Here is a 70,667-nt window from a genome sequence, read left to right on the forward strand (position 1 = left end):
CTCTGTGCTCCCCACTCAGCCCCTGCTCCTCTCAGGCCTGCTGGCACTGCCATCCCCTCTCCCAGACCTTCTGTTCAAATATTCCTCTCTTTTTTCTTTCTCCTCCCTTTCACCCTTCATTGACGGAAGCCGCAATTTTTATTGGATTAGTGTGCTTGTTTTAAGCATTCCTTTGTTCTGAGACGGCTCCAGGGGCCATCCTTGCAGATGGTCATGATGTCACAGCAACACCTCAGCACACAGTGACTCAGTCCCTTCACAGGAACTGTCGGATGTGCCCTGCCCTTGCGTGAGGGGCAATTGCTGATTGCACCCATGACTATCTCGAGCATTTGTTTTCTGCACCAGGGAGCCCTGGGTGGCTTCCAGGACATGCAGCGTGGCCTGGCTTGCTTCCATCCTGCTCATGTTCCAGGCTATTGGAGCGACATATTAAATCCCAGCTGCACTTCAGCAGGAGCACTCCGTGGTACCCCGGCTCCCCCTGTGCCTGTGAATCTCCACCACAGGCGTTGGTTCCCATTCATTCTCTTCCCAGTTCCTCAGGGGCTTCTGCACTCTCTGAAGCTGCTTGTACTCCATGAGCCCTGAGCTCACATCCCACACAAACTCTTGGTCTCTGCCAGCAGTACCACAACTCCCACGGCAGGGCATCACTCTGGGAAACATCCCAATCACCTTACAGGGACCCCACTCTTTGTCTCAGACATGAGTGGGGGTGTCAGGACAGCTGGATATCACCTGAGCTTCCTTCAAGCACATGCAAGAAAAGAATAAGGACAATAATCCTGATGCTGAAACCACTGACTCCTGGATGAATTAAATCCTCTTCCATGCATAGGACAAGGGGGAATGGCTTCCCACTGACAGGGGGAAGGGTTAGGTGGGATATTGGGAAGGAATTCCTGGCTGTGAGGGTGGGGAGGCCCTGGCACAGGGTGCCCAGAGTGGCTGTGGCTGCTCCTGGATCCTTGGCAGTGTCCAAGGCCAGGCTGGACACTGGGGCTTGGAGCAGCCTGGGATAGTGGAAAGTATCCCTGCCCATGGCAGAGGGTGGGATGAGATGAACTTCAAGGTCCCTTCCCACCAAAAATATTCCATATGTTGTGTGATTCTGTAGGTCAGTCAGTGTTGGCTGTGAATATCCAGGAAGGTTGCCATCCTGGGAGCCATCCCAAAGTTTGCATACACCCTTTTTGGGGATATTTTGGATTCACTGTCACACCAAAGAGTGGCCATTGTCCTGTTGGGGTGAACCACGGCCAAAGCCAGGTTCAGCCGGAGCAGGGGACTGAAAGGTCCAGTGCTTTGATGCTTCTACAGCCCAAAAGCCTTAAGAGAGCACCCAAGAGGCTGTGATCCTGCCTTACCTTTTAGCCACCTCCCCTTCCCCACATTTCTCATATCCGGCCGCTCTTCCAGAGTGATCCAGGTTCTTTGGCAGCTGATTGGTCTCTGTTACCCCTCCCCGCCTGCCCCTTCTCCATTTGCTGTAACCCCCTCTCCCTGCCCCTGTAACAGCCCCTGGCTGATGTATCATTGGTTACTGTGTGTTTTCCACGCCTGCTTGTCGGGGTACAAAACCGTCCCGCCAGGCACATGGCTTGGTATCTCTCCGTGGATTTTTACGCTGGAGTAAACCCCTTCCCCACAAAGGAGTCCCTCCCCTTTATCCTGCCTCCTTCGCGTGCACTAGCCATCGGGGTGCGAGGCGAGCCCTAGCTGGGGATTCGCCCATTCTCCAGCGTGCCGCCACCGGTCTCCATCCAGCTCCCGCCCGGGGCAGGCAGAAATTTGCCCAGTGCCAGGACAGAGAGCTAGCCCGAACGGCACTGTAGCATTACCCCAGCGAAGTCCAGCCCCTCCTGACTCTCACAAGTCAGCCAAGACATCTCAGCAGACACAGGACTTCATGTGGTATTGGATGGCACAAGGAAGGGCCAGACTGAGAGCTGACATCTTCCAGCTTGGACAAGTGAAAGGGAAGCTGGAGGCTCCTTTCATTCCCTTATCTCTTTATTTTCTCATGTTTGTTGCTCTCCAAAGCCCCTTGATTGCTCTTTTCCCCACCTTCCCAGATAAGACATTGTAGACTTGTGCAATCCTCAAATGCTCTTCCCCTGTGTCCCACAACATGTCCCACCCTCCAGCCCGTAACTCCCGTCAGTCTGTGAGGTGTTCCAGAGACAGTTTATGTCCCAGTTTGTCCCAGTTTTCCTGGCATGGGAAGCACGGATGGTGCATGGGAGCATGGATGGTGTTAAGAGGCTTTTCTGCATCCTCCCAAGAAAGGAGCACAGAGGTGCAGCGGCAGGTGGGGACCCAGAGTGACACCCCTGAGGGGGTTCATCTCTTACGATAAGCACAATGTCAACAGGCCTTTGGGAGTGAGGGGGCTGAACCCAAACCAACAGCAGCCAAATGCTCTGTCCAGGACAATTTGCACTGGAATGGTGAAGGGTTTTACCAGTTCCCCAGAAGGAGCTGTGGCAGCTTTCTCACACGAGTTGTGGGGAGCAGCCTATTTGTCACCCTGGAATGGACCCGCTCTTCCCAGCAGAGCTCGTTTCTCCCGCAGTTTGGGGGCTGCAGGGCACGATGTTTTCCAATTGCCTCTTTGGGAGCACTTTGCTCCCACCTTTCAGGTTTTCTATTTAACCTACTGCTTTTCTTACATCTGCATCAGTATGTCCAATAATTAGCTGAAAGTGATTGGAAGTTTTGGCTGGACATTTTTATATTCGGCTCCCTCTTGTGCTCATTCCATCCTCCTGCTGACTCCTCTCTTCCCATGTTTTTCCACAACCCTTTGCCAGCAGGATGCTCTCACATCTCACCCACGGTACTCAGGTGGAGCTGAAATTAAACGAAATGTGCCTGCCCATCCCTAGCAGAAATATCACTCCTTGGAGGAATAAATTGGGAGCTAAACAAGAGCTGCTGCCAGGCAGAGCTGGCACCAACCCACGATCCCGATAACTGGGTTTGAATCGGGAACGGCTGCCAGGGGAGGCTCAGCATCTGCACGGAGCACTTACAGCCAGACCATGAGTGGGAAGGATGGGGACATTCCCTTCCTTATTTGCCCTGCACTGTGGCACTGGGCAGCATCTGGGCTGAAGAGAACAGAGTGGGGATGAGGGAGAAGTGCAGGAACTGTGAGAGACAGACACTCCAAGAATCCCAGAATCAATTAGGTTAGAAAAGACCTTTGAGATCATTGAGTCCAACCTATGACCTGACACCACCTTGTCACCCAGACCACGGCACTGGGAAGGACTGTGTGACATCCCTGTGAGAGGTTACACGGCACAGGTCACTCCAGACTTGCAGGCTCCACCCAAATTCCTTCCAAGAGTTTTGGAGGAGCAGCAGGACTGTCCTGACGTGTAAGTGCTCTGTCTTGTGATAATCTTTGTGTTTTGGCTTGGGATGAATGCCCAGAGCTCTCAAAATGCCGTGAAACCAGGAACCTTTGTGTGTGCAACGGGCAGGTCTGGGAGGTCCCCAAGTGTCCGTGGTAAATAATGAGACCCTTAATTACAGGTTGCACACATCATCTCAGTGATGCTTCAGCTATGCTGTGTTCCTGAAATTCCTGTCTGCCAAAGGGCCTTGAATCCTGCCCACGGGAGAAAGCAATTTTTTTTTCTTTCTGTTTTTGTGTCTTTGAGTGTTTCTGGGTGTCCTGGGTTGCAGTGTATTTTATTACCATCCTCATGAGCTGTTGAAACCAGGTGGGGCAGTGTTTCCTTGCCTCCTCCCTCTGGACTATCTTCTGTTAATGAGCCCATCAGCGCCTGGCCTCATGACTCATCATCCCATTGTGAGATGCTCCACCCAGAAGGAGGAACCAAGCATTCCATCCCAGATATAATCTGAGATTCCCAACACCACAGACACCCTTTCCACTGGGTTCCCTGAGGACAGGAGCACATAGCCACCACTGGACCTTCCGAGGAAGAGCAGCCCCTTCTACAGGATCACCGCTCCGACAGAACCACATCCACCACTTCAGGAGGACTGCAGCCACCATCTTATGGGACTGCTACCACCACCCTGACTAACAGGGTGTCAGGTTTTATCCTGACTCTGTCACTTTAACCCAGTGTTTTCTTCTTTATTTTTCCTTTTCCTTAATTTCTCTATTAAATTGTTATTCTGACTTGGTACCTCCCACTGGTTTGTTTTCAAACTAGTACACTGGGCATGAAACATCTATTTGTTTTTATTTCTTTTTAATAATTTTTTTCAACTTGGTTAGTGCTGGAGGCTGTAATATAACTATATTTTAGCTCTGGCTGCGCAGTAATTCCGCCTGTACCATTAAAACCCTGTGTGCTCATCAGCCATGAGGGGCTGGGCTGGGTGTGCCAGAGCACAGCATGTTGGTGAAAAAGCACTTTTCAGGACGATGGTGTCAATTTAGGGGATAGGCTCCACTTCAAGCTCTGAGAGGAAAGGGATGAAAGGTGAGGGCTCCATGGGCTGGAGAGACCAGAGACAGGGAGCTTGGAGCAGTGAGGGCTGGGGATAAATGGGACACAACAGCAGAAGAGAATGGGAGAAAAGTCATTATAAATGAGGTGTAGCTGCAAGAGACAGTGGGAGCAAAGCCAACCCTTTATGCAGATATCAGTGTGATCCTCACCTGAGCTGATATCCCTGAAGGCAGAGTCCTTCCAAAGGGGAAGAAGTTATCGTAACTGATGTCATTTTAGAATGGGGCACAACAAGCACCACCCTGTTCTGTTTTGAGCTGTTAATCTGTGAACCTCAGGTCTTCAGGGCAATGGTGATGCAGCAAGTTGAGAACTTGTCCTTACCTGACAGCAGATTCTGGAAGCGTTCCCCTTCCAACTGAAGAGATGCTGGTGACAGCAGGGCCTGGGTCCATCCCAGCTGGCCGGGGGCTGGGGATTTGTAGAGTGTGATTCATCAACTTGTTCCAAATATTCCCTTTAATGTGAGATGAATTCACTCCACTGACTGGAGTAGTTAAAACTCACTGAGAAAGGAGTTCAAAGGGTTCAAAGTTCTGAGATGTAGGTGTTTATATTTTGCCAGATTATTCTCATTGTTAGTGGTCCAGAGTCGTAACTTGTAGAGTAACTACAGTTTCAGGGACACTATTACAATATTATGTGGTTTCATTAGTGCTCCTTAGGGCAGAATTTGGTCTCTTAAACCAATAAAACAAGTTTTGTTCTTGTCTGTTTTTGATGCTGGGAATGTTAATGAAGCATTTTCTATTTGTTTGGTTCCCTGATGAGTAATTCTAAAAACATTTTTAAGCACTCTGTTTCTATATGCTGTTGCAGACACATTGAGTCACTTTTTAAAGCACAGATTCAGTGAAAAGTGAGCAGATGGGCAGATTTTGCATGTTTGTTGTATGGATTGTGGAGCCAGTCTCTGACATGGGTGAAATAACAGTGGGATATTTTTAAATTCAGCAGCAAGTGTACACAAAAGCTTAAACACTATTCATAGTGGTAGCTTAGATTCTGTATAAAAATGGAAAGTTCACAAAGAGCTGTTAAAGCTGGTGTAAAACACCTGCTAATTGAGTCGGGTCACCCCTGGTCACAGAGCTGGTTCTGCTCTTCTCAGGATGCTGTTAAGGCACAAAGTGACAGAAAGAAGTTTGGACTCAGGATTGTGACTGGCTGCTCTCCATGAGTGACTGGACCACCCAGAACTCCACCTTGTCCTGTCTGCCACGCATGGCCTCTCCCAAATCCTCTGTACAGATCTTCCAAGGTCCCCTTTTCCCCCTCTGTGTCAGGGAAGGGTTCACCTTCCCAGGGTGAGCTGGGCTTTGGGGAGATAAGCTTTGCTGCAGCTCAGGAAATTAATTTGACTCAGGAGTGGCAAAGAGCACAATTTGCTGTTAATGAGAATGAATTAGAGCCCCCAAAATGTTGGTGAACAGGTGTGAGGGTGACTCACTAGAAAAGACTTGTTGGTGTCTGCATTTCTGATGGAAAACTAAAACATCTCCAACTCTCCATCACACAGATGGAGGTTGTCCAGTCTGGGGTTTCCTCCCAGCCAGCGAGTGACATGGGATATAAATCCTAATTTTTCTTGGAAGCTTTTGAGGGTAAACAATCAATTCTTTTGTGTCAAAGCAAGAAGAACAGCCCCACACTGGCTCGTAGTCCTCACTCAAAAGAACCAGAAGTAGAGAACTCCAGGATCTTGCAATCAGACATCCCATCCCATGGGCTTGGCTGTGTCAGGAACATCACGGCAGTGATATTGTCCCCAGGAAATCAGCACCAAATGTGCCTGCACTCATCCCTCTGGGCATGACCACACAGGACAGGGCATTTCCGTAGGTTTTATTGCTGTTGCTATAGCCCAGACTAAATACTTGAGCATATGGGGTTGTGCAAGGTGTGGGATGTGATCATCTACAAAGTCCAAGAGGAAACCGACACAGAAGCAACTCTGTAAGGCAAGGTTTGCATGGTTCCATGTGCTGATCAGGGAACTGAAATTATCTGAGAAAAGGCAGGGAATTTCTGGGCTTTCAGTCTCTCTACTCAGAACTGAAGCCAAAGAACAGCCCGCAGAGTGAAAACACTGAGAGAACCAGCAAGAAGGAAGCAGAGAGGGGGTTTTTCTCATCCTCTCTGAGACATGTCCACATCCAAGAATCTGTGTGGACAAGCAGCAGAAGGATGTTGCTCTGCAAGAGCATCCACCTCATACCAGAACATGCACTTGGAAGGGTCTTTGATTGTGCAAGGTTTCTATAACCCCTTGTGCAGTGCCCCTGTCACACTTCCCTCTGGATTTCCATGCTGTGCAGCCTCTGCCATGCCCTGCAGTTTGGGTATTCACTTTAAGGTCAGAACTATCCTGCCCTGCCTTTCTGCTTGCTTTTGTTTCATCTCCAGCCAGGGCTGCAAACACAATATCCCCTAATTTTGAAGAGGCATTGAGGAGCCAGGACTGTGCAGTTGTGATGGTCCTGTCTGCCCTTGTCTCTGACACTGTCCCCATCACAGTGAGGTGGTGTTGGCCATTGGCAGCACAGAGTCATTGATTCACTGAGGATGGAACAGACCTTCAAGGTCATCAAGTCAAACTGCTCTCCCAGCACTGCCAGGGCCACCACTAGACATGTCCCGAAGTGCCACATTCGCACATCTTTTGAACACCTCCAGAGATGATGACTCCACCACTGCCCCATTCCAATGCCTGAACACCCTTTCTGAGAAAAAAATTTCCCAATATCCGACTTAAACTTCCCTTGGTGCAACTTGAGGCCATTACCTCTTGTCCTGTCCCTGTTCCCTGGGAGCAGAGCCTGACCCTCGCCTGGCTGCCCCCTCCTCTCAGGGAGTTGTGCAGAGCCACAGGGTCCCCCCTGAGCCTCCTTTTCTCCAGGCTGAGCCCCTTTCCCAGCTCCCTCAGCCGCTCCTGGTGCTCCAGGCCCTTCCCCAGCTCTGTTCCCTTCTCTGGACATGCTCCAGCCCCTCCATGTCTTTCTTGTTGTGAGGAGCCCAGAACTGCCCCAGGATTCAAGGTGGGGACTCACCAGTGCCCAGCACAGGGAGGCAGTCACTGCCCTGGTCCTGTGGTCACACCATGGCTGGGAGAGGCCAGATGCTATTGGCCTTCTTGGCCACCTGGGCACATCTGGGCTCACTGCCACCAACACCTCCAGGGTCTTTTCCTCCCGGGCAGGTTTCCAGTCACTCTGCCCCACACCTGGAGCACTGCCTGGGGTTGGTGTGACCCATATGCCCTGTCCTGCCTGCCTTGGCAGGGAGTGGGCACAGGAAGGGATAACAACATGTGTCAGTGGCTCTGTAGGTGCAGGGGCACTGTCCCCAGAGTGGTGCTCCCCAGGCTGAGGCACTTTCCCTCAGCATCTGCACTCCCAGCTGCAGAAACACAGTGGGTGTGTTTGCATCCAAAACACACACAAAGGTTCCCATCCATTCCTGAACTTCCACACCACACTCACACTTTCCTGGATACTGAGACAGTCACAGAGCTGAGTCCTGCTGGAACATCTCAGCTTATGTTCCTGTGCCCCTGTTCACAGAAGTGAGCTTCGGCTTCTACACTGCTCCAACATCCCTTTGAAGGAACACCACTTCTGCAGAAATCTAAGGAGCCAAGACAGAACCACATTGCTCTGCACTTTTAAAGTTTATGACCCAGGAAAGAAACAGACCCTCACATCCCAGGAGTCCCAAGCAGAGCCTGGTGTCAGACTGTTGCCGTTTTTCAGCACATAATGCTTTTGGCAAACCCAGGTAAAGGATCTTGTTTGTGATAGACAGGCTCCTGAAAAGCCCTGGAAAAATCCTTGTACTGATGAAGAGAAATTTTCTGAGAGCCCCAGGGAATTGTCAACCCTTTGATGATAGCAGTTTGTCACCACAGTGGTCATCAGACAATGTAAGAGTGGACTCTTCAGTGCTTGCTTTTTTTTATGCCCTCCAAACACATCTATCCAGCACATTCCCACCTCTTTTTCCTGCAGGCATCTCCAGGTGCCAGCTGGCCTGTTGTGCACTGCTGGGGGCCAATGACAAGTCATTAAAGTTGTCCTAGAAGAGGGAAGGATTTGTTTGGCAAAAGAGTCATTTGCCACCATCCTTCCCTTTTGAATGGCATCCACAAAGCCTCACGGGCAGGAGAGTCTGGTAAGACACAGATTTGGAGCCAGCTCCCAGGAGCGGTGGGAAGAGCAGGGAATGTTTAGCTGTAGAACACGGGCTTGCGCAGGACACGCACCACGTTGTAGGTGTTCAGGCCCGGGGCATCAAAGCCAGGGGACAAACCCTTGCGGTCGAAGGGATAGAAGTTAAAGAGCTGCCCATTCTGGGTCTCCAGCGAGATGGAGGCAGAGCCCAGGTGCAGAACACATGGGAACTCCTTGTCAAAAACGACTTGGAAAACACGATCTTCCAGGTGGTGGAGCTTGATTGTCCTATACTTTTCAGGGATCAGCTCTTCCACATGAGGCCCAAACTGCTGCATGACCAGCACCCCACCAATTCCAACTTTGATCTCATAGAAAGTCAGGTTGGAATAGGTGTAGTAGCCAACATAAGGGATTGGGTTTGGAGGAGGAACCAAGCTTTTGTCGGCCTCTCTGAACGCCGTCTCCATGGCAGGGATGAGATACTCGTATGTCTGAGTCACAATGTCCCCACCCTGAGGTCTGGGCCCTGCCATCAGCACGATGAAGCTCAGGCGGAGCTTGGGGATGAGAGAGAAGGTTGCTGAATAACCATCGAGGTCCCCGTCTTTCCTGATGACATCGTATCCCAACTGCTCGTTAATCTCCCAGGGTGTGCCCGTCTTGTTAGCAAAGTATTCAACGGAGCACTTGAACAGGGGCGTCAGCATTGTCTTCACCGTGTCGGGCTCGAGCAGCCGGCGGTGGTAGGTGCCCAAGAAGACCATGGCCAGCTTGGCCAGGTCAGCAGCTGTGGAGTACATCTGGCCAGAGGGCCGGTACCAGCCCAGGTCGTAAAGCGGGGCCGGCTGCTGGCTGCCGTAGAAGCCCACGGCCATCTGGGAGCGGATGGGCGCCGTGATGTCGAAGCCGGTGTCCTCCATGCCCAGGCGGTCCAGGATGTTCTCCGAGATCCAGCGCTGGTACTGCCCGTTGGCTGCATGGTCAGCCAGCACATGGGCCATCAGGGAGAAGGCCAGGTTGCTGTAGTGGCATCTGGGAAGGAAGAGGAATATATTGGGATCAGCTGTTCATCAGTGATAAGCAAAACCAGTGGCTGGGTCTCTCTTCTTTAGGGAAAAATTCACATTTTATAGAATGACAGATGAAGGAGAGACAGAGAAAAGCTGCACATAGTTGCCAGGATTTGTTGTTAAATCAAGAAAGAGAAATGTTTTATGGGAACATCAGCAGAGCTGTTTAACCCTGATGTACAGAGAGAGCTGGAGATGGAAAAGAAAAAACCCCTCTGTATTTGCATAACCTGACTTGCTGTTTATAATTGTTCACCATCCATTCTTTCTAAGAGCAGTGTGGAGAGTTCCAGGTGCTCGCCCTAAAGGTCTCAAAATCCCAGGTAAACCTCTTTAACCTCTTTGGGGATTTGCCTTGGGATAATCACTTAGATACCTAAGCTACCTTAAGATGGTAAAAGCACTTAAAGAGCACATAAAAGCCCACAAAGCAGCATCTAGCAACGTGGAGTCATTAAAGAAACCTGAGTGCTCCAGTCTTTAATATCCATCAAGTGATTGAAGTCTTTACACTTGAATGAAGTTTAATGGCATGAAGACATGAAGGGGCATTTTTTTAAAACACATTTTCAAAATTCATTTTATTTTCAACCCTGTTGGTTTTTTTTTAATTGTGTGAAGCCACACATCTCATTAAGGCCTATTTAGATCACAAATTTGCACCACTTCAACCTTTTCCAACACATTTGGTTGAATAAAAGCATGATGAGCATATATATTCTTACCCTAAGAATAAATACATTCTGTATGTAAAACCTTGTGTCTGAAATGGAGCTGAATTTCAACACAGAAAAATACGTTAAAACATCTATATCAGTGGATGGGAACTTCCTTTGGGAAGAATGATCTGTTAGCTGGGAAGTATAACAAAGAACAAGGACAGAGACTGAAAACTATCAACATATCAATTAATAAGACACTGGGAGACTATGAGGGTATGTCCCTATTTATCTTCGTGGGGATCATAAAGATACCAACAGAGATAAGTTTCAATAAAGATATAAAAATACCAGAGAAGATGATGATATTGAAATCTTAAAATCCTTTAAGGAATATCTGTTGTAGCCTCCTACATGATGTGGGACAGAACAACCACAAGTGACCGTGGTAGATCCTTGGCCATCCTGGGTAAATTATTTCAGACCGTAATTAATTCCCAGACAATTCTTAGAAAGTTTTTTCCCAGTTAGTCTGAATCATTTCCCTCATCTGCTGTCCACTGGATCCTGTGGGGAAGTGTCCAAGTCCAGGTTGGACAGGGCTTGGAGCAACCTTGGATAGTGGAAGGTGTCCCTATCCTTGGCAGAGGGGTGGAAAAAGATGATCTTTGATGTCTCTTCCAACCCAAATCAGTCTGGGATTCTATGATTCCATGGTATTTTTGAGTGTTTGCAACCCAGGTAAGAGACTTTTAACAGGCTACAGGAATTGTAACAAGCACTCATAGACCTTTTAGATAATTTAGAGACACACAACTCACCACAGACATGATTTTAACTGAAATCTGTGATGATTTAAACTGTTTAAAGTGCCTTCCCACTTTTGAAAACCTGCATCATTTAAGGCTCATGAAATGAACTATAGCAGTTTGACTTGGCTCATCTGGGCTTAAAAAATTAAACCCAACCCTGACACCTCCAACAGTCACTTTTTTCTGCCTCTGACAGGCATGTGGGGAGATGGCTGAAGCTCCCTTTGGGAATGGCTGCCTTTTAGCCACTGGCCATGGAGGCTGGGAATGAGGCTGAGAGTGGAGAACACATCCAGACCAAAAGCTCCTAAATGAAGGTATCTGACCTGGTTCCTGGGTCGGCCACCAAGACGTCGTCTTTGAGCAGCGTGAGGGCGTCCTGTGTGTTGCCCTTCCAGAGCAGGCTGGTGGATCGCAGCCTCCTGGGCAGACCTGTGCCGTGGGAAAGGGAGAGAAATAATGGAAATGATGGCTCTGGTGAAGAGAGAACAAAGGCAAGATTCAATGGCAGAGTGGAAGCACCAGTGGTGGACACGAGAACTCTGGAGACACAGCAAGGGCCTGCTCCTGCCGAGCTGCAGGACACAGCATCAAGTAATGGGCTCCTGACTCTGGGTTACACAGGCCCTACCCCAGCATTACCTCTGGGCTGCTGCATCTCCGTGAAAATGCCTCGATGAATGATGGAAAATATCCTGGATCTCCAAGTGTGGTTTGGAAGAGAGGGGCAGAAGGGGTGTTGGGGAATCCCTGTCTGTATTTCCACGTGACTGCATTCCCTTGACTACAAATGTGTTTAACAGTCCCTTTTAACAGGATTTTATTCTTTACACTTCACCACAGAGGGCCTAAACTTCTCTGGACAACTCCAGGCTTGGCCTAAATTATTTTTATCTTCCCCCTCATCTATATCAACATTTATTTAGGGTTTCAAGATATAGAAAAAACCAAGGTTCTTTCCACTTTTAATTATTCAGGGTTTCTAAATGTAGAAAATAATCAAGTTCTTTTCACTTTTAATTCCTCACTGAACATGGATTCCCTAAAATCTTTTGGTCAGTACTTTTAAAATCACCCCAGCTCCTCTGCACAGGATCGATGGCTTGTCTAGGCCAGAACTTGGACTACTTTTGGAATGGAATCCTTGCTGCTTGCTTTGATGTGGAGGTTTGGGAGGAAATTGGGAAACGTGTGTTTTTGACAGAAAAACGACTCACAGTTGTGTGCTCAGTGACCATGTCTTTATCATGGGTTCACTAAGGTTGGGAAGCCCTCCAAGATCATGGAGTCCAACCATTAACCCAGCACTGTCATGTCCACCACTAGTCCATGTCCCCAAGTGTCCACATCCCGTGTTTTTTGAACAACTCCAGGGATAGTGACTCCACCACTGCCCTGGGCAGCCTGTGCCAATACTTCACAACCCTCCCTGTGAAATCTTTTTCGTAATATCTGATCTAAACCTCTCTTGGTGCAACTTGAGGCCTTTTCCTCTTGTCCTGCGTCCTGGCAAAGCTGAATGAGGCCCCATTCTTTTGTGGCAGCAACACTTGGTTTTCTCAGCTGGCCTGAGCTTGGTGTTTGAGCTGGAGTGAGAGCACTGCTTCTGCCCCTGCTCTGGGGCTATTTGTGCAGCTGTGTGACCAGATAAGAGAAGCACTGACGTCTTCCAGTGGACAGTGGGCTCCTTCATTACGAACTTGCCCCAATGGCAGTGAAGAAAATGTTGGAGCAGTGGGAGAATTCACCAGCTCCATGACAGCAGTGCAGTGTCTCCTTGAGGTTCATTGGAAATGATAAACCAGAGCATAATATAATCCAGAGTCATTGATTTCTACCTCATGGGCTGCTAATTGTTGTGACAAGCACGTTGTTAAGAATTTACAATCGCATCCCATCCTGTCATTCGTGTGGATTTGAAAATCGCAGTCTTGACAAGCTGGAGCTTCCCTCCAGCAATGGGCCTGTCGAGTGCTGAGGAGAAAAACCTTTGGAGTTACTTTTGTAATATGAAATGGAGAGACCAGATAATGAGGATCTATTACAGATCAGTTTCCACTGGAAGAATTCAGATGAAACCCACTTTACAATGTGTCATGCGGTGGCTTTGATCCTGGTGCTAAGCAGAACTTATTCCTTTTTGGGGTTTGACACACAGCAAAGGGAAAGTGGAACCGGAACGTTCCTTTGATTTGTGGTTGGGATTTTGAAACCGTGCATTTCCTTCTCCTGAGTTGTTAGGGTCCGAGGGTTGGTGTGGTCCTGCTGGGGTGGTCTGGGAAATTTGGGCCACATTCTAAAATCCAAAAATACATTGGAGCATAAAAGGAGCTGAGCAGGGGCACAAATCCAGCACAGTGATGGAAGCAATGGAAGGGCTGCACAGTACCAGGAATTATGCCATGACCAGGTACCCTTTTGACTTATGCTCCTTACAACATTTCTGAGGTGCACTTCACACCTCCCTGGGTGACAGGAGCAGTTAGAGCAGCTTCAGGTGCTCATGTGTCAGAGGGGACCAGGCACAGCTGGTTCCCCTGAAGACGATGTCAGGCTGGATAGAGCCACACCTTGTCTGCAGGGAGAGCATCTGGGCAGGGATGTGGCCGCTGGCCACTTTGGGTTGTTTATCTGCTTCTTTCCAGGTTTCAGTATCATTCAGTTTTGGGGAGCCCTCATTTTCATATTCACTTGCTTCAGCTGATGCTGTACCCCATCCTGAGGTCCTGCAAGTTGCAGACATGCTATTTTGATTTTAGGTCCTAATTTTAGGGCATTTATTCCCATCTGGAATAATGCAAGGGTTACAGAGATTAACCAAAATACCACGTGTGATATCAGCACACTCTTTTTGCCCATTACATTTTATAATTCCTCAGTCAAGTATTAGCAGCTTTGTTTCTGAGAAAGGTTAAAGTTCTTAGTCCTGCGAGTTCCTTCTCCCTTAACATACGAATTCCTCAATTCTGAAGGTAGCAGCAGATTAACACTCCTCTGACAGCAAGTGCCAAGCTATTAATAGCCCAGGAATCCCGGATCAGGAACCACACTGACAGCTAAATTTAGCTCAGCAATCAAGGTCTTTCTATTCAAAGCAAAGAGATTTGACCCTCAACTCTACATCTCAGAAAAATGAGAGCACTTGGGACTGGAGTACAAAACAGTGTTGTGCAACTGGAGCCTGATTTCATGGTACCGAGGAGAAAGGAGTCTGTGTTCACCTGAAAGGAATCTGTGGTCACCTGAAAGGAATCTGTGGTCACCTTGCAGGGGAATAAAACCTCCTCATCTCAGCCCCTGTCCTGGCAGGTGTCCTGGACAAGAGTTCCCTTTGAGCACTCCATGAAGTTGCTGACACCCTGCTTCCAAGGGCCCTGCCTGATCCCTGTGAAGGGATGCACGGTGCAGGGTCCAGACTGGGAAGCAGCGTCCCAGCAGCCTTGTTTTATTCCTGGAATATGGTCTGCTCTCTCTGTGGGGTCTTTCCAGGGGCACAGAGGCCCAGGGACACGCAGGGAGCTGCCTCACCTGAGAGCTGACTGGCCATTCTGCGCAGGGTGACCGGGGATGGCTTCAGTGGCATCGAGCGTTTTTCCAAAAAAACCAGCCCGTCTGCTGTGTATCTCTGCTCTGAGTCCTTGAGCCTCCCCAGAGGGTTCTTAATAACAAAGTTCTGGGCATAACGCTCCAATGGGTCATCAAGGGACGTGACTTTTCCTTCCTCCCACATCCTGTACAACATAATGGTGGGGAAGATCTTGGAGACGCTGGCAATTCTGTTGGGGAAGAAACATTTGGAGAAATTTAGCATTAAGAAGCCCATGAATCAAGGGGAAAGAAGGTCAGCACATGAGATCACCGTGGTTTTATGTGCGACACCTTTGTTTGTTCCAGAGGGAATGCCTAAAATACAGGTAGGAAGTTTGAATTAATATCCTTAAATCTGAATCTTTATAGACTGCAGCATAACCTCTGTCTGTCCCCAGCAGTGCAGTGGGCTGCAGATCTCTTTCTATTCACTTGGCATTCATAAAATGGCGTAAATTGTAAATTACTGCTTAGTAAATACCATAAAAACTCTCAAGTAGTTTATTGGAATTTTAAAGGTTAAAATCACAGAATCATTTAGGTTGGAAAAGACCTTTAAGATCATCGAGTTGGACCATTTACCCAGCACTGCCAGGCCCACACCAGACTGTCCCTAAATGCCAGATAGCCACAGTTTTTGGGTCTATCCAGGCCGTCCCTGTGGCGCAATCGGTCAGCGCGTTCGGCTGTTAACCGAAAGGTTGGTGGTTCGAGCCCACCCAGGGACGCGGACCTGACTCCTGGCCCATGGCAGGGGGTTGGAACCAGACCTTGAATGTCCCTTCCAACCCAAGTCATTCAATGATTCTGGAAGGAAAATAGCAGGAGGTCATTTTACCATTATACGGATGGGGAAGAACAGATAATCACAGCTGCCGAAACTTTCCAAAATTGTTCATTATGAGGACACAATTTTATAGTCAGAGTGCAGCCCATGTTTCTTAGATAACACAGTTACAGTTCACTGAAAATTGGTCTTTAGAGGAAGGAAGCATTCCCTTCATCTCTTTTTTTTTTTGTTTTTACCTCACATTAAGAGCTTGATTCTGTCTTAACCTAAAATATAACAGCCAATATGACTTTGACTTCACTGGGACGATGAATAAGCTTGTGGGTCTACTTTATGTGTTCAGTAGATATCCACCCCAAACATCAGTTTTTCCTAAACTGACATTTATTATTATTTTTGTAAATCTGGTAGCACTGTCTCCTCTCTGTTCTCCAAATCTGTGCCATCTCTTGGTCTTCAGGTTTGTGCCCTGGACGTGAAGCCATTCCCATGTAAGGAGCAGTATGTTTCAGGTTCTTTAGGGTCATTGCCATTCCAATTAAAAATATTGTCAGAATTAAATGAAAAAATACATAAATAAATCCAAAGTCTCTCAGTAAGCCACCAGCATGTAATAATCTGGGAACTTGCTGTAGCATTGTCTCACAAAGTTCCAGCAAAAGCCAGCAGAGGTTCCTGCATGGACCAGCAGTTTGTGACGACATCTCTGTTCCCAGATACCAGCTCTCCATAGGGGTATCCGCCCTTTCCTGGCTCTCACACCCGTGCCAGGTGTCTCACCTGTAGATGGTGTATTCGTTGGGCAGCCCTGAGGTGGGGTCGGAGCCGTTCTTCTTCCCGAAGTTGCCCGTCCAGAGCACGGTGTCGTTGTAGACGACAATGGCCGACATGGCTGGCAGGCCGGAGTTGTGCATCTTCTGCCGCAGCATCAGATCCACCTGGGGAAGGAAGGGAGATCATGAGCATCCAAAAGAAGAGTCTTATAATGCTTCCAGTCTGTACCAGGCAGTGGAAGGCCCAGACCATCAGCCCTTGTTACACCCAAGCACTCGAGAGGGATCCTGTGAGTGGTGTTTTGGCAAAAAGAAGTATTTTAAATGTTTATCTGTTTCTTAGAATTGCTTCTGTTGAGTTATCCTGTGTCCTTTTTCAGTCTACATGTCCACTGTGTGCTCATGCTTGTAATATTTATGATTAAAACCAAACACCAACATGTAATAATTGTAATTTCTTCTTTTTTAATTTGTATTCTGCACATCTGTTCTTTGCACTGGTATTTTAGGGCCAAAGATGTATGAGAGAAAGACTTTTCAGATATCCCACGACACTCCTCATGCCATGAAACACCCTGGAGCTTGGGCTCCTGTTTAAACCACAACCTGAGGAACAGCTCTGAGCAACTGAAGGGCTGTGATTGCTCCTGGCTCCCTGCTGTGCCAGGGCTGTGCAGAACCCCTCATCCAGCTGTGCCCCACCCACCTCTGCAAGCAGAATGAATCGATTTTGCCCTTTTGGGACTTTTTCAAAGCTCTGTCCTCATCTTGCACATATCATTTGCATTTTCAGGCACCCATTTTGTTTTGCACACCGTGGTTAAGACATAGGAAATGCCCTTCCAGACCCAGCACTCGAGACAAGAAAAGCCAAACTGAGCCATGTCCTTGGAATCTCTTCACTGGATGGCCAGGGGAAGGGCACTGAGAGCCACAAGTGGAAACATCCAGCTTGTCCAGCCCTTCTGTTGGGGTCCTTTGCCCTCCCTCGCCATGGACCAGTGGCCCATCTGGTACATCTGTAGATGTGTACATCTGGTGCACCAGCACCTCCTGAGAAGGGTCTGGGCTCACAGAGACCATGGAAAAGGACTTTGGACAAGAGCCTGGAGTGGCAGGACAAGAGGGAATGGCTTCCCGCTGCCAGAGAGCAGGATTAGATGGGATATTGGAAAGAAATTCTCCCCTGTGAGGGTGGGGAGGCCCTGGGACAGGGTGTCCAGAGCAGCTGTGGCTGCCCCTGGATCCCTGGCAGTGTTCAAGGCCAGGTTGAACAGGGCTTGGAGCAATCTGGGCTAGTGGAAGGTGTCCCTGCCCATGGCAAGGGATGGGACTGGATGAGCTTTAACATTCTTTTCCAACCCATGTGGCTCTAAGATTCATTCCAACAATCATGATCCTCCTTTTCTCAGAGAGAGTCTGACCTTTAGACCTGCCTGCACCTGCAGGAAGTTGACAGAAGTAAGAGATGCTCTTCAAGATTCCAAGGACAGGCAGAAACTTTGTAAAAGTGGATGTGAAGTGATGGGAATTGAAATTCAGTGTGGATAAAGCCATGTGTGTGCAGGGAAACTGCCCAAAGCTGGGCCTGAGCTCTCAGGAAGAAGACCCCAGGGCTGAGGTGGATGTTCCTATGGAAACATTTGCTCAGTGCCTTAAGGCAGAAAAAAAGGCAAATAAAATAGGAGGGATTATTAGAGAAGTAACATAAAATATATTTTTTTTTTCACTGTATGAATCCCTGATGCACTTGCATGTTGAATATTGTTCACAGTGCTGATTGCCTTCTACTTGTGAGAAGGAGACAAGTGAGAGAGAGAGCAGGTGATAGGGGCCTAAAAATCTCTGACCTGGCAGAGGTCAGAGAATGACTGTCCTTATGGTCCAGACAGTCAGGGCAACACTGCAGTATTTCCTTAGAGCACATGGAGCCTGCCAGAAGTTCAGGCAGTGCTAAGATGTCAGATCCACCTCATACTGAGGATATACTGACAGTGAATTGCACCCTCTTTCATCCAACTGCCGGTCTTCTTCCCCTTCCCCTTCCCCTTCCCCTCCACTCCCTTCTCAGGAGTTACATACAAGCATCTTTTTAATTTTTAAACTGAGGCTTGGGGAAAGCCAGCAAAGCAAGAAAATAAGGAATTGGCACTGGCTGATGAATTGGAACCAGGGAGAACCTGAGCCAGGTACTCTTCAGGACATGAAGGCTGCCACATAATGCACCAGGTGCCAAGAGCCACCATTTCATGCTGGTGGAAACTCTCCAGGCCTTCTGATGGACAAGTGATGATGTTTGTCCATCCCAGCTCACCCTCTGGGCAAGAGAGCTGCTCACTGACCTGTTCACTGAAGGAGTTTTACACATCCATTTCTAGGTTCACACGTTCTCCCCCTCCTCAGTTCCCCACCTCCTTCCCCAGGGATGTTCAGCGGCAAAATCCACCATGTCCCCTGTACCCCTGGAGAAAAGCAGCCAAGAGCTGTGTGTCCCTCTGGTCCCTCCTCCCCACAGACCTTCTCCAACGCTTCCTTCAGGATGGGGAGGGGGTGGTCCAGTGGGACTGGCTCAGGATAGCGGGGACACATCTGCACAGCTTCTGACCTCACCTCCATCACAGAAGGACCTGGAAAACAGTTTAGGGTGACAGGACTGACAACAGACACGTGGACAAGCTTTAACCTCGCCCAGCAGCCACCACAAACTTTCTTGCTTGCGTTGGCCTAAGGGATGCTTCTGCACAGGGAAGGGACAACCCTGAATTATTTCTGTCTCGTGTGAAACAGCGGCACTGTGCCCTGTTATTGCTTATTCCAACGTGGGATGGACACAGGATGGACACGGGATGGACACGGGATGTACTTCAACTGACTCTGCTGATGCCTTTTCCTGGTCTCAAAATCAAGAGTCAGACATGGTTAGAAGGGAAAAAGGGATTTTATCTTGGTATTTATTTTAAGGATCCTTAGGTGCACACATCCAGGTCGAATGCACTGAGATGCACCCCACAATGCCCACCCCCAAAAGATCTGGTATAACATTATAGGTGCTACTAATTAGCACATCTATCAAAGATTCCCCAATGAGAGGCTCGAGTGAGCCCCCCTCCCCAAGGAACCTTCCCCTGGATGGTTCTTAGTTTACAGAATGTGTTCTGGAGAGGACCTTGGGGTCTGGGGCACACTGATCCCTAACTACAAAGCTTCTAAAATGTTGAGTCTCCCAGCTGAACAAACAAGTCCAAGAATGTAGGCAAAAAGCACTGAGAATACAGAAGTTGTAAAAGGTATAACAGGGGTATAAAAGAAAAGGCAAAAAATCATCATGGCATCACTGCAACCTGGGAGAGTAAAGGACTGGGGCTGCAGAAGACTCTGGGGTGCCTGGCAGTGGGTTTAGCCCCCCTGGAAGGGCCTGCCCATGTCTAGAGGAAAGTCTGAGCTGGAGTTCAGGAGAACAGTGAGCAAGAGTCATCCCTTGTGTATCATCACCTCAGAAATGGGGGCAGGAGTGACCTATGAGTGCCACCTGAAATCCAGCACCAACAACACTTGGTAGGCCCCACACCTACTCTATTAGTTGCCTCCTGAATCAGCTGCATCCTGCATATCCCACAGACAGCTTCAATTTTTGTGGCCAGAAAAGGTCTTTAAACTCAGGGAGAGACAGGAACTCCCTTACTTGGAGGCACTATTTTCCCAGCTGATCCCAAGGTGTTCATACATACAGCTACCCTGTACAGCTGGGAACAAAATGGCATCTTCTTGCTTACCAGGGGAACATGAAGCATCAGGCATGAGGAGGGAAATGGCACTAGGAAGTCATGGAGGTGGACAGAGCCTACAGGCAGCCTGGTACTCTGTGATAAAAACGTGTGGTTTGAAACCTTTTCAGATCTTGGTCTCTGAAATACCTCTGGAACCTTCATCGTAGATTTTATGCCGCCTTTCAGCTACTTAAAGCTCTGATGCATTGACACCGTGGATATTTAATCCTTGCGCATTCAGTGCCTTGAGTGGATTGGTTGAGTTTCCTATAATCAACAGAGGAGGCCACGGAGCTGCTCCAAGGGCTGGAGCCCCTCTTGGAGCCAGGCTGGGAGAGCTGGGGGTGCTCACCTGCACAAGAGAAGCTCCAGGGAGAGCTCAGAGCCCCTTGCAGGGCCTAAAGGGGCTCCAGGAGAGCTGGAGAGGGGCTGGGGACAAGGCATGGAGGGACAGGACACAGGGAATGGCTTCCCACTGCCAGAGGGCAGGGCTGGATGGGAGATTGGGAAGGAATTCCTCCCTGTGAGGGTGGGGAGGCCCTGGCACAGGGTGCCCAGAGCAGCTGTGGCTGCCCCTGGATCCCTGGCAGTGCCCAAGGCCAGGCTGGACACTGGGGCTTGGAGCAGCCTGGGATAGTGGAAGGTGTCCCTGCCCATGGCAGGGGTGGGATGAGATGGGCTTTAAGGCCCCTCCAGCACAAACCATTCTGTGATTCTGTGGTTCCATGAATTCTAATGTGAATTGGCTTAAGCCAATGCAAAGATTTGGGGAATAGGAAAGGGAGCAAACCCTGAAGCTGAAACACATGGTAAGGTATGAAACAAAGCCAGTTCTGAACTGGAGTAACTTTTACAACAGAAAAAACCAAGATAAAGAATCTAAAATAAAATGCCGCCTTAGCAGTTAACCACGGCTCGGCCAGGATTGATGGAGCTTCTCTGGACACCAGCAGAGTGACATGGTACCTCCATCAACCCAGCCTTCACCTCCTCTGTGGCCTTGAACCAGAAAGGAGGACAAAACTTTATTGCTCTCTGGGCGAATCTGTGTTTGGGGAAGTGCTCTTTGGGGAGAAATGGGAAGAAAGCTTTTCCTAGTCTTCCAAATCCCTGTGCCACACCATGACCAAGGTTAAAACCTACTACTCACTGGGCTCCACCTTGGGGAGGCTGTACTGCCACAGGAAGCAGCCGGTCATGGCCACAGACAGCAGGAAGAGGAAGACGACCAAGACGTGGATCCACTTCACCTCCATGGCAGCGAGTTTGAGGAAGCTCTGGCTGCTGGGTGCCTGCTGGGAATGGAAAAGAAATGGGCTCTGAGAGAGAAAACACCTGTGTGTGTCAGCTGTGAGAGAGGCCCCTGTGCTGGAGAATAAAGCTGCTGCAGGGACAGGACTCACCTGCTCTGGTGGAAGTGTCCCTGCCCATGGCAGGGGTGGAATGGGATGGGCTTTAAGGTCTCTTCGACCCAAACTATTCTGGGATTCTGGGATAATTTCAGTACCATTGCTGCACCAGGGCAGGGCAGACCAGCCCATGTTGGGGTAACTGGAACCAGAAATGCCTTCCTGGCTTTCAATGAGCTCTGTGAGCCATAACTCTCCTCTCCTTGGTGTTTCTTGTGGAACATCAACCACTCCTTTTGCCTTCTCCCCTCCCTGCAGGTGAAGCTCATCATCCCAGCCTGGCAGGAGTCTCAGTTACAGCTCTCACTTCCTCCCTTCTCAACCACCATGACTTATTCCTGGATATCTTTGCAGCCCCTTTTTCCAGAGTCCAGCATCTGCTCATGGCAGCCACCAGCCAGACCATCTGAGCAGATCCAGCTTTTCTAGATGAATGATGGAATTATTCACTCTGTGCTGCCCTTACCCTTCTCTGTTGTGCCTGCAAATCCCATTCTATCACGTACCATCTGTAAGCTTGGCATTTACAGATGCCATGTTTTGGGAAACTGGCTGATATTTGAGTGTGTGCAGCTCTCACAACACTGGAGACCATCCAGGTTGGTGAGAGAACCAGATCAATGTTGAAGAAAAACAAGGAACAGATGACAAATGAGGAGGTGCCTGAGCCTGAGCTGTGCTCCTTCACTGCCTGCAGGAGGTCAGGAGGGTGCTTTTGAAAGTTTGGCAATTAATGTTATAAAACATATGGCCTGCCATTTGCATCCAATATGCTCCACATTCCTAAGCTGTTTCAGGTTGTCTGGACTCACTTGTAGGATAGACAGATTGAAATATTCCCTTTAGATTTCCACACAGCCCTTTCCCCCCCTGCTTTTGAGATATGGGATAGTTCATGCAAAAGCTTCTGCAAATCAACTGAGCCTTGTCACTCACAGCCAGGGAATCTGCAGAGCCTCTCCCAGACTTGCACATGACTCTGTGGATCCAGCTGGGTTTCCCAGCCTTCACTGGAACTCTGGGTTGCAGTTCCACTTTCTGCGTAATAGCAGAAATATATCACAATTTTTCCTGAAGCCCTTCAGCCTGGTCGGGCATTCCTACAGGAATTTCTGAAAGCAGCTTATATCAGGTTCTTCCATAACAATTAAAATTCAAGGATGGCTTTAGACTGGGCAGGTGCCTGCAGATCCACTTGCAGCTGAGCCTGCCCGAGCACTCCAGGTCCATATTCCTGCCTGTGATGTGTTTCTAAATAGGGGAATGCCATCCTGACAGCAATCCCATTTTTGTTTGGCTATACCAACCTCCCGCAGGGCCTTAGCAGGCAGGAGATCCCATCACTCAAAGAGAAGCCTGTGCTGAGATCTCTTTAATCCCCTTATGCTGGCAGGGCTCGGTGTGTGCTCAAGGATGTCACCTGGGGCTGTTTTCCTGCAGCGAGGAGTGGGACAGGGCCCTCTGCCCTGGAGTGGTCATGGCACGACTTTCTTGGATCTAGTCCCATCTTAACAACATTGACTCCTCCACCAATTTTCAGTTCCTCTGACCCTCCTTCTGCCTCTTTCCTTGCTTCACTGAGAAGCCCTGATTTGCGAGTCCTGAAGAACAAGGTGAGAGGACAAGTATTTTCTGGTGTATTCCTCATCTCATGGACTCCACACTCCCTGGGCCACTAACTGAGCACACAAAGATAGGAACTTTGAGCTCATCTTTTAGTCCAAACTCATCCTTCAGTCCAAACTCCCCTTTATTTCTTGTGAATCATGAGTGCTCTGAATGGCTCTTTTTCGTTCTCTGCCCTGTGATGCAGTGGGAATGCAAAGAAACCCTGGCAATACTATGGACTAGAGACATGGATCTCTCCTTTATTGATGGGACACCAGACACCCGAAAGTATGAGAAATATTCATCCACCTGAGGAGATGCTCTACCCTCCAAACTACCTTCCAGGGAAATATCGCTTTCCCCCTGTACTGGGGAGGCTGTCAGGCAAGCAGATGGATAGATCCCTATAAACACTCACACAATTCCCACTCCAGGACCTGTCTGGTCTCACCTTCCTCTGGTTTCCCCTTCACTCTGTGTCTTTGTGACCGTCACTGCTCACAGCACAGACACAGCAAGGCAGGGGGAGGGGGATGCTGAGCACTTAAACACATGCAAATGAATGCAAACACATGCAGGAATGAGTGCACACAGCTTCCCATGGGGAGAGCTTAGCAGGAGGATACATTTTTTCCCCCTGAGCTTTGCAAAATTAGGATGGGGAGAGAAACTGGGGATTCCCCGTGGACCACCCAGGTCACTGTCCTGCCCCACCAGGGTCGCTTGGTCAAGGCGCAGCTCAGCACGGATTAGGGAGAGCCAGAAAGACCCCCAGCCCCTCACGTACCATCTCCAGGAGCTGCCTCAGTCCCAAAGGCTGTTGTCCCTCCTCCAGGCGTGTGGGCACCTCAACAGCCCCATCCTGGCCGGCCTCAGCCCTGGGCAGGGGGGAGCAGGAGCCCTTGGCATCTTCCAAAGGCAGCTCCGTGTCACGGGCAGGTGCTGCTCTGTCACCGGCTGGAGCAGCCGGGTTTATCTCCCCAAAAGTCCTTCTCCAGCTTTATCTCCCCAGGAGTCCTGCTCTGGGTTTCCCCATCCATTTGGCCCATCCAGGCCCTCCACAGAGTGCTGCTGATCTCCCTCAGGAAAGGAGCTTAGAGTGACAGGGACAGGATGGCATTTGCACAGGAAAGTGCCTGAGAGATTGGATGTTAATTCTTCCTAAAGCTTCTGTGCCATGTGTGTGAATCACAGCTGAAACCAGTAGGGCTTCACCATCTATTTATAGCAGCTTCATCTCCTCCTGACATCTGAACAGGAGGCGATTAAGCAGGAGAGGGCCAGTCCCTGAGTGCCTCCAGCCAGCCCCGGGAGCTACTCGAGGGGAGGGGATGTGGGGAGATAAGCTGGGAGCTCAGGCACTCTCTGGGCTTAATCCTGAACAGCCTCCTGGAGTTCCCTCCCAGTGACAGACAAGGGAGTCATTCCCAGCTCCCAGGCTCACAGGACAGAGGTGGAGCTGGGATTTCTTCCCCCTTATCTGCCGCGCACTCTGAAGTGGGAGGTGAAGGAGGGGATCCTTACCCGCAGCTGTAACCCCTCCATGGCTGCTCAGGTGGCTCTTCTCATCCCCTGAGCTGCTGGTCCCCACAAATAAAGGGCTCATGAACCCCTGTGATGAAGAGGAACAAGCAGTTGGTGCAGGCAAAAAGCAGAGAGCAAGGAGGTAACAAAAGCCCGAGTAACGAAGCCCAGCTCAGGTAAGCAGAGCAGCAGGGAGAGACTGGCTTTGGATAGGGAGATGGGGGTTGGAATGAGGTGATCTTTAAGGTCCTTTCCAACCCAAACTATTCCATGAGATAAAGCACAGTAATCACACAAGGTAAGTCCTCAGCAACACCTTCCCTCTCTCTGCCTCTGGTCTGGCAGCATCTTGGGTTCACCCCCAAGCTCTGGGACTTCCCATTTCCCTTGACCATCCTCACCTCATCTCCAAACACAAGAAATTGGAGCTTTGAGACCTTCAAGGCTGGCACATTTTCACTGTGGCTCCTCCAAAGGGTCCTTCCAGCCCCCTGCAAGCCTCCTTTGCCTTGTTCCCTCTACACAGCCAACAACACACCCTTAGCCTTGGGAATCACAGCCACAGCCAAGGGACTGCGTGATAGGATTGGAAGTGCCAAGATAATGCCACCACCACCATCTTTCCCAGAAAATCTCCCATAAAATCTCCCTCATTCCTCTACCTGGCAGAGGCGATTCAATCCCCAACCCCCCAAAAAGAGCTCTTACCAGCCTTGCTGCTACCTCCGGCTTCCAGCTGAGGAATTTGGGGCTGTCCTGCAGCTGCAGATGTTAAGAGCTTCTGAAGCACTAATCCAGCTGCCAGCCTCTCTGAGCATGGATTAACGGGTCAGGCCTCACTCCTCCACAAGCAGCACAGCATCTGTCCTGGGATGCAGCCAGAGGGAGGATTGCTGGTGATTTCCTGGCTCCAGCAGTACTGCAGAGTGGAAAATGGGGAGCTGGGGTGTGAGTATCCGTAACATGCTGTGAGCTGGACATGCTGATAATGAACGGATGTAATGTAATATAATATAATATAATATAATATAATATAATATAATATAATATAATATATAAAGTACATCCTGAATGCTCTCCCAAAGAGGAGGCCATGGTTATGCACCCAGTCACGTTCCAGATCCAGGGGGGTTATGCAATTCAGGGCACCGGCCATCCTATTCCTTCTTCAGATCTTCACAGGTAGTGAGGCCATGAAGATTTTTTTTGCCTTTTCTTTTATACCTTTCTATAACTTCTGTATTCTCAGTGCTTTTTGCCTACATTCTTGGACTTGTTTGTTCAGCTGGGAGACTCAACATTTTAGAAGCTTTGTAGTTAGGGATCAGTGTGCCCCAGACCCCAAGGTCCTCTCCAGAACACATTCTGTAAACTAAGATAGAGCCTTCCAGGGGAAGGTTCCGTGGGGAGGGGGGGCTCACTCGAGCCTCTCATTGGGGAATCTTTGATAGATGTGCTAATTAGTAGCACCTATAACGTTATACCAGATCTTTTGGGGGTGGGCATTGTGGGGTGCATCTCAGTGCATATGACCTGGACATGTGCACCTAAGGATCCTTAAAATAAATACCAAAGTAAAATCCCTTTTTCCTTCTAACCGTGTCTGACTCTTGATTTTAAGACCAGGAAAAGGCATTAGTAGGGGCATTCTCCCCAGTACCACCCCTTCATTCCAGTACCTCCAGTAGCAGTCCAGAATCTGACAGTGCCCAAAATATCCAGTGGAGCCTGTGCAGCCCCGTGTCTGTGCCCCAGAGCTGTGCCCAACTTTTGGTGAATGTGGCTGCTGATGACGTCCTCGCTAATTACAGTAGATCAGGCTCCTCATGGTTTTGTCACTCCCCATTTCTGGGAACTCTGATTTCCTCCTGTCCCTGCTACCAGCGTTCTTTATGGTGGTCTCATGCCCAGTTATCCCACACATACCAACAATCCCTCTGTCCTGGGAACCAAGTTGATGCCTCAGAAAGGTGAGTTTGTGCTGTCAAAGGTCCCCTGTGGTGGCAACTGCTCTGCTGGGGCTCTATCTCTGGTTATAAAATGTCTGGGTGCTTTTTTGATACACCTGCTGTGCCAAAGATTCTTTCACAGTTTTGTAGTACTGCAGTCAAAGGTGTCCCTTTCCCAGTGCTGGGTCTATTTTCCCATCATTTTCAGGAACTAAGAGGGATTTAAATCTTATTCTATGTGTGCTTTATGCAGCAGGAGCGGGGTTCAAACCCTCCCTGACAGAGAAACTCACTCCAGTATTTTCACCAAATCTGATGGAATTTTAACACTCATCCTTTGGCGCCTCGGTCCTGGTTCTGATCAGGACAGGGTTAATTTTTGCACTGGCTGGGAAGAGGCATGGCCAGGACCTGGAGGTTGTTCTGTGCCACCTCATGGAATTGCTGGGAGCAGGGAAAGGGACTCTTCTGGGAGAAGGGTGAAAAGGGGTCCCTTCCAGTCAAGGAAGTGGTCGGGTATTGTCTATTATCAGTTGGTTTTTTCCATGTGAATAGTTTCTTACACCCTCTGTATTGTTGCTGTTACCGTTCATTTTCTTATCTCATCGCTGTTTCCAGTAAATCGTTCTTATTTCAACCCACGATCTTTATCTTATGTGCCTCCAGTCCTCTTCAGCCACCCACAGGTGGAGGGGGAGAGGGGAGTGAGGGGCAGCATGGGAGCACTAAATTGGAGAATTCCATTCTTAAACCGCCACAGCCTCCCACGTCAAAGGTCCCAGGGGAGCTCACACATTGCCAGTAATGGATGTTTGGAGATGAAAGGATCCAAGGCTGTGGTCTTGGGTCCCACCTGGGTCATGAAACTGTTAAAAAAAGGTTTCTTTGTCCTCGGCTTCCTGCAGCAGAGTCTCAGACATACTATTGCAGAAAAAAATCCCAATATTTGAGTGCTACAGCAATAGGAACATCTTGAGCTGGGTGTCTCTGCAGAGGGACTCTGAACAAAGAGATCCCTGGGCTTTTCTACCTCACAGTTCGTGCATGTGCTCTTCATGCCTCCAGTGGTGATTTTTGTTATGGGGTCTGCTAACACCTTACTGGACTCCTCCTGTCTCCACACAGACTGGCCATTGACTTCTCTTATCTTGTGGAGTTGCAGCTTCCACTGATAGCTGGAGCCTCCTCATCTCCTGCTCTGTGCTTCCTAGCACTCGCTGAGCCAGCAGAGCTTGAGAGCCCAAAACATTCCTGATTTAGGGAAAGCACTGCCCAGAAACAGCTCAAACATCAGTGTGTTATCAGCAGTGTTCTCCTACTGCATTCAGACACAGCTCTGTACCAGCTACGAGGAAAGTTACTGAGAAGATGAACTCCATTCCACCCAAACGCACATCTGGGTGAGAGTTCAGAGCTTGTGACTTGAGGCTTCTGCAAATCCAGCTACTCAGACTGAGAAAGGAAAGCTAAGCAAGCAGCTAAACCACACAGTATTATAACTCCAAGTGGCCTATTGTGATTTAAAACTTACTTATTAAGCCAAACTACTGATATTTCTCAACCCCGTCCTTGGCAGGGGGGCTGAGAGTGGCCTCCACTGAATGGTTTTCCACTGGGCCCCAGCTTAGAGAAACCTCAGAAGGGGCGTAAGAAGACGTTGTGTTTTCCAGGGCAGCTTCTCCCTCCTGCTCCCAGAGCATCCCTGTGACCCAGGGAACCACAGCCAGGAGCGAGCATCGAACGGGCACTGCAGGATTTTGTGTTTCATAACACCGGCTACAGCCTGGGGCTGCAAAGGTCAATCCGTGGAATAGTTCTGACCAGGAGTCAGTGGGAGAGGGAACGACCAAAACAAACAGCTGGCTGGGGGCTGTTTAGGCTTCTCCCCCCACTCAGCTGCACGTCAACACAAAGACCTGCCCAGGTCCCAAGCTGCCCGGTCTGGCTGCACCTGTCTCCATTTCCAGCCAAGGAATGCTGCATTCCCAGGTATTTTACACAGGTTGTCCTGGAGCAGAGAGCCAGAATGCCCACCAGGCTCTCTCCAGCTGAGTTATTTTTCCATCCCTGCTCAGAAACAACCGTTGGCACTAACGTGACTAATGCAGAACCTTTGGAAATCAGCAGGGTGGGAAATTCCCCCCACACTGAGCCCCTTCCCTCCTGCAGCACCTGCTGGGGTCCCCACACCTCTCCTGCTTCCAGAAACTCCTCCCTCTTCTTGAGTTCCTCTCCCACCCCATTTCCGTAGCTGAATTTGGGGATGCAGCTTGCCATCCTGCCTGGGCTTTGACAGGAAAGATTTGGTGGGCTGGGGGTGTGCAGTGGTCTCAGGGGGCTGGTCCCAGTCAGCTCCGTGGCCAAGGCTGAGCCCACCAGTGAAGCTGATGGTGCCTCTGTGAAAACATTTCAGAAAGGGAAGAAAATACCAGGTGGGAGGAGAAGGAAAGAGCAAAGAGAGAAGCGAGAGAGGAGCAGCAAGGTGGAGCAGGAGGGGCTCCATGGGGGTGTAGATTTTCCCTGCAGCCCAAGGAGGACTCAGACCAGGACGGATGTTCCCTGCTCTGTGGAGGGGACCATGCCGTGGCAGATACTCACACAGCGTCCCGTGGGGAACCGCTCCAGGGCAAATGGATATTCCTGAAGAAAACACAGCCCATGAAGGACCACACTGCGGGAGGTTTTCCTGAAGGACTGCAGCCTCTGGGGTTCCCATGCTGGAGCACAGGAAAGGGGAGGAGGAAGGAGCAAGAGGAAGAATCCACTTTGTGCTGACCTTGACCTGCTGCCCTCAATCTCCCCTACACCACGTTTTTTGGGGGGGAGGAGCTATTAGGGGAGTTTGGAGTGAAGAAGCAAAACTGAATCTGAGAAAGGAGTGGGGAGTGGTGAGGAAATATGTTGGTTTAATGTTTGTCTTTTTGTTTCCCACTCCCCAGATTTTAGGGCAATAAATTAAATTACCTTTCCCCAAACTGTGTCTGTTTTAACCTGTGACAGTAATTAGTGACTTCCCCATCTCATCCCAGCCCAGGAGTTTTCTTGCTTCTTTTTTCCCCCAATTTTTTCCCCCACTCCTGCTGAGGGAGTGAGCAGCTGGGTGGGAGTTCTGCTGTCAGCCAAGGTTCTCTCATCACCACAACCATGACAAGGGGTTGAAATGAGATGATCTTAAGGTCCTTTCCACCCCAAGCCATTCTGGGGTTCCATGGTTCCACTGCATAAGGAAAAGCTCTCCCCTTTGGCTTTCCCCAGCACTGTTCTTCAATCTCTCTGCCCTGAAGGATATTCCTGCAATTTTCCTGGAATTTTCCTGCCAAAAGATGCACCTACAGGTCTTCAGGAAGGCCCCAGCTGCTGCCCAGCCCCTGGTTCAGAGCAGATCCCCATGCAGGGAACGTGGCAAGGTGTGGTTTTGCTGGCTGGAGGGGACTGATGGGGATATTTTGTGATCAGATTTTTTTCCCGGCTGGAAGAAAAAGCACCTCAAATGAAACAGTCTGAGCAGACAAATCAGGCCCAGGTGTTTGAGCAGTTAAAGAAGGAATAAGAAAATGAACAAGGGAGGCTCTCAGATGCACGGTCCAGGCACTGCCTGATGCTGGGAGAGCAGTGACACGTCCCAGGGACAGGGGCTTGGCTGCACTGTCCCCTCCTCCCTGGGCTGTCAGTCTCTCACAGGGGGGCTGCTGGGGGAAGGCAATTGCCAGCTCTAATTGCCCTTCTCTCCTCGCAGCCCTTTGAACCAGGAGGGGGGTGAGGGGGGTTCTCCCCCTCCCACGGCCCCACATTGCAGAGCCCAGCCAGGACTTTGTTGTCCCACTGGGTGTGCTTTGTGTCCTACCAGGCACCATTGTCAGCCTTTGCGTCCCGTTACCAGCTGGTTCGTTTTATTGATGGTTTTGTGCGGTTGAAGTGAGCTTTGAAAGTCAAAAGATGGAGCAGAGTTCCAGAGGGGCTCCGGATGCACGTTCCAGTATCCAGGATTAGCAGCGATGGCGTGGCTCGGGTGGCAGTGGAGGAGGTGGCCAGCAGTGCCACGTGCTGTCACTGCCTCGCTCAGGGAATTGGGAAGCAAGAGTCAGAAGCCTGAGAGGAAATATTCCATATTGGAGACAGCCAGGACATGTTTTCAAAGGTTTCTTCAAAACAAGTAATACAGAGGCACAACGGTTTTACTCTTTTGTTTGATATGTCATGATCCCAAGACCTTGGGATTCAGGGATTTTTGAAAACAGGTTTGTGATAAAGTCAAACAAAAGGGGGAACGCTGCTCGCTGCTAAGGATTGGATGCGCCTCATTTCCAGGAGGATTTGCCAAGGCCCTGGGAGCACCAAAGGTCTGGGCCGGCCTCACCTGGAGCCTCACCCTCCCTGCCATGCTTATTGGCCTGAAGGGCTGCGTTTAAGCTCCAAACCTGAGCCTTTGGCCCTTGCCTGGGGTTTGCTGTAACTCTGCTGGTCCCCAGTGCAGCCGTGTCCATTCCCTGGCCGTGGATTCCACTGATCCTGACCCTGGTGTGTGAATTGACACTGGATCTGCCTCACCATCCCCAGCCCCCCTGATGATGGAGACTCTTGATTGCCCCTCCCCATGAGGCTGGTGCTGCTCTGCTCCCCTCGCTCAGGTACCATGGGGCTGCTGGGATCCCTGACCCTCTGGCCACGGCATCATCCCTGGCTCACATCCCTGGCTCTGCCTGGGAAGCACAGAGCCCTCTGGCTCCTTCACAAGAGTAAACTCCTTTCTACAAATTTCATTTATTTAATGCATTTACAGAAAATGCATTTTTGTATCTTTCTCAACTTGCCCACATGTTGAGAAAAAAATTCCCCCTGCTCCTGGACCTGCACCCAGACAGCAGATGGGCCTGCCCTCGATGCCACAACCTCCCTAATTATCCACAGGTTGTTAACACACAGGAGAGAGTTCAGTCTTTGTGCCACTGCAAAACTCCAGGCTGCCTCTGGGCACTGTGAGCAGGGAGCTGCTCCAACAGCTGGAGCCCCTCTGGAGCCAGGCTGGGAGAGCTGGGGGTGTTCACCTGGAGAAGAGAAGGCTCCAGGGAGAGCTCCGAGCCCCTTGCAGGGCCTAAAGGGGCTCCAGGAGAGCTGCAGAGGGACTGGGGACAAGGCATGGAGGGACAGGACACAGGGAATGGCTTCAAATGGACAGAGGGCAGGGATGGATGGGATATTAGGAAGGAATTGTTCCCTGTGAGGGTGGGGAGGCCCTGGCACAGGGTGCCCAGAGCAGCTGTAGCTGCCCCTGGATCCCTGGGAGTGTCCAAGGCCAGGCTGGACAGGACTTGCAGCAGCCTGGGATAGTGGAAGTTGTCCCTGCCCGTGGCAGGGGATGGGACTGGATGAGCTTTAAGGTCCCTCCCAACTCAAACCATTCTGGAATTCTATAGTTCTGTGATCAATCTCTGCAGAAAATCTCTTGTGCTGGGTCCAACAGGGGCTTCCCTCAGTCTGTGCAGTGACAGCGAAGCCGCCACCACCCCACACTGGGGCTGTCACAGCTGGACCCAGCTTTGGCTCCCTCTCCTCTTTCATAGCTGCTCTGAAGCCTGCAGGGAGCTGGGTTTTCACTGAGCCGTTTCAAAGCTCTCTCATTAACTGCTTGCCAGCAGCCAGCTCTCCGATAATGGGGATCGCCTCTGGAAATTGCAGCCCCATAGCAACAAGGAGTTTAATGGCTATTATTCCTAAACGAAGGACACAGGTCTGGTAATCCACCTCGTGCCTCTGGCAAAGGGCCTTGGAAATGATGATTTCCCATTGCAGGTAAGGCAGGAAAACACACACAGTCACAAGAGTGTTAAAACAGCAAGGCCTGGCCTGGCTGAGCAGTTTTTGACATCTCAAAATACTGGAGTTTTAAATTCTTAAAAATTTTTTTTCATGGAGTCAGGTGAAGGCACAGGAAATCTTCACGTGTTTTAAAAATTGAAAGGTGTTAATCTTCCTTACAAGAAAAAATGGGAAACCTGTTTTCAAGGGCAGGACCCACTTTACGTGGTCTCCAGCAGAGACTTTTGGCACTCTGTGCTTGTGCTTGTCCACTTTGAAGCTGAAGTTTTCCTGTGTGTCCCACTGTAGAGTAATACAGAACCTCAGAATCCCAGACTGGTTGGAAGGGACCTTAAAGCTCATTTCATCTTCCCCTGCCATGGGCAGGGACTCCTTCCCCTATCCTGGGGTGCTCCAAGCCCCATCCAGCCTGGCCTTGGACACTGCCAGGGATCCAGGGGCAGCCACAGCTGCTCTGGACAGCCTTAGCCCATGGCCACTGTCCCTTCTCTGCACACCCAAATCTGGCTCCATCCTCTCTCCAGTCCTTTCAGGCAGTGGAAGGTGCAGTGAGTTCTCCCCTCACAGGTACAGTTCTCCAGGTCCATCCATCCCTGTGACCTTCCTCCGGATCCATCAGGGAGTCCTGGAGCAACTCCCCTCAGCCCTGTCCCCATGACCTTTGTGCCAGTGGCTCTCACCACTTCCTTCTCCATCAATTTAAGAAAATACACAACTTGTCACTGCAAAGGCCTTTTAGTGCAGTTTTGTTAACATTAGGGAGGGTGGAGCCAGGTGGGGCTCGGGCTCTGCTCTCAGGTAACAAGTGACAGGAATGGAAGAAATGGCCTCAAGTTGTGCCATGGGAGCTTGAGGTTGGATAGTGGGTAAAATTCCTTACAGAAAGTGTGCTCAGGCACTGGCACGGGCTGCCCAGAGCAGCGGTGGGATCACCATCTCTGGAAGTGTTCAAAAACCATGTGAATGTGGCATTTAGGGATGCGGTTTTAGCACCTGGCAGTGCTGGGTTGATGGTTGAGCTTGGAGCTCTTAGAGAGTTTCCCAACCTTAATGATTGGAATAATTAATGAATTAGTTAATTAATTAATTAATTCCATGATTTCTACCCACCCAGCAGCTCCATCATCCCTGTCATGGCCAGCAGTGCCTTTCTTTGAGCTTCCTTGGACATGATCAGGCTGAGCTTGGTAAGACCCTGACCATCTCCAGCGGGGATGAGTTAACACTGGAAGTGGCCCCAGATGTCCCTGTGACAGGTGGTGGCCTCACCCTGCACGTGCCCACCCCGTTACTCCTTTTCCCTGCCTCCCCTGTGCTGCCTTCCCCAACCCTGTCACGAGTGTGGGGAGAAACCAGAATAGTTTGGAGCTCTGGAGTGGCCTGGGAAAAGGGGAATATCAGTCTGCTTGGGTGGAGAGACAACGGTCAGAGAGGCTCCAGGGTGGGAGGGAGACGGGAGCCTGAGGGGAAGGTGTGCATGGGTTAGAGAGACCCTGGAGAGGGCTGAGGGCAACCAGCAGAAAAGGTACTGGTGGGTACACTCCTGGCCATGCCTGGCTCAGGGCCTTGAGGGTTTTAGGAGTGGTTCCCCCTGCAGCTGCCTTTTGAAGCCCTTGGGATCTCATCCACTGCTTTTTGCTGTGCCAGTGGGGCTGCAAAAGCTTTCTGATTTTTTTGGATGAAAGCAGCATTTCTCCCACAGTCATCAAGGTACTCCAAGAGCTGAAAAAGACTGAATATTATAAGAGATGTAATAACCTTCTAATATCATTGTACATCCTCTGTAGAGTGGACAGGAGGCTTGAACTCTGTGTCCCCCTGAAGAGCCACCCAGCCTAGCCAGGCAATCCCTGCTGGGGACCAGTGTGAGCCCAAGGAGGGAGTTCAGCACAGCTGTGCTTCTTTTCAGCAGAGCCATATCCTCTGACGTATCCCAGGATGCTGGAGCTGCTGTCTGGGTGCCTCCCAGCCTGACTTCCAAGCCAAGGAGACACCAGCATGCAGTTCACCACTGCAGCCACCGCCGTGGCTGTGCAAACCAAGTCACCGCAAGAAAGAAGAGTTGACTCAAGTCTTAAAAACCCAGCTTGGAAAGCTGCGGCTCCAGGGGCAGTGAGTGCAGGGAAGCTTCCCCTTCCTCAGCCCACAGGGGAACGGCAGGATTTGGGCAGGGGCTGAGGAAGGAGACACAGGGCTCCCCAAAGCCTGTGCTGGGTTGTGACCCCTGGGCCAAGGTTCTGCTGGGTCTGTGCAGCCCCTTTCCTCCCCAGGCACCTCTGCCACCCCAGCCCAGAGCCCGCCCAGGGCTGTGCCAGCAGCACCAGCTGCCTGCTCACACTGCCCACACTGAGACGATACTGTGGGTGCCCTGTGCCCCCAAAGAGGTGGCCCCAGGACGCGTCACCTGCAGCCTGACCCGGCTGCCGCGGGCTGAGGCAGCAGCGACCTGCTCTGCCCTGGTCCGGGTACTTAAAATAGGTCAGCAGCAGGTGACTGGATGAAATTACCCTTCATTTTATTGTAAGGGAGCTGCAGACGAGGCCCTTCCCTGTGGCTAACAGCAGGGATTGCCAGTGACAATGTAATGATTTTAATCCAGCAGTTTTCATTAACTCCTGACACGCCGCGGGCCTGCGCTGGTTCACCCTCTCCATGAGGCAGCACCAGCCGGGTCGGGAGGATGATGCCACTGCTCTGAACGTGCACAGGGACATGTCCCAGACACCACCGTGGACCACAGTGGTACAAACCCATCTCTGGGACTTGGTGTAAAGTCCAAAACCTCTCTCTGTGCTCCGCTGGGTCAGTGCAGGGCTCAGCAGCCAGTGGGGAGCTCTGTGACAGCAAAGTGCTAGTTTAGCCCAGGGATCAAAATCTCTCCATTTCTGGAGATAAACAGAACAACACAGCTCTCCATGTGTCACTGGGTGTAAGTGGACTTTTATTTGTCAGCCACTAAAAGGCATGACTTGAGCGTCAGGGTATGGACACAGGACACAGCAGGACAGCGGGGGAGGCAGGGGTGGGGATTGGGTGGTGGAGAAAATGATGTCACATTGTGGGTGAACATGAGGGCAGGGCTGTCCCACTGGGGAAAAAGCAGGCTGAGGGCTCAGAATGAACTCAGAGCTGGAGCTGGCTTGTGGTGTCAGGTGCTCAGTGAGCTGCATGGGGCGGAAGGAGAGTGAGTCACCACAGTGTGACTGAAGGAGGCTGACTCGTCTTTATGCCCCGAGTTCTGATGTTAAACCCACCTGCTCTTTCCCCCAGTCCCCAGCAGGCCCTCTGGGAGAAGCAGGGCTGACACAGGCAGGTGCTTTTTCATCTCTGCTGTTGAGAACAAGCAAGGTCCACAGTGAGTGTGCAGGGCCAGTGCAGGGCAGCCCAGTTCCGACTGGAAGCAGGGCCAGAGGAGTGACGGTGTTTGAGGTGGTCCCAGTGCCAGAACAGACCATGAGAGCAGCTGTGCTGGGGTGATCCACCGGCTCTGGAACTGGGACACTCCAGGTCCCAGTAGCTGACCCCCGAAGCAGAGAGGAAAAAGGATGAAACAAGGGCAATTCAGCCAGTGGAGCAGCTCCTGCCACTGACAAGGGGTGGCATCCTCTCTTCTTGCTCCTCTTCCCACCTTTCCCACTCTTCCTTGACCCCAATCCCTGTCCCTCCAGTATCTCTTGTGCTTTTCCACTTTTCTGCAAGGGGTTGCAGCTCCCAGACCAGCTCCAGGAGATCCCAGCACCTCCGAGGTGTGTGCTGAGCACCTCTGGAGCAGTGGAAGGTAAGACAAGACCTCCCCCTTGTGCTGAGCTGTCACAGCAGATTTACAGCTGCAGCTCTGGACAAATGCTGCAGGTGTGAGATTATTAAAGGAATGGGCTTTTAAGCCCAGAGAAGAAAATTCCTTTTGCTTCAAAAGGTAGGATGAACTTACTCATGTCCTGGAACAGCATGGGGGAGACACTGCCCCTCCATGAGCTGTGCTTGGGCTTTTTCATTTATTTTTTGCTAGGATGTCCTTCCGAATGGAAGGATGTCCTGAGGTCAGGAAGTGATTTAGTCCAACCTACGACTCAAACCAGGGTCAGCTCTGAGGTCACAACAGGCTACCTATGGCTCTTTCCTAGGTAAGGTCTTGGAAACCCACAAAGTCTTCTGGTCTTCTGACAGCATGGTGAGATTCTTGGGATTGTCCCATAGGGCAGGAGTTGGACTCAATGGTCCTTGTGGATCCTTCCAGCTCAGGGCATTCAGTGAACTGGTTTGGTGCCACTTTGGCCCGTTGGAAGGTTCCTTAAGGAAGATGAATTGCTGAACGAGAGAGCCACTGACTGCTGTGTCCCATTGGTCTGGCCTTCAGGGAGATGACTTAAAATCCTCTTGTCTTGTCCAGGTGATGGCCTGAGTGTGCTAATGAAGCACTGCAAGCAGTGGCCTCCTCTGCCTCCCAGCCCAGGAAGAGGGGGAACACCGTTGTTCCATGTCCATCCTGCTGGACACGGGTGAAGCCGAGGCACGGGGGAGGGAGGTCTCCCTGCTCCCACTGTGGCACGGATGGGGCTCCACAGCCCAGCGACAAGGACTTTCTTCCTTGACATGACGCCTTCCACGGGACAGGGCCAGGCAGGAGCAGGCTGTGTGCCCAGAGGTCCCCGCGCTGCCTGATGCGGGTGGCACAAACATCAAAAATGGGGAAAACCTCTGGACAGCAGTTCCACTGCAGGCTGGTCAAGCAGCATGACTGAGACCCTGAAATACTTCCCACAGCTCCTGAAATGTCTTGGGCAAGGAATACCAGCACTTATGAGCCAGCCTTGGCTCTGTTCGAGCAGTTCCCTAAGCTTCAGAGTAACCTTCACTATTAACAAATGTCCAGGGTCAGGCTGGAGAGGGCTTGGAGCAACCTGATCTAGTGGAAGAGGGGTGGAGCAAGATGGGCTTTAAGATTCCTTCCAACCCAAACCATTATGGAATTCCATGATTAATGGAATTATCCTGATTTATGGTAAATATGGCCCTTTCCACATTTTTCTTTTAATCATTTCTCTTGCATTTGCTCTCCTCATTTATGGTAAATATGGTCCTTTCAATTTCTTTCTTTTATCATTTCTCTTGAGTTTGCTCTGCCTGTGGCACATGGGAAGGAAACAAGCCATGGACTCAGGGGGGCTGAGTGCTGAGATATGAAGATCAATTCCTGAGGTCCCAGAGCAGTGCTGGGCTCCTCTGCAGCCTGTCACAAGGTGCCACTGACCACACTGGGCTGTCCTGGCACTCACAGCCTCATCAGGGTTATCCCCTCTCTCCTAAGCCAGTAAAGGTGTTGACACCACGTCCAAACCCTCAGGAACAGCATATGGAGTGTTTGTGAGACTCCCACTGAATCCTCGTGCTTCACCTGTCTAACAGGGAAAGTGTAACTCCAGCCTGTCCACACCAAGCTGTTCATTGTTGGCACGGGTTATTAAACGCCCGAAATACAGAAATACAGAAAACTGGTGCAGAGGAAAGAGGAGCCCAGTCACGGGCTAATCCTCAGCCATGGAGGACAGACCTTCCCAGGTGTCTGCAGACCTCAGAGCTGGGGCTTCCACAGAGTCTGGCTGGGGGTCATTGAACCACAGGCTGGCTTGGGAGGTAATTTAAATATCATCAAATCTTAAAGTCCAAGTGGTTTGGGTTGGGAGGGACCTTAAAGCTCATCCCATTCCACCCCCTGCCCAGGGCAGGGACACCTGCCACTATCCCAGGCTGCTCTAAGACCTGGCCTTGGACACTTCCAGGGTTTGGAAGTAATATCCCAGGAACTACCAGATGGAAGAAGTTGAACAACGGGTTTAAATGGAAGCTGTGGGGTTCTGAACAAAAGCAATACAGGGGAAGGGGAGGTGAAGGAATAGCACCCTTTAATTTTAAAATTGCTGATACATTTGTGACCCTCCATCATCTAAAAATAGCTGTATCTGGATCATACACCTGGGCAACCTGATCTAGTGGCTGGCATCCCAGCCTGTCAGTGGGGTTGGAAGCAGGGGTTCTTCCAGGCCCAGAGCAGTCTGTGATTCCATTCCATGATATCCAATGCAGTGGGGCTGGATTTGGACTCCACTTCCAGGCACATAGAGGCTATAGGTCGGTATCTCGGGGAAGGGCAGGAATAGGGGAGCTTGTGGCTCTTGATTTGGGAACTCACAGGCATTTCCGAAGATGGGGCAGACTTAAAAATATCTTGGTCCAAGCTGCGTGTGAGCCACCAGCAGAGCCTGGCTGACACCTTCCCTTGGCACCCACGAGCAGCCTCGTGTGCCAGGTGACACAGGACTGGGGCTCATGCCTGTGCTGTCCAAAGCACAGTGTCCCCAGTAACATTTGGGGAGGATTGGGATTTTTGTCCAGTAACTTGAGACAGAGGAAGGGCGTTGGGTTAAAGCTTTGAGACTCGGGAAACACACCTTCAAATCCGACATTCCACCAGCTCAAGTACATCTTGTCTGGGGAAATGCTCCAATCCACAAATTTATAGGGTCATTTGTTGGAGGGGACCTCAAGAGGTCTCCGCTCCACCCTCCAGCTCAAAGCAGGGACAGATAGGAGGTCAGATGGGGCTTCTCAGGGCTTTTTCCAGTTCTGCCTCAAAAACCTCCAAGGGCAGACTCCACAACCTCTCTGGACAACCTCTTCTAACATTTGATTCTACACATAAACCCAGCTGCACATTATTCCTTTATTTGTGGAACTCCTAAATGTGTGACAGCATATTTAATGAAAATGTAGCCCTAAAAATACAAAACACATATATTAAATATATATATATGGGGTTATATAAAAATATAGCCCTAAAGATGTGCTTATTATTTTACAGAATCACAGAATTATTAAGTTTTGAAAAGGCCTCCAAGATCATCGAGTCCATTTGACTGCCACTATAAATCCTGGTTTCTGCCCTGTGCTACTTCCAGTCCCTTTTCCTGTCCTAACAGACAAAATTCTGCAGGTAAGGAGTGCAACAGGTAAGGGTGGGATGGTGGAAAGAATTGGGAAGATGTTGAGATGACCTTCAAAGCTGGGTATTGCTACTGACAGACACTGCCCAAAAAAAAAGTGTCTTGGTGGATTTGATTTGTTGCTAAATGATGAGTAACCTAATCCATTTTAATACTTTCCTTTCCCAGAACAAATCATACAAAGCTGTTTCAACAAAGCAGAAGGAAGAAAAGAATCCCCTACAAAACACCCCAAAAGCTTGCAATAAATTTCTGTTTTCCTTTGGAGGAAAGAGAAATAATTTAGCTGTACTGTTTGGATGTCAGCAAGGACCAGTGGTGTCAGGAGATAGGACAAAGCCCATAATGAAGAACACTCATAAATGTTTCATTCTGAGAGAATATTTAAAAATAAGTGATCTGGAAAGCAAAGCAAAGACTAAACAACTATGAGCATTTCTTTATGTGGGTGTGAGGAACAATGCTGGCAAACAGAAGAGGTGAATCCTTAAATACAGAGAAGCCTAAAATTCAAGGAAACATGAGTGTGAGAATACTAACACAGATTCTTCTGAGCAGGGCTTGGAGAAGCCAAAATACAGAACATTTCTGTTCACTCAGTGGTAAAATTATTGGAGGAAGAAGGATGATGGCCAGCAAATTGAACTGCAGGTGTCAGTCCCTGCCATGCTCCTGTGCTCCAGCTTTCCCGTGTGTCCCTGGACACAGGGAGGAGATGCTGGTAGTGCACGAGGGAGGAAAGGGCAGCAGGAAAACAGCCCCAGTGCAGCCAGCCCCATGCCAGGGCTGTGGGTCCTGCTGGGAGGGACCACAACACTTCCACTGCCCCTCATCCTACTCAGTCCCTCCTCAGTCCCTCTGACACAGAGACGCTGGGAACGTGCCAAGAGACTGATGGTATGTGCTGATTTGCAGATGAATTTGCATGAATTTGCATACACCTCCCTCTCAGTTTGCATTCATTCCCTGCGATGCCTTTAAGAACAAGTAAAACATTGTCTGCTCTGAATGAGTCAAATTTCCTACTTTAGTGTTCTTTTTTGCTGATACACAAATGTGGTTAATTTATTTTCTTCCTTTTCTATTGCTTTTCCCACCTCCCTTCCACCCTCAGCTACCAGAGCAATCTATTCTTTTTTTACATTATATGAAAATTGTTATCCTAAATCATTCCCTCAGTTGTGCACAAAGCAGGCAATATCCCAAACTGTGGCAGGGACTGTCCAATTTGCACAACACTGATGGTTCACAGACTGATCTTAATATTGCTCCACTTCTCATTTCCTTTCCTGGAGGAACAGGTCTCCATACTGACATCTGCTTGGTGAGAAGTTTTAGGTAAATAGAATTCCACACAATTAAATGTTGAGGAACAATTATCCTGACAGCTCTTTGCTGTGCAGATGAGGGAATTGTGTGGAAGATCACGGACTGGGAATGCTCGTTCTGCAGGGAGCACTGTGGCTCTGGGGAACAGCAGATATTTTGGGAAATGTGGTCACTATGGGACCTGATGGAGTGAGAGCTAATGCTTTGCTGGCATTTTTCCTAATATCCCACCTGGAGCCTTGTTGTCTCTTTGGTGTTGTTCTCTAAGTGCCCTGCCAGTGTTTGTGGGCTGTGATCTCCAGCCCCTCAGCATCGTCTTTGCGTGACAGCACAAACCAACCCCTTCCACCTGTCCTGGGGCCACGTGTCAGAGCCCTGGCACCTCAGCCATCCCCTGGCACCTCAGCCATCCCCTGGCACCTCAGCCACCCCCTGCCACATCTCCTGTGTGTATTTTTGTCACACCCTCTTGTTCTGGCTGGAGAAGGGGGTTTGGGGGATGGACAAGAACAGGGGATCCCAGCAACGAGTGGAGGGAACTGGTAACTCCTCCCTTCTGGTCCCAGTCCTCATGAAGCCCAGTTTGTGGTTTCCTTGATTTGCCATGAGAGTGCACTGTTGACTCATGTTCCATCTGTCCTCCTGGTCCTTCCCAGCAGGCTGATCCATCTCTTCCCAGGCTGCACTGGTGACCGGGGTTACCCTGCCCTGGCCTGGAGCAGTTTGGCCCAGATCTGAAGTTTGTTGAGGTCTTTCTGGACTAAAACTCTGCTATTCCTGTGCCAGCAGCTTCCTTGTCCCTGGTGTTGCCTACAAACATGGTGAGGCTGCACCTGAATTGTCACCCAGAGAGCATATGGAGATATTGAACTACCCCAGGCCACTGCTGGGCCCTGGGATACTCTGATTGTCACCTGAAGTCAATCGAACTCCAGTCCGACTGTACCCACTGCCCTTCCTTAGGGATGGTCCATTGCCACAGTCTTTAATCCAAGGGTTTTCACTGTATTAACTCAGTAGTGTCCAGACAGTGTCAGGGGGGTTTAGGTTGGATCTCAGGAAAGGTTCTTCCCCCAGAGGGTGCTGGGCACTGCCCAGGCTCCCCAGGGAATGGGCACGGCCCCAAGGCTGCCAGAGCTCCAGGGGTGTTTGGACAGCGCTGCCAGGGATGCCCAGGGTGGGATTGTTGGGGTGTCTGTGCAGGGCCAGGAGCTGGGCTGGATGATCCTTGTGGGTGCCTTCCAGCTCAGGACATTCCATGAATATATATTCCATGATTCCATGTCTTTCCTGAAATTAGTCTTCTGTTCTACCACCTTCAAGTTACCTCCAGCATCTCTTATTGCACTGCTTCCCTTCCACTTCAGCTGAGTTCCCACCTGTTGGATGCACCTCCTGGCTTGAGGCTGACGCTTCCCATCCTGGGATCACTGGAACGTGGTCTGTGGCTCTGGCCTCCCTGCCTCTTCCAGTGCTTTGGGATTGTTTGTCCTGGCAGGAGATGGGTTTGCTGAGCACCGCCCAGGCCCTTCTGATGCCTTTTCCTGGTCTTAAAATCAAGAGTCAGACACGGTTAGAAGGGGAAAAGGGATTTTACCTTGGTATTTATTTTAAGGATCCTTAGGTGCACACGTCTAGGTCGTATGCATTGAGATGCACCCCGCCGAATCTATCTCTGTGTCCGTGTCTTTCTTCCCCGTCCCTGTGTCTCTGTGTCTCTGTGTCTCTCCCCAACATTGGGTAGAACATTATAGGTTTTACTAATCAGCATATCTATCAAAGATTCCCCAATGAGAGGCTCGAGTGAGCCCCCCTCCCCAAGGAACCTTCCCCTGGATGGTTCTTAGTTTACAGAATGTGTTCTGGAGAGGACCTTGGGGTCTGGGGCACACTGATCCCTAACTACAAAGCTTCTAAAATGTTTAGTCTCTTAGCTTGACAAACAAGTCCAAGAATGTAGGCAAAAAGCACTGAGAATACAGAAGTTGTAAAAGGTATAACAGGGGTATAAAAGAAAAGGCAAAAAATCATCATTGCACCACTTCCCCGCCTTGGGTATCCCCAGGCACGGTCAGGTTTGGGGGGATGTTTGTTGCCCAGCCGTGGGCTGGCTGGGGTTTGGGAAGCTGGAATGCATCCCCATGTGGATCTGCTCTCTCTGGTGAGGCATTATCCTGGTTGTTTGTCATGTCAGTGCAGGGCAGGATGTCCTTACACTGATTTATGTGCAGCAGGGAACAGGCAGGAGCTTTTCCAAAGGTTCCTGTACCTGGCTTGTTCATGACAACCAGTGAGAGGGAAAATCTTCAGTGACCAGGAGAGGGTTGTTTAGAGTCAGTGGGACAGAGATGGGGATGTTCTCGTATTTCCCCCCTTACATAACATTGCTGCCGTGCAAGAGATGCTCTTTGCTGGCTTTTTTAAGTCATAGGTGAAATACATCATTATTTGTGGCTGTGCTCACTATTAATTGTAAACCACAAATCTAATCAAGTACCTGAGTTGTGTAATCAAACTCCTGAGGAAAGCAGGAAGATTGCTCCAAACCTGGCATATAAAGAAATGCCAGCATGAAGAGGTGAGGCCCTCTGAGCCAGGGCTTCCTTCTGAGCCAGGGGACTTGGCACAGGGAGCTCTGTGCATGTGCTCACCTGGGGGGCTCAGGCTCTTGGAGCAGCTGAGTTATTCCATTGCCACACAGGGAGGATGGACTGGGGATTATCCTGAAGGATCAGTTAACTACTGATCCTATAGTTAACTACTCAAGTTTTAGCTACAAACAATATTTAACAGATGTTTAGAGTTAGTTTGTCAAGCTATAGCTTTCAATTAGCAATTTGCTCTGCTGTTTTTAAAACTGTAGGAGGGCAAACTGTGAATATGATCTCCATCCAAGAAAAAAAGCCCTACTCACTCCTCAAAATCCATTCCTCCTGTTCTCTGGAACCAGACTTTTTTGGATTTGGCCTTTTTTTCCCACTTCACCTGCAGATTTGCTCAGGTTTTCAGTAGTTTGCTGACTTTCCTTGTGCATCTCACAGCAGGCAGTGCAGCAAGAAGGGTTAAACAAGCCTGGGAGTGTGCAGGGGACGCGCTTGACTTTCATTACTGGTTATGGCACATAAGACAGAGAACCCAGCATGTCCTCTTTAAAGGAAAATTGTGTTCCTCTGCCTGCTTTGAGTGTGTCAGCAAAGCGGTTGTGAAGGATGCAATTTACTGAGTCTTTCAAAAGCCTTTGTCAAAGTTCCTCCCGAAAGTCACAGAGAACCAAAACCATCTCACGAAACTCCGGCGTACGGCAAAGTCCAGCCAGGCAGGGGCTGGACAGGGATTCCCCTGATGTGGTCTGGGGGCTCACAGGTGAGCCAAGAAAATCAGAGGCTGCTCTTCAAATGAAATGTTTCCTTCTGGGGTTGTTCAGCCTGGAGAAAAGGAGGCTCAGGGGAGACCTCCTGGCTCTGCACAGCTCCCTGACAGGAGGGGGCAGCCCTGGGTGGGTTGCGCTCTGCTCCCAGGGAATAAGAGGAAATGGCCTCGGGCTGTGCCAGGGGAGGTTTATATTGGATATTAGGGAAAATTTCTTCATGGAAAGGGCTGTCAGGCACTGGCACAGGCTGCACAGGGCAGTGGTGGAGTCACCATCCCTGGAAGCGTTCAGAAGACCGGTAGACCAGCACTTTGTGCTGTGGTTTGGTGGCCATGGGTGTTAACTTGTGTGAAGGTTGAACTTGATGATCTTGGAGGTCTTTTCCAGCCCTAATAATGCCCTGATTCTATGAGATCCACCACCCTCCGTGGTGTTCCTCCTGCCTTGGCTCACAGAGCTGTGCAGGTTGTGTCCAGGTAAGCACAGGCAGTGAGTGACAGCAAAAGAGAAGAGTGTTACTTGTACAAAGCCCAAGGCCCAGGTGGCTTGGCAGCAGAACCCTGTCCCCCAGCAGCCCTGGCAGCCAAGCATCACAGCGTCTGTTCCATTTCTCATCCTGTTATCCCAACAAATACACCAGATCCACCGGAGGCCCCAAACAAGGAAACACCGGCAGCAGAAATCAATCTCACTTAAGACTTACTGAGGGGGAAGCAAGAAAAGTCTAAAGCAAAAGATCACCCTGCAATAAATGTTGACTTCTGGGTCAAAACTACTGCCCAAAACCCTCTTATCCTTGACAATCACGAGCATCCAGGGAGGGATGGTAAGGGCCCAGCAGCTGACACCCTGTCTGTGCTGCGTTTGGAAAGGGTGTCAGCAGCCGTGTCCTTATGATCCCTCCCTGCATGCTCTGGAGCAGTGTGGAAAATGGATTTTGGGTAACAGTTTATTGCAGTGTGCCCCACCCATGCACCGCGTCCTGGTGTTGGTACATGTGCATGTGAGGATGTGGGGGGGCAGGATCAGCCTCCCTGGGAAGTTAAATCAAATCAAATCAAACCCTTTTCTGCTTCCTGACAGTTTCTCATGGAGTTTTGGTACCCTCACCACAGCCAGTCCGGACTCTTCCCTTGTGGGACAGAGTCTTTCTCCTGCATTCCTGCAAAAGCTCCTCGGGGCTGCTCTGCCTGGCTGAATGGAGAGATTTCCTGCATAAAGGGCTCTGTCCCTCTTCCCTGAACCACGGGGTGCCTGTCCCGGCCTGCATGTGAATCTCAGGGAAGATGTATTTCTGCAGCTGTTTTCTGTGCAAAGTGAGGGGTGAGCAGCCCCAGAGCCTCCCAGGGAGTTGGGAAAAGGCCAGGCTGTCTGGTCTGCAGGTCCCTGGCAGCATGGGAGGAAGGACTCAGTCCCTAGGGAAAAAAAAATTTAAAAATCAGGAAAAAAATCCTGATTCCAAACTCCTATTTGCCTTTCTCTGCAGACAGCAAGTGTCTTATGGGAGAGATGTGAGACAAGGACTTGGGGAACAGGAAGAGAGACAGAGGGCTTGGGAAAGGGGGAAACACTGCCAAAAATCAGTGTCTGCAGGCAGCAGGAAGGGACAAGTTGAGACCTGAGAATGACACATCATTTTCTCTGATAAGCTGGCAGATTGGGAGGGGGCCAAAGGCTGTAAGTCACAGACCTGGAGGTGTTTAATTGCACTTCCCAAAGCTCCAGCAGGGCTCAGCTCTCCGGGAAGCTGGGTCTGCTCACCCCAGGTCAGCAGGGCTTTACGTACGCCTTCCCCACAGTGTCCATCACTGGAGGAAACGTGCCTTGGCATTCCCTGATGACTAAGTGGGGCCATGGGGACCCATATAATCCTCCCTCTGCACCCCTGAGCACAGGAGTTTGGGCATCTGAACTCTGCTTCCTGCAAGATGCTGCACGCTCTGCTTTGGTTCACTCGTACAGAAAGGGCAGGGGAGCTGATGGCGGTAGGAGAAGTCACCAGCAGCAGCGCTGTGATTAAATTAGAGTCAAATCCAGCTTTGATTCCTGCTCTCCTGTGCCTTCCTCCCTCCCCTCAGGACCAGAGGGAACCAATGAGTGAATGGAGTTCAGCTACAGGGACAGACTGTGGCATCCCACCCAAATATCCTGTCCAGAGTCTCCAAGTGTGCCTTGTCTCCTCCAGAGAGCAAACTCCTGTGCCCCACGGATGGTCTGGGGCACAGAGCAATGTCCAACCAGCAGCCAAGGCCTCCTCCCTGCAGGGCATCACTCAGAGACATTCCTGGATGAACCCAGTGGCTCTGTGGCAAGAGGCAGCCCAGGAGGAGCTGATGTGGAAAACACCTTCATCAGAGCAGTGCTGCTGAAAGGTCCTCACAGAATTCATGGAATGACAGAGTCGTTTGGGTGGGAAGGGACCTCACAGCCCATCACATTCCACACCCCCTGCCATGGGCAGGGACTCCTTCCACTATCCCAGGCTGCTCCAAGCCCCGTCCAGCCTGGCCTTGGACACTCCCAGGGATCCAGGGGCAGCCACAGCTGCTCTGGGCACCCTGTGCCAGGGCCTCCCCACCCTCACAGGGAGGAATTTCTTCCCAGTATCCCACCTAACCCTGCCCTCTGTCCATTTGAAGCCATTCCCTGTGTCCTGTCCCTCCATGCCTTGTCCCCAGTCCCTCTCCAGCTCTCCTGGAGCCCCTTTAGGCCCTGCAAGGGGCTCGGAGCTCTCCCTGGAGCCTTCTCTTGTGCAGGTGAGCACCCCCAGCTCTCCCAGCCTTTCCTCATAGGAGAGGTGTTCCAGCTCTCACCTCATGTCCCCTTCCCTCTCTGGACTTACTCCTGACTTATGGAATAACCCCAGAAGTCGAAACAAGGAGCATGGTACTTTCTGGAGGAGGAGGAAGCTGCTGTGGGAAGCCCCGGGCACACCCCTCAGTGCTGGTAATCAACAGAGCTGAGCCCCAGTTATCCCAGTCATGTCACTAAACCCTCCCACAGTGGCGCAGAGTGCTGAGGAGGCTGGAGGAGAGAATCAGAGGATGTCAGCAATGCCAGTCTGGCTGCACCCTGGGAATGTCACTTTGAATGCTCCTTATCTTGGCACAGGGTGCCCAGAGCAGCTGTGGCTGCCCCTGGATCCCTGGCAGTGTCCAAGGCCAGGCTGGATGGGGCTTGAAGCAGCCTGGGACTGTGGAAGGTGTCCCTGCACATGGCAGGGGGTGGGATGAGATGAACTTTGAGGTGCCTTCCAACGCAAACCAGTGTGGGATTCTCTGATTTTATGATTCTGTGTTTCAGCCCCAAACACCCAGTTTCTCCTTGCTGGGTGGTGTTTTTGATGGTTGACCACAGTTGGTCGCCAGCTGCTCACCCAGTTTAATGGGAGCCAACACTGACTTTTCTCTGTGCTGAGCTTTATCCCTGGTGTGGGAAACCACTGACCTGTCATACAATGCTTTCACCTGGGCTTGAGGCATCTGGGAACTGCCTTTTCAGGACAGGTCAGAGTGCTCTGATAAAGGCCACCTCAGCCTTTCCCACTGACTCAGATGCTCCTTATTGTGAAACACTTCCCTCTTTCCCAACACTGCAGTCCCAGCCAAGAGGATCATGCAAGAGCCAGGGAAAACACCGAGGGAAAAACAGGGTGTAAAAGAGTTTGTCTAAACAAGTTCTCATCACAAATCCTGATCCTTAGTTCAGCAACAGCGAAAATAAAAGATGCAATTTCCTCCAGAGGTGAGGTGATGGTGGGACATCCTGCTGCTCACCACCACGGTGAGATCAAGGGAGAACAAATCCCTTGAGGATGGGGGGAGAATGGTACACGGATCAAAATTCAGCCGTTACCAAAGACAAGGAGGCTCAGAACAATGTCCTGCAATTGGGAGCAGGTGAATATCTCACCCAGCCATCAGTGCTGCCAGCCAGGGCTCAGCACCAGAGAGCAGGGGAGACAAGTAATTCCTGCTTACAGCAGTAAAGAGCTCGGTGCTGAGGAAGGAACTGCATCCATTCACACCTGGGCTTACCCAAATGCCCCACTAGGGCCAGCTGATTGCTCAGGTACAGGCGATTTGTTTCCCAGGCAGCCCAGAGAAGCTGCTCAGAAACATTTTGATGTGCTCTCAATTACTTTTGGAGTAAATCAGCGAGGGCCTTGGGTCAGCTGCGAATCTGTGGGAATTTTAGCAGCACCGCTAATGGCAGCAGAGGGGCTGGAGCCTCCACTGTCTGTGAGTGCTGCTGCTCCTCCTGACCCCTTCTGGTCATTATCCAGCTGCATTGTGTTTGCACAGAGCTCTGAGATCGCCTCCCTCCTGTACAGGCCCTTTTAAACCTCTATTTAATCCTGAATATTCCCCCAGACCCCACTGTGCTTCTTGCACTGAGTCCCTCCCACCCCTCCCTGCCTTGCACAAATTCTAATGCTCATCACAGAGCTCAGAAGTGCCTTATGGCTTAATAAAATCTGTCTCAGTCAAGGGAAAAGATTTAGACAGGAATCAACTCACTCAGCAGAGGAAACTGTTCTCCTAACAAACTCATCAAGCCATTTCCCATAGGAAACCAGTTCCAAAGGCATGTTGGCAAGCAGCAGCCTAAGACAAAAGGAGATCAATTTGCTGGATAAATTGCACACTGCAGACAGGAGGGTGACATAATTGTGGATTTTCTTCTTGTGACAGGCGAATTTCAGACCCAGGACACCTTTGATCATACAAAATCACTTGTTAAGGAAATAAAGTTTTATGCTGGCTTACCAAACCCTAAACAATGTGGAAAAGGGGAAGGTTTGCTGTCGGATGCCTCAGAGCTGCAAGGAGATAATTTATTTACAAGCACCCCCTCTGCGAGGGACTCAGTGAGGATGTGGAAGGTACCTCCCAAATAATTCACTGTGCACACAGAGCCTGGAGCTGCCCAGCACATCCGAGAGCTACCGAGGTCTGGAGGATGAGGGTGGGAAGCGATGGTCTCGTGGGGAATGTGGGGGAGCTGTGACAGCTGAGAAGCAGAGGTTTTGCCAGCTCTGGGTTTCAGCCCATGTCCTCTGGTCGTTTGTAAATTGGTAATCAATATTAATGTTTAGTGGAGCTTTCTGTGAGTGCAAAGGCTGCTGAGCCATCAGAGCACCCCAGGGTCCTTCTCATGGCACAGTCCTGGCTCTGCTCGGCTGGTGCAGAGCCTGGTACTTCCCATTCCTGATTGTCTGTTGACTGGGGAAGCTCAGGAAAATACTGCACTTGGCACCGATGATTTCTTTGGTTTTACTTTTTCAAGGAGGAAAAGGAACAGATTTGTTGCCCAGAGCAGCTGTGGCTGCCCCTGGATCCCTGGCAGTGTCCAAGGCTGGGCTGGGCAGAGCTTGGAGCAGCCTGGGACAGTGGAAGGTGTCCCTGCCCATGGCAGGGGGGTGGCATTGGATGGCCTTCAAGGTTCCTTCCCACACAAACCATTCTGTTTCTATGAATACGTTATTTCCAGCCTTGCTGTCTCTCACATAATCAAACTGTAACTTAAAGTCACTGCTAGAGGCACCACAGAAATTCTGTGTAAGTACCTGAAAATCAGGCACTTATCTCAACAAATTTCCCCTGTGGCTTCCTGCTTGTGCTCCACCAGTGAAATCTTCTATCCCTGTGTTTCCCTGACACATTTTCATGCAGAGCCCCTGCTACTCCAGCTCTTCCCCTGGAGACAGACCTGCAGCCCAGGGGACTTTCATCCCCAAAGGCCTGAACAGGGGTTTTTAGCGGGGAGCTGTGCCCTGCAGCCCTGGCCCTCTGTGCTCCTGCTCTGTCTCTGCTGCCAGGGCTGCTGGCACAGGCACCAGCCCCTGCTTGAGTGGCACTCCAGCCACTGAGTCCCTGACAAAGGCAGGATCACACATGGTCACTGTAATTAAGGTCTTTATTTTCCAACACATTTCCCTGTCAGCCATGCTCCTGAACTTTTGAACTTCCCTGTCACTGGGCTGCGACTCCTGGGGATGTCTTGCTGCCACATTTGTATCCCACTGTTGTTCCCACTTATCCCCATCACCTTGGTGCTAATGGATACCCAGACCCCACAGCTGGTGGCTTTGGGCAGTGAGGTGGAAGCTCTGATCCTGCTGTCACACACAGACTCCTGGAGCTGGCTCCGGCAGCATCGCTGTGCCTGTGGTTTTGTATTCCTGGGGTTGCCCTCAGCCACAGGCACCTGCACGACACACGTCCAATCCAACCCTGCCCCGCAGCCCTCGGGTTAAAGCCCCCTGCACGCAGGTGCCACAGCTGCACCTGGGCACACCTGATGTTCCTACACCGGATTCTTCCCTGCTAATGAGAAGGACTTGGCACTTTGCACTGAACAGGTTGCCCAGGGAAGTCGTGGAATCTCCAGCCTTGGAGATAACCAAAGCTCATCTGGAAATGGTCCTGGGCAACCAGGTGGCCCTGCTTTAGCAGGGGACATTGGACTAAATGACCTGCAGAGATCCAATTGACCCCCAGAGACCCAAATGACCTCCAGAGATTCCTCCCTGCCCCAACCAGTCCGTGATTCTGGGATTTTCTGCAGTTTCACTGAGGCTTTGCCAGCTCAGCCCTGTGTACAGATGTGCTGGTTGGGGCTCGCCTCAGCAACCCTGAGCGGCCCAGTGCCACACGTAATTAATTCAGCTGCAGAACTCAACACCACAGGGCGCCTTTGTGCTGGAAGTTGTCTTGCGTTCAAAACACCATTAGGTGGTTTAATAAAATAATAAAATAATAAAATAATAAAATAATAAATACCACCTATTTTTAAAAAATAGATCCTGAGAGAAGGTTTAAAGAATCGTTTTCTTCTGTTCTTGCATCCACCCCGAGGCCTCCACTCCTGGTCTTGGTGGGAGTTGTGTGGCCACCTGGAGTGTCCCTGCAGGACAGTCCTGCAGGGTTGGGAGTCAGACTGAAGGGTGTCTACAAATATCATTCATCTGAAAATTAGACTTCTCAGGGAAGACTAGAAATAAAACATCTCCTTCCAAGTCAAGAGTTCAGCTCCAGCAGAGTGAGCTGAACCCCCCCAGGTTCTGTTGAGACTTCCCAGCACTCCACTCCTTCCCTGGGGGATTTTCTGGACACTTTTTTCTGTGACCTGGCCTCACGCTCTGAGCACCGCTGGAGCAGGATGCTCCCAGTTCATCCCACCTGAGTTTGTGTCCTCTTTGCCCCTTCTCTCCAGGTGTTCACACACACTGGGAATATCCCCCTGAGCCTTCTCCAGCTTGAACAGTCCCAGCTCTCCTCTTCAGCTGCTCCACTCCCTTCAGCATCTTCATGGCCCTTTTTTGGACTCCCCAGAATGTCCACGCCTCCTTTGGGTTTTCCCATGAGCTCTGGGAAGGGACGTTGCTCACCAGGAACACAGCAGTGCCCTCTGTCCTTCCCCGCTCCCACCACAGATCCCACGGTCCTTGGGCTCCGTGCCATGGCCAGCACTGGCTCCGAGGGGCCTGGCACCACCTTCCAGGGTCCCCGTGGCCACTGCAGTGGGGTTCTTCCCTCTCACTGCAGGGGGTGCATCCTGTGAGCAGTGCCTTCATTTGTGCAGTGTAAGCTATGAGTAATGCACCTCACAGTGCAATGCATCCTGTGAGTAATGCAGCCCACTGCATGCAGTGCATCCTGTGAACAATGCATCCTGTGAGTAATGCATCCTGTGAGTAATGCAGCCCACTGCATGCAGTGCATCCTCTGAGTAATGCATCCTGTAACGCAGCCCACTGCATGCAGTGCATCCTCTGAGTAATGCGTCCTGTGAGTAATGCAGCCCACTGCATGCAGTGCATCCTCTGAGTAATGCGTCCTGTGAGTAATGCAGCCCACTGCATGCAGTGCATCCTCTGAGTAATGCATCCTGTGAGTAACGCAGCCCACTGCATGCAGTGCATCCTCTGAGTAATGCATCCTGTGCGTAATGCAGCCCACTGCATGCAGTGCATCGCCTGAGTAATGCATCCTGTGAGTAACGCAGCCCACTACATGCAGTGCATCCTGTGAGTAATGCATCCTGTAATGCAATCCCACTGTGTTACTACGAGTAGTGTCACCCGCTGTGTGCAGTGCAGCCTCAGAGTGATGCATCTCACTGTGTGCAGTGTATCCTGTGAGTAATGTGTCTCACTGCATGCAGCGCATCCTGCGAGTAATGCACCTCACTGTGTGAAATGCATTCTGAGTAACGCAACTCACAGTGTGCAGTGCAAGCCATGAGTAACGCACCTCCCTGTGTGCACCGTGTCCTGTGAGTACCACGCCTCTCAGATGCAGTGTGCTACTGCTCACAGTGAGGTGCATTACTCAGAATGTACCCTGTGCACATCATGAGTACCACAACTCCCATGTGCATCCTGTGAGTACCACACCTCCTGTGGGCAGTGTATCATGTTAGTACCACACCTCCTATGGGCATCCCTTGAGTACCACACCTCCTGTGGGCAGTGTATCCTGTGAGTACCACACCTCCTATGGGCATCCCTTGAGTACCACAACTCCTGTGTGCATTGCATCCCGTGAGTACCACACCTTGCTGTGGGCATCCCTTGAGTACCACACCTCCCTGTGTGTATCCCTTGAATACCGCAACACCTGTGGGCGGTGTATTCTGTGAGTACCACAACTCCTGTGTGCATTGTGTCCTGTGAGTACCACACCTTGCTGTGGGCATCCTGTGAGTACCACACCTCCCTGTGTGTATCCCTTGAGTACCACAACACCTGTGTGAAGTGTATCCTGTGAGTACCACACCTCCCTGTGTGTATCCCTTGAGTACCACAACACCTGTGGGTAGTGTATCCTGTGAGTACCACACCTCCTATGGGCATCCCTTGAGTACCACAACTCCTGTGTGCATTGCATCCCGTGAGTACCACACCTTGCTGTGGGCATCCCTTGAGTACCACACCTCCCTGTGTGTATCCCTTGAATACCGCAACACCTGTGGGCAGTGTATTCTGTGAGTACCACAACTCCTGTGTGCATTGTGTCCTGTGAGTACCACACCTTGCTATGGGCATCCTGTGAGTACCACACCTCCCTGTGTGTATCCCTTGAGTACCACAACACCTGTGTGAAGTGTATCCTGTGAGTACCACACCTCCCTGTGTGTATCCCTTGAGTACCACAACACCTGTGTGCAGTGTATCCTGTGAGTACCACAACTCCCGTGTGCATCCTGTGAGTACCACAACACCTGTGTGCAGTGTATCCTGTGAGTACCACACCTTGCTGTGGGCATCCTGTGAGTACCACACCTCCTGTGGGCAGTGTGTCCTGTGAGTACCGCAACTCCTGTGTGTATCCTGTGAGTACCACACTTCCTGTGGGCAGTGTATCATGTGAGTACCACACCTCCTGTGGGCACCCTCTGCCAGCCTGCAGGGCCCTTCTGACAGAACGGGACCATGCCCAGCTGCCAGGGGAGGCTCTGCAGCCTGGCCAAGCCCAGCAGCTCCCTCCGCCTCCCCCGCGCACAGGAATCCATCCCGCTGCCTGCCCAGGGATGGGGTGCGAGGAGCGGAGGTCACTCCGGCAGCTCCCTGCTCTTGCCACCATCCAGCCTATCCTCCAGCCCCGGGATGGAGCAGTGGGACTGCGCACAGCCGGCGCCAGCAAAGCCGTGCTTGGAGCTGGCACCTCCGCGGGATCTCGGCAGACGGAGTCCTGGCTTTGGTGTGACAAGTCCTGCTCCCCCCTTTCATCAGGATGTGCCTGGGTCAGGGCTGTTTCTCCCTGCTCAGGTTTTCAAAGGCTCCACATCAAAGTCAGCCCGCGGGTTCCTCAGTTTCTTTCATATATCCCACAATGGCCTTGTTAAATCACAGAAACCTTTGTGGCTTTTCTCCTTTCTTTCCTTTCTTTCTCTATTATTTTTTTAAATAATCTTCTCATTTGGGGGGAATTGATAAGGGAAAGTGGTTGTTGGGGGAAGGAAATTTCTTCCATAACATTTCTTTTAAGAGTCTTGCCTATCAAAGCAGTAGGAAAGAAGCACCAAGGAAAATGCAAGCACATGGATGAAATGCTTTCCTTTTATATATATATATATGTTTGGGTTGGTTTTTTTTTTTTATGTAGCTTTGGAGATGTGCCTTTGATTTTCTCATTCTTCTCCTATTTGCCCCCAGTTTGAATCTACAAATTTGCAGCTGGGGAACTGGCCAGAATCACCTCAGTAACCCATGGAATATCTCTTTCACTTTCCTTGTCTCCAACTCCTACGTTACAGGATCAGAGAAAACTGTTAAATTCCCATATTTGTGCTGGGTCCCTTGAGCCCACAGGAACCTGATGCAGCTCCAAGAAGGCCAAATAATCCAGGGGCTCACACTTCTGGTGTGAAAGGTGTGAGTAATTTGAGCCAAACGGGGCATGTTGGGTTCTGTTAAGTCACCTGAGGGTCTGTCAATAAATCCTGCCAGCTCCTGCCCACCCATGACAACAACCCTGCCCACCTTCTCCAGGGTACCTCCACCTGCTTCCAGGCAGATCTCTTTGGAACTTGCCACCCTTTTTTTACCTCCTCAGAATTTTTCTCCCTCCTGACGTGAAAGTGGAGGTTTTCTCTAGGCTGTTACTACCATTGCAGCTTCCACCACCTCAAGTTTCCAGTCTAAACTTAGTCTGTGAATCCATCTCTATCATTCCTTGCACCACTACTGTCCAATTGCTTAAAGCATCTGCTCCCCAGCTAGTCTGAGTCCCCCAAAACATTTACAGAGAGTGAGCCCATCTCCTTCAGATCATTATTTTGCTTCTGGGTGATGTCCTCCAGTCTGCTCCTCTGAGTGTCAGCCCTGCTCTGGTGACAGCCCTCCCCAGGGATGTTTCCTGGCTGGGAGATGCACTGGGAATGCTGATGGGCTGGACAGGTATCCTCACCTGCACCGATGCAGATCACAAAACTAGATTTATGTGCACCAGAGGTGCCCCAAAGGGCAGCACAGCCCCAGCTGTGTCAGCAAGAGCACAGCTGGAGGGATGGTGCTGTTCCCACCTGCTCAGCATTCCTGGGGCTGCATCTGGAGAACTGTGGGCAGTTTGAGGACACTCTGGAGAGGCCAGAAAATCCAGTGGAGGGTCACTGAAACATCCCAAAGTACTGAGTGTGTGGTGTGGGAGGGAACTGGGGCTGCTTGGCCTGGCTGGGGAAGGTCTGTGGCAAAGATGTGAACAAAAATCTCTGGCCCTGGGAATTTTCAAAACATGACTGGACAAGGTCATGAGAAATCACAGAATCAGAGAAAGGCTTGCATTGGAAGGGGCCTTAAAGATCATCCAGCTCCAACCCACTTGCCATGGCACCCCCTAGACCAGGGTTCTTCAAGCTCCATTCAACCTGGCCTTGGACACTTCCAGGGATAGGGCAGCCACAGCTGCTCTGGGCAGCCTGCTTTGACTTTGAAGTTAGCCCTGGGGACATACCAGGATGTTAAAGGTCCCCAGAGGGTTTTTCCACCTTTCTGTGACACCAAGAAAGTCAAAGCCAAGGTTTAGGGCAGACTGTGCTCCTCAGCCCCTGCAGATGCACCTTCCCAGCTCTTGCTCACAGCTGGTTCTCCACCCTCTGTCACCCCGAGCGTGCCTGGCTGGAGGTGTGACATAGCACTACTCCAGAGCTTCTGGTTCCTTACAGATGTCTGACCCGGGGCTGGCAGGAGTGAAGGATTGCACCAGTCCTGGTCATTTCTCCTACGAGTTCAGCCAAGGGAAGGCACCAGGTGATCACCCTCTGGGGACATGATTCCCTGTTTCCTACAAGATGGGCTGTTTGCATTCCTCTCCTGAGTTCTCCCAGCGGTTCCTGCCAAGGTTCCTGTGCCAGCAGGAACTGCCATATCATGCAGGGACCATCCCTAGTTCTGCCTGCACACCACACCTTTGCCTGACCCTGTTTTCCCACCTCATAGGAGAGGCCATGCTGGGAAGAACATCCGTGTCTTCCTCTGGTTCCAATAGTCATGCCAAAAGAGGGAGCAGATGGAGTGAAAACAAAGCTTGGAAGGAGAGGTGACAAGAACATTCGGTCTTTCTGTGCCCTCTTGGGTCAGTTCTTGGGTCTGCACACATCAAGCAGCTGCTGGGAGTTCAGGGCTGGGCAGTTACAGGGGTGGGGATCCTCAGAGTCTGTCTGAAGGGTCTGGGTTTAAAATCAAATGTCTCCAAGGCCGTGAGGCATTGCTGGATGTGGTGTGAGAGCAGAACAGTGTCCAGAGGCTTGCAGGGGGTGTGTGTGGGGGGGGTTATCACCTCCTTTGTTCATCACAAACTGCCTCCAGCATTCCCGTGTTCCCACCTGCAGGAACACAGCCTCTGGGTCTTCCAGCACAGCTCCTGAGACTGGTCTGAATCCAGACTAGCTCTGTTTGCTCAAATATGCCCTTGAGCAATTGCTCAAAACTTGTCTTGGCCAGGGATCAAGCCCTGCGACAGCACATCCCAATCTCACATCTCATTGCAGCCCAAACCGGTCCTGGCAGCAGAGACACCTCACTGTTCACAGCCTGCCCTGCTCAACACCCACCCCAAAACCCGACAATGTCTCCTGATAACCTGCTGGTATCAGAGGAGATCAAATGTTCTCAGAGGTACACAAAGTATTTCAGAAGTAATGAACCACTGGAGAAGGGTTCGGCAGGAATTTCCCGGCCCACCCAGCCCTTCCTTCTCCAGGGCAGAAGCCAAGCACTGATTTCCCCATCCTGCCTGTGGCTGTTGTGGTCCCACTGTTGTTGCCATTCCCCTGTGGGTGCAGTTTACAGAGTCCATGCAATTGTCAGCAAAGGGTTTCCACAGGCTGGTCCCTGCAAGGGCTCCATGCCGGGGTCCATCCCCAGGCTGCCTTGGACAGTACGGAGCAAGGACGGGCACTTTCCTGTCCTCAGGGTCTGTGAGGGGACAAGAGAGCTGGAGAGGGACTTGGGACAAGGGCTGGAGGGACAGGACAAGGGGGAATGGCCTCTCACTGCCAGAGGGCAGGGATGGATGGGATACTGGGAAGAAATTTCTCCCTGTGAGGGTGGGGAAACCCTGGCACAGGGCGCCCAGAGCAGCTGTGGCTGCCCCTGGATCGCTGGCAGTGTCCAAGGCCAGGTTGGATGGGGCTTGGAGCAGCCTGGGACAGTGGAAGGTGCCCCTGCCAAGGCAGGGGGTGGAACAAAATGAGCTTTAAGGTCCCTTCCAACACAAACCATTCTGGGATGATTCTGTGTTTCTGTGATCCAGGAAAGTGAGTTGTGTGGGATGGGAGTCACAGTAGCCTCATGGAGAGTGTGGGGGTGGCACAACCTGCCAGTTGTAAGCACAAACATGACTTAAATTCTTGTCTGCCTGGATTTATGACATCCTCCTGAAACTGGAGTTCTCCGGTGCCAGGGCTTGGCTCTGTGCCTTACTTAAGTTTAGCTGGAGGTGGGAACAAGACCCAGTGGCTTGTAGAAAAGCCCAGTGGGCAGGATATGTGAAAAACCACCAAAAACCTGTGTGAGATCCCCAAATCCAGAGCTGCCCTTCCCCAGGACAGTGTCCCAGCTACAAGGAGGGTGTTCTGCTGGGGCTGGTGCAGAGCTCCCTTGTCAGTGCTTTGCCAGCAGGCTGGGAATTCACAGTCCCACTGTGCAGGGGGATACAGGAACACGGTCCTGGGATGGGTGAAATATGAGTAAAATCCAGCATGGCTCGGAACCTTTCGGAGGCAGAAAGCAGAGGAAACAGCAGTGGGCTGGCAGCAGGACGGGAGGGTGGAGGGGCTGCTGCGAGGGAAGCTCATGTATAATTCCCTTCTCCAGAGCTGGAAAACAGGCTCCAGCCTGGCCACCCCCGCTGGGTCAGCAGACACAGCCACGGAGCAGAGGAGGCTCTCCTGCCCTCGGACACCTTCCTGGGGAGAGCGCCATCAAAAGCACAGCATTTTTGTGCTCAAATAGCATTTTCCATCAAAAAGGTTTCCTTGATTATTTCCCAGCAAACTGCAAACCTTTGCAGTAGCTCAAACATCACAGGGGGAGACCGAAGGACCGGCTGTGAGGCCAGCTCAGGGCAGCTCCATCTCCTTGGTGCTGAGCTTAAATTGTTCCTCTCCCAGCCCCAGCCCAGAGCATGAGGGAGCGCTTGGGAATCATCAAACACCCTCTGCCCTTGCATCCATGGTCCCCCACCTGATCCAGCTCCTCTACAGCAGTGTGAACATCACAGTGCTGTTTCATGCTATTCTTATGGTCCTGTGCCTCAGTTTCCCAGTTTCCTGCATGCTGAGGAACAAGTGGGATAGCATCCTTCTGCTCCAGGAGATAACAGGGAGTGGCTGCTTGGCACATGGGACTCCCAATCACCAAACAAGGCAAAATCAAAAGCCTTGTTTGGCATCAGTGCTGTGCTCCAAATCTGGGCAAAGAAACTCCCCCGCCTTCCACAGAATCACGGAATTGTTCAAGTTGGAAAAGTCCTTTAAGATCATTGAGTCCAACCATTCCCTCAGCACTGCCAAGGCCATCACTAAATGGTGTTGCCAGGTGCCATGTCCACATGCTTTTGAACACTTCCCCACTGCCCTGGGCAGCCTGTGCTAATGCCTGACCACCCTCTCTGTGGTGAAATTTTCTCCAGTATCCAACCTAATCCTGCCCCACTGCAGCTTCCTGACCCCTGCTGTAGATTCCGTGTGGTTTAGAGCCTTTCTGTGGAGATCTCTCATCCAACCAAGTACCCAATGAAGAGGAAACAGGAAATAGGATGAGATCTTCCGCAGAATCACGGAGTCATTTAGGTGGGAAAAGCCCTCCAAGACCATTGTGTCCAAGCATTATCCCAGCACTGCCAGGGTCACCACTAAGAAAAGAAGACATTCCTAACAAGTCTTCCTCTTCCCAGAGTATCTCTGCCTTACAGCAAAGCTCTGGCTGTCACTCACTCTGGGACTGGTTTTTAAAGCAGACCTCTGGAGATGTCCAGTGGGGGCACAGCATTAGGGAAACCCAAATTATCCATAGGCAGGAGTGCTGGGGAGACACCTGGCAGGATGGGATAGAGCAGAAGGGCCCAGGTGCCTTCAGCAGTAGCTGTTGGGAAAGGCAGGGGAATGGCTGGAAACAAATTTATTCCTCATTCCCATTGACCATGTCTCCTGAAAGTTTAGAATCATCAAATTTGGAATATCCTGAGCTAGAAGAGACTCACAAGGATCATTGAGTCCAGCTTCTGGCCCTGCACAGGACAGCCCCAATTTGCCTGACTGAACATCTTGCCTGCTATTAAAGCTCATTTTTTCACCCTTAGTCCCCATGATCCCTCTGTGATGGGTGTAAGGAGCCAGGGACAGGGTCCAGCAGCAGTGTATGGAAATGCCAGTCCCATAAGGTGCCAGGAATTAGGGAATGGGGACAGTGTGGGCGATGGATCAGCCAGTGGAGAGACACACGCAGGAGCAGAGTGAAAGAACGTGTAAGAAAAGTTACCAGGAAAATTCCCTGAAAAGTGACGGAGAATCAGAAAACTCAATGCCTAGCCCAGAAAATGAGGAAAAAAGAATAACTGAACAAGAAAGAAGGGATGCTCAAAGTAAGGAGAGCCAGTCACATGCACAGCTCAGAATACAGGGAAATCCTGTAGGCTGGGGTCAATATTCCACACCCCTCCCTAATCCCACCTGCCTGGCTCTTCCAGCAGGAGCCTGGGCAGAGCTCTGAGAATTCAGCATTTCCAATTAGAGAGGAGCCCGGGCCCTTCCCAGGTTTGGCTTTGCAGATCATCAGCCCTGCAGGGAGAGAGGAAGGGGGCAATGATGGGAGCCAGGGGTGGGGGCCCCTCTCCTGCACTGGGACCATGGGCACGGCTCGGGAGGAATCACCTTGGCCCAGGGGTACAAGGAGCTCTCGGTCTTAATGCGCTTCCCCAAGGTCTCTGCGAGGGTGTCAAGGTGAATATCAAACAGTCCTGAGGAGCCCCAGGAATTGGGCTAAGGATGCAGTTGCCATGGCAACAGAGTGGCTTATGGTTGACGATATTGAGTGATGTGTCACATTCATAAAGTCACGGTGCTGAGGCAGCACCTCCGAGGAGCCTCTAAAGCAAACCAGGATGGAGCAGAGAGAGCCAGGGCTGGGGCTTGGGCTGGGACTGGGGCTGGGTTTGGGGCTGGGACTGGGCCTACTGGGACTGCAGCTGGGGCTGGGACTACTGGGACTGAGACTAGGAATGGGACTACTGGGACAGGGACAGGGACTGGGACTATGGCTGGGGCTATGGCTGGGTCCAGAGTTGGGACTGGGGCTGGAACTGGGACAGTGGCCAGGGCTGGGGTTGGAGTTGGAGCTGGGACTGGGGCTGCAGACTCTGATGGTGTTTATTTCTGGGCAGAGGTGTTCTCACATTACCTCTTTCCACAGGAAAGCTGGCAATTTCTGCTGTTACTCCACACTGTGGCATGTGGAGAGGTAGGGAAGTTCAAAAACCAACAGATGGATCCAAACCACGACGTTCTATTTTACGTTCATGCCATGACCTCGCTCAAGATTAACCTTTAGGATAAGCCTTCCTGAAAGCAGCTGAGCAGAGACATTTTCTTCTGTTAGCAGGAGGTGATAGAGTTGTGGAACGTCCTGAGCTGGAAGGGACCCACTGGGATCATTGATTCCAGCTTCCAACCCTGCACAGACACCCCAACAATCCCACCCTGTACCTGGCAGCGGTGTCCAAACGCTCCTGGAGCTCTGGCAGCCTCGGGGCCGTGCCCATTCCCTGGGGAGCCTGGGCAGTGCCCAGCAGCCTCTGGGGGAAGAACCTTTCCTGAGATCCAACCTAAACCCCCCTGACACAGCCTCAGCCATTGCCTTGAGTCCTGTCCCTGGTCACCACAGAGCAGAGATCAGTGCCTGCCCCTCCTGTGCCCTCAGAGGAAGTTGTAACTGTGATGAATCTCCCCTCAGTCTCCTCCAGCTGAACAAGCCAGGTGCCCCCAGGCACTCCTTACAAGGCTACTCCTACAGATCCTTCCCCATCCCCGTGGCCTCCTTCGGACCCTCTCTAAGAGCTGAAATGATACTTTAATGTACTTACCATGTTTGTGTTTCTCCTCCATGCCTGGAGGGTTCAGGTGTTGGTTCCCTGAAGCCGTGGTTTCATTCACCGCCCGTGGTCTGGGTCTCTCAGCTGCTTCAGGGCCCAGCCCTGGACAAGCGAGCAGCCACACACAGAGATCCCACGGCACATCCTCTGCTCTCAGCTTCCCTGGACTCAAACTGGGCAGCTGCTGCTGCTGGGCACAGATCTGGACATCCAGAATGTGTCTTGCTCTCACCCGACAGCACAGAACTGAGCCAAGCTCATGCCGGAGATCTGTTGTCAAATCTCTGCCCTTTAGATATTGAGTTTTTTTCCTTACCCAGTAAATGTCAGATGTAAAACACCTAAACAGTCAGAGCAGAACCTCAAGGCACAGTTTTTTCCAGCAGGTCCCACGTATGAGATTTCCCACTTGCTTGTTCCATACACCGGTGGGTTTTATGCTCAGTTTCAAAACACACACACAATGTCTTGATGCTCCTTTCCCAATTTCGAGTGCTCACAGTGAGGGAGGGTGGTGGGGGGAAGTACTTCTCTTCTCCCTTTCCCAGATAATTGCAGTGATCCCTCCAGATCCCAGCCGGGATGCAGGATTTGCCCGTGGTCTCTCGGGCAGGTGCTCTCATTGCAGCATTCGACACAGCCGTATGCGTTTCATAAGAAGACAGAGGTCTAAGTGTCTAAACATAGGAATAAGTTTCATGCTCCAAATCCCAATTTCACAAGTTGCTTAAGTGCTGCTCTTGGATAGACACGTGAACTCATGTGGAAGAAGCTCCACACAACCTGTGTCATTGTCATCTCCAGCGCAGGGCTGTGGACATCCCTGTGCTCAGCATCATCCTTGTCACAAACCCTGCTCTCTGAGCCTGGGCTGTCCATTTCCACTGTAGTGTGTGCAGATCCCCCCAGCTCAGCACTGCAAATTCCACTCCTGGAACTGGGCTGCTGCTCCTCAGTTTGGGAAGTGCTGCGCACCACAGAGCAGGAGTCCATTGTGAATTTAGCCAGAAGAACATTGTCATGATGAGGGATGAGCGTGGAGGAAGAAGGAGTTGAACATTAATAACAGTGGACAAGACTTGTCTGCATTGATGGATGGTTCTAGTACCACGAAATCAAAACAGATTTAGACTGGACTTGGGATAATCTGCAAATTGGGCCAAAGCAAGTGAACCCAAGAGCACCTTTTTTGTATCTCTGTGCCCTCAAAACAGCATTGCAGAAACATAAAAAGAAACCTCTTTTCCCCACTTGGATCCCAAATCACTGTTTCAAAAGACAGACCCCCTTTGGACAGGTGTCCGTGGGGTGTTTGTGCCAAGGCTGTGACGGGGAGAGCTCCATGGCAGAGCAGGGGCTCCCTGCAGTCTGTGCAGGACCTGCCCCGGAGCAGATGGATATTCCCGGCAGGAAGCACTGTCTGTGCAGGACCCAGGCCAGAGCAGAGGAAGAGAATGAGAGAGAAAGGAGCCTCTTGGTCCTGACTGCAACCCTGCTGCTCTGTAATGAGGGGCTTGGGTGTGACCTTTGGTGGCAACAACAGGGGCAGAACCAGACTTGGAGGGAGGTCAGCCAAGGAAAGGAGGGAGGAAAGGTTGTTTCCCTATGTGCATTAATAACTGTCTTTCTGATTCCCACTACCTGAATCAATAATTTAAAATACTAAAAATACATATTTTTATGTTTGTATATATAATTTTGCACTACATTAATTTCCCCAGGCTGAGTCTGTTTAGTCCACAACAATGGGGCCCTGAGCAACCAGATCTAGTGGAGGCCGTCCCTGCTCGATGATCTTTGAGGTCCCTTCCAACCCAAACCATTCTATGATTTCTAGGATGATTTCTATGACATTTGGTAAGACGTCTTCCATCTTTATCTCAACCTACGAGTTTTCTCGTTCCTGATCTTCCAAACCCTCTCTCCTCCTGCTGCAGGGAGCAGTGAGTGAGCACTTGTACCACTGCAGAAGTCTGGCCACTTACTAGGACCAGCACAACAGTGTCCACTCCTTCTTCCCAGAGGTGTGAGTCTGCCTACATAAAAAACATTTTCATTAGACATTGTCAAATGTTATTTGCTCCTTTCTGCATGTGCCTGCTCATCAGTGTGTAATTCATTAATTACCACTCCAGCCAGTGTTTCACCCACCTCAGGTCTGAACTGTAACACCCAATTTGGCTTCAGTTCTCTCTTCGGGTCCCAGAGCTGACCACAAGGATGTCCAGCAGAAAATCCTACACGGCTTTTATTGGAGAAATCAACTTTGATATGTGAACTTGGTTTAAATCATGGAATCCCAGACTGGTTTGGGTTGGAAGGGACAGCAAAGCTCATCCAGTCCCACCCCTGCCATGGGCAGGGACATCTTTCCCTGTCCCAGGTTGCTCCAAGCCCTGTCCAACCTGGCCAAAATCTAAAGTTATGAAGATTCCAGTAATATCGCATGCAGGAAGTTCTTCTACCACCAAGGCTATTCATTCCAAATCAGTTCTCTAAGAACTCTCTATTAGAGACACATAATCCTCTTTGCCAACAATAATCTCATCAATGACATAGTGTTCTTTAAGCTGCTTTTTCCCGAAATACAGCACAAAACACGCACACACACACACACACACACACTTTTTTCATCCTTATTGAGCAATTCTCACCTCACACTGGATCTGTGTCATTACCAGAATTTTGGTTTCTAATGTACTCGAAAAACTTCTTCTCCCTATTGATTGCAGCTGTGGATTTTTCACTGAGGACCTTAAACCCCTTTATCAATTTTCTATTTTGTTAAGTGTCTCATTCTCAGAGATTGTCAGGTATCACCCCCTCCTCCTGTTATTTACAGCTTTTCTTTTTCAATAGTTCAGCTCAAGTCCCTGGGAGGTAGGGACTCGAACAGCAGGAGCTACTGTTGCTGGAAAGAAAAGATGGGCCCCGAGGAAAGCGGAATGTGGGACAGACAGACGGGGCAGGATGGAGGGGGGTGGTTTGACTCGGATACCTTGAGGGTCTGGGAAGAGAGGAAATGGATGGGTGCCCAAGAGATGAGATTGCTCTTGGCAGCATCACAGGCTGGAGAGTGAGGAACTGCGACAAGCAGTTTACAAATGCAAGCCATGGGTGGTCTCCCCTTGGTCTGCAGCTGTGCTCCAGAGCTGCTCCGGCCACTCAGGAGCTCAGCAGTTTATGGGGTTGGTGACATGTTGTCACTTCACTGATGAAGGCAATGCTGGCCAGCCGCAGGGAAGGGAGGCAAAACACGGGGAAGAAGGAGAGGGAATGGAGAAAGATGCTCAAGTAGCAGTAAAATCAGTGTTGGACACAAAGAGAGAAGACAGGAAAACACAAAACACTCGTAGAGAGGAGAAATATCCAGAGGTTAAAGAAAGTAAAGCCAAGCACGAGCCTCATGAAGTGTGAGAGGGTCTGGGAGAAAGCACAGCTCCAGCAATGGTGTCCTTCCCATCCTCCAAACCTTCTTCAAATTAAGAATGAATGCCCCCATCTAATGAGAGAATGAGGAGGGGAACTCCTGCACAATCCCTCCCGCCCTTGCTGGGTTTCTGGAGCACATTCCCTTTCCCTGCCCCACAAACGAATTGTCTTCACAGCCCACTGCAGAAGATGAGATGCCTCAGCCCAAAGCCAGGGGAGCCATTGCAGCACTTGGTGCAAAATGTGGAGCCCATCCCTGTGGATCCCAGAGCTCCAATCCCCCCATTCCCATAGTGAGAGATGGAATTTATGCTCCAAGACCAGTGGCTGTCTTCTTCCCTAATGCCTTCTCCTCCTTAGAGGCACAGAATCCCAGACTGGTTTGGGTAGGAAGGGACAGCAAAGCTCGTCTCATTCCATCCCCTGCCATGGGCAGGGACACCTTCCATTGCCCCAGGTTGCTCCAAGGTTGGTTGACCAACCTGGCCTTGGGCACCGCCAGGGATGTGGCAGCCACAGCTTCTCTGAACATCCTTGTGGTGCTCCTCTCTCCTGCACAGATCCCCTTCCTTGGTCAGCCGATGTTCCGTACCCTTTCCCACCACTACCAAACATCCCTCTGCAATTTTCCTTACAAGAGATTATGAGAGGAACACCAGCATCTGATCCTGTCCGAGGGGTGGTGAGCCCCTGATCCAGCAAAGCAATCTGTCTTAGAGACACCTCTGGCCAGGAAATCCTGCTTGGAATGTGGCACACCTGGAACTGAGCCAGAAACTGGAACTTGCAACCAAAACCCGTGGGTTCAGAGTTGTTCCAGCTGCACCTGCTGCCTGTTGTGCCTGGTCCCGCACAGCTCCACACACAGTGACTTATGTAAATAATACCTTCAGCTACTTCTTTTTTATGTTTTCAGACTGTTTATCCACAGCTTTAAGCATAAAATTGTGGAAATGGGAAGTGGAAAAGCATCATTTAGTTCATGGAACATCTGGATTCTGCACATGTTGCTCCTGTCTCCTTTCTTAGGATGAGGACCCACCCCAGCTAACGAGGGGCAGGACAAGAGGAAGTGGCCCCACGTTGTGCCAGAGAAGGTTCAGATTGGATAATAGGAAAATATTTTTCATGGAAAGAGTGGTCAGGCATTGGCACAGACTGCCCAGGGCAGTGGTGGAGTCACCATCCCTGGGAGAGTGTAAAAAATTTGTGACTGTGGCACCTGGGGACATTTAATGGTGACCATGGCAGTGCTGTGGCAATGGACTTGATCTTAGAGGGCTTTTCCAACCTCAGTGATTCCACGATTCTGCAAATTCCAGAAGACAGCAAATGCACAGGAGAGCAAACCTTCCACGTGGAAAGGTTTCCATGGAAAACCACAGGCAGAAAGCTGTATCCCATCCCCTGGCTGGTTGGGTGTGTGTGGGGGGGTGGTTCCTTTTTTGGCTATTTAGTCCCAAAAACCCTGTGCATTTTGAAAAGTAGGACAAGGAAGAGACTCCTGCAAACAAAAGGTGCACCTGGAGATAGGGAAGGGAAGAAGAACATGCAAACAGTCACCCAGTCCATAAGGGGAATGATAAAAAATGTAATTGGCTTTTGCAAGCAGAACTTTCTGGGGTTTTTGAGGTCTGTGTTGATTGTTTCAGGCATTTTTGTGGGGGTTTTGGTTGGTTGGGTTGGGTTTTTTTGTTGCGCTTGTTCTGGTTTGGTTGTTTTTTAAATTTTGTTTGTTTTTTTTTTCCAAAAAGGTGAATCTGACCTTGAAAGAACTTTCGACCATTAAAACCAAAGCTGTGGAGCTGTGAAAGGAGCTGCTAACCAAGACCAAAAGATATTTCTACACGGGTTTTCAGTAGTTCCTGAGGCTGCTTTTCCAGTGGACTTTGCATCAGCCCTTGTATCCGAACCAGCAGCAATTACCAAGGAGATTAGAAAGCTGCCCACTGGTGTCAGGAACAGCAGTCCCAGAGAAACAGTCTAATTAAGAATCAAATAATCCAGCATTTAGATAAACGCAGAGTAGCTTGATTGGGTCAAACCATCAGAGCTGCTGAAGGGAGAAGAGTGTCTTGTTAACCTGGAAAAGTTAATAAAATCCGAGAGCAAGGTGACCCAAGTGCGTGTCATTTCCTTGGATTTTGAAAACACATTTTTATAAGGCTCCTCATAAAAGACTTAAGGAAAATAAATAGATATAGAAGAGCGGGAAATGAGTCATAATAACTGATTTCATTAAAAGATACAAACCAAAGAACAGCAGTGGAAGTTTGTTCCCCAGAGGAGCAGAGGTAAGGAAAGGGTTTTCTCAGTGTTGTTTTTTATAGTCTTTAATTAAATATTAAAACCAATGCTAATTATATTGTCAGTGGAAAACATAAATTTAAAATATAGGAAATATCAAATGGCCAACTGTCTTTTGTAACAAGGCTCTGAACTGTCCATAATTTTCAAATGGATTTCCTTGGTCCTTTTCCATAAATACCCAAAGAAACTTCCCTTAAAATCAAAACCAACAACAAACCACACAGATTTTATCTGAAAAAAGGATAAGAACAGGGAGGACTTTTTTCTTCCAGACTGCCTTTCAGATCCAGCAACCTGATGCTATTCTGGGCTGGGATATTCCAGCTCAGGAAAAGTCATGGCAGTCACTAAGTCTGATGTCCCCTTCTGGCTTCAGGAGCTCTGGGGAATGAGGACTGTCCATGAATTCATGCTTTACAAAAGTTGAAAGACACACACACACGTCCTGGGTACTGCAGTTTCTTGTGGGTTCACCTCAGCAAACAGAATATTCTGAATATTGGGAAAACAGGAAAGATGTGTGATTATCTGCACTCTGGCCACTAGTAGAGAAAAGCAAGGTTCACTGAGGAGCTGGTACCTGTTTCTTTTTAGCTTCACTGGAGATGGGAAGATGTTGAAGCACAGCATCTTTTGTGGCAAATAACGGAAGCCCAATGAGTCTGAATTATTTCAGGTGTTCCATCCAGGTGGGTGTTGTGCAACTTTTGGAATTCCTGGGGAAAAAACCACAACAAAACCAAAACAATGAAAAGAATCCCAGAAGGGTTTGGGTTGGAAGGGACCTTAAAGCTCATCCCATTCCACCCCAAGCCACGGGCAGGGACACCTTCCACTGTCCCAGGTGGCTCCAAGCCCCATCCAGCCTGGCCTTGGACACTTCCAGGGATATATCTGAGAAATGTTTCAGTAGAAATGGTGTAAATATGGGGCCATGAAGGTTGTCAGCACTGTAATAACAATTCCCAGATGTCCGAGATGTTTCCCAAGCCAGGAATAATGACAAATAGTCAATCTATTGTCATTTCATGTAAGAATAGAAAAATCCTGTGTTGGAAAGGACCCATGGAGATCTCATGGATTACCCCATAGTCTGAGCAGGTCTTTAAAGACCCATCCTGCTGCCCGAGTCTTGTCCAGTCATGTCTTGACCACCCCCAGTGACAGAGATCCCACGGCCTTGCTGAACCCCTGTGCCTGGCCAGGGTTCGCTTCCTCACAGGTCCTGGCAGGCTGAGGTGACACGGATTTGGAGAAACCAGAAGTTTATGTGACTGCTGTTCCTTACCTCTTCGCAGTGGTGTTTTTACAGCAAGTCTCATTGTCTGAAATTCATCCACAGTCTGACACCTGAAATATCCCAATATTAGATGATGAATAGGCCTTCAAATAGGATAAGAGGACTGGTAACTTCCTCGGATGCTCTCTGGAGAAGTAACACAATTGCAGAACCAAACCCATACCAAACTAAGCTTCAGCTGAGAGGAAATCAAGAGAATGGGGCAACCTGGGAACCAATAACCAGGGAACCAAGCCTTCTAGAGGTAACAGATTGTCAGGCGTTCTCCTCCTGTGGAATGGACCACAGGAGACCTGGTGAGACACTGCCCTGCTGCCCCAGCACCAGGAGTCACAGTGCCTGCCATGGCATTTCTAATCAAGCAACATGAAGGAGGGTTTGTCAGATCCCCAGTGACAGTGAGGGAAGGCAGAGCTGACACATCAGACTGATTAAAAGGTTCTTTCTCTCAGGGCACAGCTAATGATGCAGGGCTGCAGCAGTTTGACCGTAGGAATTCCACTCATGATCGCTGCTCGTTGTTTGTGGGGTGGGGATGCCTTGGAGGAGCCCGGAACCACGTTGTGGTAGTGCTGCACGGACATGTCCAAACCCGTTTGAGAGACAGGGATCTAAAGGGACAGGGAGAGAAGGGAGAGTGGGAGGAGAAACCGAGGCACAGGGGGAAGAAGAGCTTCCTGTTGGTCATTCAGGCTTTCAGCTGTGATCTGAAGCCATCCAGGTCTCCAGTGCTCTGCCCACCCAGCTGGGGGAATGGACATCCCAGCTTTGAAAAAAATGCCAATTCTCCCAATTCTTTGACCACAATACTGGCATTTGAGGGCTTAGATCTTTCCTCTCCTTGTTCTGATTGGAAAAGGTGAACATTTCTTATGCCAAAATATCATTTTTATGGTCATGTTTCTGGTTCTTTGACGCTATTCATGGTGACTTCTGCACTGGAAATAAGAATATAACAGACCATGAAATTGCAAAAGATGGCACAAGACTTCAGAGCTTTGGAAGAAAGCCGAGGAAAATCCTTCCATGTTCCAAGAGAGAAGAGGCTGAGAAGATAAAAATTCTTGAATTTTGTGTGATGTTCTAAAGCCAATAGCAGTTTAAGGTATGGAAGTTGCCTTTCAGAGCGGATGGATGGTTGGAGAGATGGAGCACCTCTCCTGTGAGGAAAAGCTGGGAATGGTGGGGGTGTCCACCTGGAGAAGGGAGTCCTTAGAGCCCCTTGCAGGGCCTAAAGGGGCTCCAGGAGAGCTGGAGAAGGACTGGGGACAAGGCATGGAGGGACAGGACACAGGGAATGGCTTCCCAGTGCCAGAGGGCAGGGATGGATGGGATATTGGGAAGGAATTGTTCCCTGTGAGGGTGGGGATGCCCTGGCACAGGGTGCCCAGAGAAGCTGTGGCTGCCCCTGGATCCCTGGCAGTGTCCCAGGCCAGGTTGGATGGGGCTTGGAGCAACCTGGGACAGTGGGAGGTGTCCCTGCCCACAGCAGGGGGTGGGACTGGATGGGCTTTAAGGTCCCTCCAACCCAAACCATTTAACGACTTGTAGGACTCTCTGATTCCCAGGAAGGTGAATGGGCAGAACGAGGCCTCAGGCGATGGCCGTGGTGTGGACTGAGGAGGTGTTGGAGCACCAGCACAAAAGCCAATGTTGAGAAGTGAACCCAACAGGCCACGGCTGTTAAAAGTGACACTTGGTGGCAATGTAAGAAAGACCCAACTCTGAGGGACACTTGGAGCTGCTCCCGTACAGCACTTGCAGCAGTCACGGCTCTGAACCCCAGAGAGGGTCGTCTCGGAAGGGACCACTGTGGCATCACCTGGGCCAACCTCCCTCTAAGCAGGGTCGTCCTGCAGCATCTGGCAGAGGATTGTGGCAGGTGGAAGGGTGGAACAGAGCTATGGAAGGCTCACAGGTAATGGGAACCTCAGGGATGCTGGAAACCAGTGGATGGGGAGAGGTGGTGCTTTGTGTCAGCAAGAAGAGTGTGGAGAAATTAAATATTGAGTTATGGCAGGGGCACAACAGGGCCGAGGGGAAGGCTGGGCAGGGCAGGAAAGTCTCAACAGCCTCCTCTGCTGCCCCAGCTCCAATCTAATCATGATTGGTCCCCTGCAGATATCAAATGCATGGGAATTGATGGGAATTATGGGAGCCTTTAACGTCTCAAAAATGGATTGAAAGGCAATTATTGCTTATATTGGCTCAGGTATTTTAGGTGATGGATTTCTTTGCAAAAGTCAAGTATAACACTGCTTTAAACCTCGTTCCTGTATGGTTATAAAAGTAGTAAAATTTGAATAAAGTGTGATCTTGAGCTGCCTTTTCTCACTTTAACTTTCAAAATGGGCAAAAGTAGGTCTAGAATGAAGGTTTGGAAGCTTAG

General features: G+C 50.5%; 1 protein-coding gene and 1 non-coding gene across 5 annotated transcripts; one reads left to right on the forward strand and one right to left on the reverse strand.

Moving 5' to 3' along the window:
• Positions 1-8,157: 8,157 nt before the first annotated feature.
• Positions 8,158-25,478, reverse strand: LACTBL1 (lactamase beta like 1). 4 transcript variants are annotated; one of them, XM_032131862.1, is made up of 8 exons: positions 25,383-25,478; positions 24,675-24,762; positions 21,284-21,425; positions 18,884-18,993; positions 16,374-16,531; positions 14,744-14,991; positions 11,542-11,647; positions 8,158-9,706 (listed from the first exon to the last, which is right to left on the reverse strand). In XM_032131862.1, exons 2-8 carry the CDS (start codon positions 24,693-24,695, stop codon positions 8,728-8,730), a joined length of 1,764 nt encoding a protein of 587 aa, XP_031987753.1. In that variant the 5' UTR covers positions 24,696-24,762; positions 25,383-25,478; the 3' UTR covers positions 8,158-8,727. The 4 variants fall into 4 exon arrangements, with proteins under 4 accessions (XP_031987753.1, XP_031987752.1, XP_031987755.1 ...); XM_032131861.1 differs by having other exon boundaries at positions 21,284-21,428; XM_032131864.1 differs by lacking the exons at positions 24,675-24,762; positions 25,383-25,478 and adding an exon at positions 23,938-24,316.
• Positions 15,458-15,531, forward strand: TRNAN-GUU. Its single transcript has one exon. It is a non-coding gene; the product is annotated as a tRNA-Asn (tRNA).
• Positions 25,479-70,667: the final 45,189 nt, after the last annotated feature.

The sequence above is a fragment of the Corvus moneduloides genome, chromosome 22 (genome assembly GCF_009650955.1).
Source record: "Corvus moneduloides isolate bCorMon1 chromosome 22, bCorMon1.pri, whole genome shotgun sequence".
In the NCBI taxonomy this organism is placed as follows: domain Eukaryota; kingdom Metazoa; phylum Chordata; class Aves; order Passeriformes; family Corvidae; genus Corvus; species Corvus moneduloides.

Bases quoted from the DNA above. Each gene is read 5' to 3' on its own strand.
- LACTBL1 (XM_032131861.1), bottom strand. From the start codon at position 24,695: ATGGAGGGGTTACAGCTGCGG. The intron at 14,992-16,373 runs GTGAGACACCTG...CTTCCCCAACAG, and splicing joins AACGAATACACCATCTACAG to AATTGCCAGCGTCTCCAAGA. The intron at 9,707-11,541 runs GTCAGATACCTT...CTTCCTTCCCAG, and splicing joins GTGGCCGACCCAGGAACCAG to ATGCCACTACAGCAACCTGG.